The 72,089-nt window shown below is 39.1% G+C and overlaps 4 protein-coding genes and 1 long non-coding RNA gene across 5 annotated transcripts; 3 read left to right on the plus strand and 2 right to left on the minus strand.

Moving 5' to 3' along the window:
- The first annotated feature begins 18,928 nt into the window (after positions 1 to 18,928).
- LOC139190635 (uncharacterized) lies at positions 18,929 to 22,139 on the plus strand. Its single transcript, XM_070811015.1, has 2 exons — positions 18,929 to 19,040; positions 21,686 to 22,139. The coding sequence occupies exons 1-2, from the start codon at positions 18,948 to 18,950 to the stop codon at positions 21,893 to 21,895; spliced, it is 303 nt and encodes a 100-aa protein (XP_070667116.1). The 5' UTR covers positions 18,929 to 18,947; the 3' UTR covers positions 21,896 to 22,139.
- Positions 22,140 to 34,381: 12,242 nt separating this feature from the next.
- Positions 34,382 to 34,963, plus strand: LOC139190869 (uncharacterized). The gene has a single exon (XM_070811361.1). It carries the CDS (start codon positions 34,382 to 34,384, stop codon positions 34,961 to 34,963), a length of 582 nt encoding a protein of 193 aa, XP_070667462.1.
- Positions 34,964 to 41,704: 6,741 nt separating this feature from the next.
- On the plus strand, positions 41,705 to 42,304 carry LOC139190870 (uncharacterized). The gene has a single exon (XM_070811362.1). It carries the CDS (start codon positions 41,705 to 41,707, stop codon positions 42,302 to 42,304), a length of 600 nt encoding a protein of 199 aa, XP_070667463.1.
- Positions 42,305 to 52,586: 10,282 nt separating this feature from the next.
- On the minus strand, positions 52,587 to 55,181 carry LOC139190661 (uncharacterized). Its single transcript, XR_011575002.1, has 5 exons — positions 54,743 to 55,181; positions 54,574 to 54,647; positions 53,283 to 53,370; positions 53,038 to 53,137; positions 52,587 to 52,861 (listed from the first exon to the last, which is right to left on the minus strand). It is a non-coding gene; the product is annotated as an uncharacterized lncRNA (long non-coding RNA).
- Positions 55,182 to 66,206: 11,025 nt separating this feature from the next.
- On the minus strand, positions 66,207 to 66,554 carry LOC139190871 (uncharacterized). Its single transcript, XM_070811363.1, has one exon. The coding sequence runs from the start codon at positions 66,552 to 66,554 to the stop codon at positions 66,207 to 66,209; it is 348 nt and encodes a 115-aa protein (XP_070667464.1).
- Positions 66,555 to 72,089: the final 5,535 nt, after the last annotated feature.

A 72,089-nucleotide genomic window follows, 5' to 3' on the forward strand; every position in this document is an offset into this window, starting at 1 on the left:
TCCATTATCTTTGGGCCAAGACAAGATTACAATTCAACATCCCCCCCTTAATTTTGTCTTGTGACGCCGATTGTGTTCCTCAATCTAACAAAGTCTTCTTGCCTGAGTGGTTTGGTGAATATGTCGGCGATTTGGTCTTGTGACTTCACGTATTCCACTTGCACATCCTTTCTTGCAATACACTCTCTTATGTAATGATATCGAGTATCTATGTGTTTGCTCCTGTCATGGAATACTGGATTCTTTGCTAGAGCTATTGTAGACTTATTGTCGACATAGATCTCTGTTGGCTCTTCTTGTGGCATGCTTAATTCTTTCAGCAAGTTTCTTAGCCAGATTGCATGATAGACACATGAGGTAGCAGCTACGTATTCAGCTTCGCAGGTAGAGAGGGTGACAATCGGTTGCTTCTTCGACATCCATGTGAATGCAGTGTCTCCCATGAAGAACACAAATCCAGTAGTGCTTTTTCTATCTTCGGAATCTCCTGCCCAATCACTGTCGCTATACCCAACAAGTTTGTAGTTATCAGAACTTGAATAGAACAAGCCAAAGTTAACAGTACCTTTAAGGTATCGAAGAATTCTTTTAACGGTCTTCAAGTGTGTAGTTGTGGGATTCTCCATGTAGCGACTGACTAATCCGACGGCATAGAGAATGTCTGGTTTTGTGCATGTCAAGTAGCACAAGCTTCCAACTAAACTCTTGAAAAATGTTGGATCTACACTTTCTCCTTCGTCATGCTTGGTTAGTTTAACTCCGCACTCCACTGGTGTGCTTATGGGCTTGCAGTATTCCATTTTGAACTTTTTCAGTATCTCCTTTGTGTAGCTTTCTTGGGAGATGAAAATGCCTTCTTTGTTCTGCTTGACTTCAATGCCTAGGTAGTATGCCATCAACCCGATGTCGGTCATCTCGAATTCTTTGGTCATCACTCTCTTGAACTCTTCATACATGCTTGGATTACTTCCGATGAAGATTAGATCATCCACATATAAGCACACAATCAGAATATCTTCATCTTTGACTTTGACGTAGAAAGCATGTTCATGAGGGCACTTGATGAAGTTGTTTTCTTGGAAGTAATTGTCGATGCGACTATTCCATGCTTGTGGCTCTTGTTTTAACCCATAAAGGGCTTTCTTCAGCTTCAGAACTTTGTCTTCATGACCTTTGATTTCATAGCCTGACGGTTGCTGAATGTAGACTTCTTCTTCAAGGACTCTATTTAGGAAAGCGAACTTCACATCCATTTGTTGAATCTTCCATTTGTTTTGAGCTACCAAAGAAATTAGTAATCGTATAGTTTCCAACCGAGCAACGGGTGCAAATACCTTATCATAGTTGATTCCAACTCTTTAACTATAACTCTTCGCCACTAATCTCGCCTTGTATCTTTCGACCTCTCCGTTGGCATTCTTTTTTGTCTTGTACACCCACTTGACTCCAATGGCTTTGTGTCATTTTGGAAGAATAGCAATTTCGCATGTATCTTTCTTCTGGATTGCTTCAATTTCTTCATCCATTGCTTTCCTCCACTTAGTATCTTGCACTGCTTCTTGGAAGTCAACTGGTTCACAATCAGCAAAAAGATAGAAAAGTGTAGGATTATCGAGTCTTTCAGCTACCTCATAGAGATCTCGTAGACTTCTTGTGCATGGTACTTCTCTTTGATTTAGACTCCCACTTGATGATGCTGATGCTGGTGAATTACTATGATTGGTTGATGTTGGTGAAGCAGGTGGAGTAGTTGATTCTTGTTGAACCTCTTTTGCTTGCTCCATCATCCCTTGTTCATTATCTTCTTCAAACTAAGAAAAGAAGTGAAGATCACTTGCATGAGAGCCAAAATCATATTCTCATTCTTCATCGAACGTCACGTCTCGACTGATCACTGTCTTCCCATTGTTTGGATTATACAGTTTATAACCTTTTGAATTTGAGTCATAGCCGATGAAGATGAACTTTTCACTTTTATCGTCGAGTTTGGTTCTCCTTTCGTCTGGTCTGGTACATGGTCTATGCTTCCAAAAACTCTTAGATGAGAGATACCTGGCTTTCTTCCACTTCATGCTTCTTGCGGAGTCTTTCCCTACACACTTCTTGTTGGAGACCGATTTGATAGGTAGACAGCACATGCTACAGCTTCTGCCCACAGCTCCTTAGGCAATCTCTTACTTTTGAGCATGCTTCAAGCCATGTTGAGGATGGTTCGATTTTTTCTTTCCGCCACACCATTTGTTGAGGGAATCTTGGAACTGTCAAAGGTCGACGAATTCCATTGGCTTCACAAAATTCTTGAAATTCCTTCGAAGTGAATTCTCCTCCTCGATCAGATCTCATGGCTTTGATCTTGCAACCATTTTCTTTTTCTACAGCGGCTTTGAACTTTTTGAATGCTCCAAATACCTCTGATTTCTGCTTTAAGAAATATACCTAGGTTTTCCTTGAAAAATCATCAATGAAGAGAAAGAAATAATTATTTTTACCCAAAGAAGTTGGTTTTATTGGACCGCACACATCGGTATGAATGAGCTCGAGTGGCTTCTGGGCTCTTGTGGTTGACTCCTTTGGAAAGCATTTCTTGAACTGTTTCCCATGTAAACATCCTTCACAAGCTTGATCAGGACGACTGATGCATGGTAAGCCTCTCACTATCTCCTTCTTAGACAATAACTCTAGTCCTCCAAAGTTAAGATGCCCAAAAGAAACGTTACCACTCACCAATTCATTGAGCTCTACGAACATGCTTATTCTTCCGCACATGTGGTTGCTGGTGCCGATGTCAAGATACCATGTATAATCTTGGTATCCATCATTGTTCTGGCATGCTAGTAGCACAACGCCATTATCTTCCCTATCTTCTTTCACATAATTAACCTTCTCATCAAGCCTGTTGCTTGGAGCTCTACATTCCCAAGCATAATGCCCAAACTTTTGACAATTGTAGCATTGAACTTGAGACTTTTCATACCTCAAGTTTGAGCGCCCTCTTCCACGACCTTTTGTTGAGCTTCCTCCTTTTTCGTAGTTGTTATGATTGTTGAAGTTCCAACCACGTCCACGTCCATGTCCACGTCCGCGACCTCGACCACGACTTCTTTCATATTGGCTTCTCTCGTTGTCCAAACTTTCTTCTTTCTTCTTTGGTTGGACATGCGTCTTGAAGAGCTGCTTATCATTCCCTTGCCTCTTCTTATGTTTCTCTTCTATGCCTGTAGCGAATCCATTAATTGCTCTATACTAATTTCTTCCAAGTTTTTAGTTTCTTCAATCGTCACGACAATGTGCTCGAACTTGGGGTCCAACGAGCGTAATATCTTCTCCATAATTCTAACATCTTCTAACTTTTCTCTGTTTCTTTTTAATTGATTGGAAACGGCTAAGACTCTTGAGAAATAATCAGAGATTGATTCAGACCCTTTCATTTGTAGAGATTTGAACTCACCTCTTAATACTTGAAGATGAACCTTTTTCACTTGTTCGGCTCCTTTGTAAGAGATTTGAAGCTTCTCCCATGCTTGCTTGGCAGAGGTTGCACTTGAGACCTTCTCAAAGCCATTGTCATCTAATGCTTGGTAGATGAGGTTGAGAGCATTCTTTTCTCTCTTTCTTGAATCTTTCAAACTTTCCTTCTGGGGTTGGGACAGAGTAGCTTCATCTTCTGGCTTAGTGTAGCCTTTCTCCACAACTTCCCATACATCGTGTGCTCCCAAAAGGGCCTTCTTTTTGATACTCCAAGTATCGAAATTGTTGTTATCGAGCACTGGAACTTGGAAGGCTGCCATAGCGTTGCTAGCCATAGCTCTGGTACCACTTTCTTGGGGCTTAAAAAAACTTCACTGCTTTGGAGTTGTTTATCTCACAAAGAAGAATGTAATGCAGCGGAATTGATAGGCAAGAGAAAGAAAGAACACTCAATGTATTACACAAGATTTTTATTCACTCACAAACTTAGTACAAAAGGAAACACTCAAACACTCTTAGAAGCTTTGTTGCTTCTTCTCACTTCTCACTACTTGGCTCTCTTGGTTGTTGCAAATGGTGTGGATGCTTCTCCTTTTATAGGCATGGATGGAACCTTGGAGAAGCATGGAAACATCATGCTAGATATATCTAGACAATTCCACTACCTTCCTATGCTAGAATTATCTACACTAATCTTGTATGTTGGTGGAATCCTCACCATTCTTCTAGACTCTTCCACCAACTTGAACTTTGCTAGAATTCTCTAGCATGTGCATGGATATTTCTTTGTGCATGGGCTAGATCCATTATCTTTGGGCCAAGACAAGATTACAATTCAACATAGGATTCTGTTTTCATTGAATATTAGCTTCATTCCTACACTTCCAAATTCGCAACAAACCAAACGCCACTTGCTGAAGTACTAACTCTGCAGCCACCTCCTTATCCAATTGCTCTAACAACCTCTACCATCCCTTCATAAAATCATTGGCCCCCATAGACGCCATATCAATTTGCAAAGACGTCTCAGACCAAAAAGCACGACTAAATTCACACCTAAAGAACAAGTGAACCTCAGTTTCATCAGGTGCACCACATAGTTCACACTTATTCAAAACTTGAATCCCCCGTCAATCCAAATTATGCCTCAATGCTAACGCCTTGCGACAAGTCTTCCAAATAAAGAATCTGATTTTATTCGACACCAAAAGAGACCACGTTTTCTTCCACATTCCCACCGTCGAGCCAGACAAACTCGACATTCCCCCATTCTTTTACGGCCATACTCTCCATTCTTCATCATCTCAATCGCTACATAGCACCCCGAGTGCACCGAATAAATCCCATTCTTTGTATAATGCCAAATTCGTTTATCATCAAATTCACACCGACTAATGGGAATTGTTTGAATCAGCTCCATATCTTCGGTTGCAAACATAGCATCTAGCTTCTCATTTTTCCACCCCTGCCTATGCGTAGCAATAATCTCACTCACCCTTAAGTTAGGGGCCCATCTTGCATCACCGGTTTAAAAGAATGAGGCTTTGGTATCCATGGATCACTAGCCACCCTGATAGATTCACCATTGGCAACCTGCCATCGAAGCCCACAGATCAAAACTTGCCTCCCCAACAAGATACCTTTCCATCCCCACGATAATTTGATACAGTTGTTGGCCTCTAGAAAAGTAGAGTTGGGGAAGTATTTGTCCTGAAGTAACATCCCAAGAATCAAATTAGGATTATGCAATACCCTCCAACTTATCTTTAAATTCAATTAAATCTCGAAAACCCAACCCACCAAACTTCTTGCTCATCGTCATTTTGTCCCATGCCGCCCAATGACACCCTTTAGCCTTAGATTGCCCTCTCCACCAAAATTATGAAATAACGCACTCCATTTCCTTACAAGTACCCACCGGCAATTTAAAACACACCATAGCATGGTTTGGCATTGCTATAGCAAATGATTTAATCAACACTTCCTTACTTGCGGGGGAAAGAAATTGTTCGGCCCAACCATCAATGCGGCTTTCAATACCACGCGACGCACCAATTCAATCACCGCCTTCTTTGAGTGTCCAAAATTTGCCTGAATCCCCAAATATTTGCTGAAACCATCTCTAGCTTGAATATTCATTTTCGTAAAGATTCGCTACTTTTGTTTCTTTGGACAACCCTTCCCAAAGAATATTGAGCTTTTTACCCAGGTAATAATTTGCCCAGAAGCCTCTCCATAATCCTCCAAAATTTTAACCACCTGACCAACCTTTGTCTCATCAGCTTTACAGAAAATCCCCAAATCATCCGCAAAAAATAGGTGGGTTATAGGTGTCTCATCCCCTGAAACCCGCACCCTATTGATCAACCCCTTCACCTCATGCTTCTGAATATATGATGAGAGAGCTTCCGCATAGAGAAGAAATAAGAATGGTGACATTGGATCTCCTTGCCGCAAGCCCCTTGATGTATATTTAAACTAACCTAAATAATAGATTAATTTAAACCAAATTAAACTCACAAGCGTACGAATCAATTGTAGTAATATATGCAAATACGAGGTCGATCCCACAGGGATTGCTTTAACACCAATTTAACTGATTAATCACATTAGACTTAATTAAACAAACAAGGAATAGATTGAATAGAATAATTGATTAAGACTATAATTAACAAGAAAAAGAGAAGACAATTAATTAAGATAAACACATAACACAAGAAGAAATTGAGAAACAATGGAAGTCTAAGGTTATGAATCCATCAACAATCCTATTTACTTTTCCTAGAGCCAACTACTATCCAATTACCATGTCAATGTTAAAGGTTGTTCTTTCTAAGGTATGAATTAATCCATGGTTAGGCATCAACTCTTTTATCTCTATATGATAATTATATCCTATTGGTTAGGCACACAATTAAACACATGAAAACCCATTAAGTGTAGAAGAATCATGTCAACCAAGTAGGACTAGCTTGATATTGGTCATCCTCATTATTTTGTCTACTCTTCTTAATCTTAGTTCCAATAAACCTAATTGATTGGTCATCCTCATAGATTTATCTAAATATCTAGATGCAAAATTTCTAAAGATGATAAGTCTCGTACCTAGAATAAAATACCCACAAAGATTAAGAATATAACATGGCATATAATCGGATAATAAACCTTAGAAAATAACTTAGTTACACATAGAAATAAAAATAAAAGAAAGATAGAACCCAGAGTCCATGACAAAGCATGTCCCTAAGCTCTTCTTCGCGAATTGCGGATGGTGAATGGTGTAGTAGTGTGGGTGAATGCGGGTGGATTGGGCCTCCTTCTTAGGCACCTTATTTATACAAGAAAAACCCTAAAAGGTTTGGGAGAAACTATCCTAAAACAAAACAAACTCCTAAACAATTAATAAAACAAACTAGGAAAGAATCCTTCTTGACTTGGGAAACATATCATCTGTCTTGCAAGCTAGTTTTGTGGTCGATTTATCTTCTGGAAAATTATGTAAAACCATGGAAAACGTAGTTTTATCTCTTATCTTTCCAAGCATACATTGCACACCACTAGGAAAAATTGGGAAAGCCTTCAAATCTTCATTCTCCCACAACTGCGCAGTTCTAACGGGAAAACAACTTCTGCGGGATTGATTTGTAAAACTGGAAACTCCATGGAAAATTATGAAATTTGAACACAACGATCTTCAGCCTCTTAGCTTCCTTCTCCAATTGGCCCTACATCAAAATTCCTCCAAAAAGTTGAATTATCACCAATAACGTTCTAAGTGTGCAGATTGGCTAAAATTAAGGAAATGAAAGTAATAAGGCTCTTTTATAATCAATTTCTTAACAAAACTTAGGGATAATTAACATGAAAATATGATAAATAATACACCTATCAAATACCCCCAAACTAAGCTTTTGCTAGTCCTCGAGCAAAACAAGATAAAAATAACAATGAAACAATAGACCTTCCATAAATTAGACTTAGTGTAATATAAAAACGGTCACCAAACTTAAGAGAATTAAACACTTTTCTCAAGTGTATTGAGTGAAATAACCAATATCAATACAACCTACTCAACCCGAATAGGTATATGCAAACCCAAGCTTCCACTTCAAATCCTCCACCATGAATATCACTCAAAAAGAAATCACACATTAAAAGGCAAAGTGTTTCACTCAAATCATGATAAACAACATAAAACCCCATAAGCTTGCTCTTCACATCGTCTCTCCACTAATGTAAATCAATGCAACACCAAAGATCAAAGGTCTTTACAAGGGTTGTAACGATAGGCTAGGGTATGGGCAAAAAAAAAAAAAGATAGGGAAAAACTAAAGCTTAAGAAATACCAAGATATCTTCATAATGTAATTCGGTTGACTCTCTTTTGAACTTGGATCTTCTATTATTGGCGTCCAGGACTCACGTCGTAAGGATGGAACAATTTCGAACTCTTCTTTTCTAAATCTTTTGATTTTTTTTCCTTTCTCTCTTTTGATTTTTTTTGTTTTTTTGGATTCTTTTCTTTCTATTATTTTTTTTTTCCAAGGAAGAATAAAATAAAAATAATACTACACATGATACCTCGATACATGCCACTTCTTTATTGTAGAGCCCAACCTTTTTATCTTCATTGATGTCCCCTTGGATCCCTTAAGCTATGGGTATGGCTAATATAGGTTAAATGGGTAGGGATAAATGTGGGTGACGAAAGAAAAGGCTAAGTGTTTGACTTCAGAAGGGTAACTGGGGATAATATAACATAAAAAGGTTGGTTAGAAAGGCTCAAATGATCCAAACATGGCCAAAATCATCTCCCTAATGTTGCATGACTTAGGATTTAGCCTCGAGAGATATTGAAGCAAGTTCTAGTAAATGATAATGCTAGCATGAAACTCACAAGAAAGAATGTGCAAGAGGCTCAAAATCTCACAAAGGTTCAATAAGCTTTCACTTAAAATCCACATATAATTCTCCAAGTTAAAAGCTAATCATACTAATATTGGTTCTTTGTATAAAATAAACTTGAGAATGATCATGTAAGAATCTGATTAACCATATAAAACAACTGAAATTTCACATAAAAAGAACAAATTCAAATAAGTTTGTGACCTAGAAGAAAGCAAGTATTATCATTGACTTATGGAAGATCTAACTAAAAGAAAACGACTCATGAAAAAAAAGAAAATCTTTTTGGATTTTTGACATTTTTTTGTTTTTATGGATCTTTATTATGACATTAAATTTTAAATAAATGACACATTAAAAATTAAAAACACAAACTAAGACCCAAGACCTAAAAAGTATGGAAACGACCAAATCAAATTAACTAACTTTCAGCAAAATCAACTAGCACACTATCATCGGTCAATGCTTTGAAAACGATACATTTTTCGATATTTTTTTTCCAGCTTTCAATGCTTATAAAACTTAAATCCAATCACTACCGCCAAACTTAAATTAAACATTGTCCTCAATGTTTAGAACAACGAAAATATAACAAATAACACATTTAAAGAAAGGGTGTGAAAACTTCCCGGGATTTTTCATTGGAGCATGAATGAACAACGTTGAAGCGTGATACGAATCTCCATATAACGAACTCCCCCAAACTTGAATCTTGGATAGCCCATGTTCCTACTACAAGAAATAAATTTAAAACATACTCCAAAAAAACAATAACGAAAAACTACGCAAACAAATAAAAAATTTAGAAAGCTTGAGTTGCCTTCCAAGAAGCGCTTCTTTATAGTCTTAAGCTAGACTATGCCAGGATTAAGTGGAGGATGGTGGATCATTGAAATGAGGAAACACTCCATGAGTCTTCTTCTTTGTCCATTTCTTCCACCTTGTAGCTTTGAAATTTGGTGTCGATACAAGGCAATGAGGCACTACATATTTTTGCTTCTTCTTTAATTTCAACGCTTGACACTTCTTTCTCTTCTTCATATTCTTCCGTTGTCTCTTCCACCATATCTTGGCCATCGGAAGGGAAGTGCGTTGAGCATGCACAACTTCAATTTTTGCTTCAATTCCAAACTCTCTTCCATATTTTGAGCAGTGGACTTCAAAATGATATTTGAATTCATGTAGAATTAATGAATCTAGAATTGTAGAATCAATGGATTCAAAGATGCAACAATCAAAAATTTTTGGTTGACATGGATTTTCTTCAAACGCTTTAAAATTCAACACCCTGTCAACAATTTGAATTTCTTCAGAAAGTGATTTCTCGTTGGTAGTAATTTGACTCGGATCATGCAGAGGGTCTTCCAACATTGAATTCTCTTTCTTTTCTTCATTCAGTTGGTTGTCAATCTCTACATTTCTTTTCACTATGATAGTCGCATTGACCTCTTCATGTTGCACACTTTGCTCACTTGGATTAGCTTGAGGTTCACTTGGACATATTTCTTGGTCTCTTTCACCCAATATAGCAGCAATTTGATCAACTTGCTTCTCCAAATTTGCTATTGCTTGAGCGTTTACTTGCTCCCTTTGTTGGAGAATTTGATGTCCTTGAGTGAGAATTTGCAAAAGTTGAGTTGTTTGCTGATACTGCATATTAGCTTGAACCATCAATGCAAAAGCTTCTTCCCATGGTTTCTTGGGTTCCACAGGTGTGGCTACTTGTATAAAGTCCAACTAAGAATGAGAAGGCCAATGTTTCGTTGGAACTTGATGATGCCAAGCCATCGGGCATTCGCCTACAAAAAAGAAAATTGAAAATAGTGAAGAAACTACAAAAGAAAACTGGTTGACGGAAAAGATAAATTAAACCAAAGAACTATATTCCTAATAATTCATGGAGTACTACACAAACCGAAGACTCCAATTAAGTAAAGGACTTCAATTATGAATTGAATAGGAAAATAAAGAAGACTACCGATTTAATTTAATTTTTAAATATAAAACAGAAAATAAAAATAGAAAACGATAACTACAAAAATAAAAATAGAGAATGAAAAACAAAATTAAGTAAAACACAATTAACAGGCCGAATTGGGATTAAGGGGCAATCCCCGACAACGGTGCCAACAACTTGATGTATATTTAAACTAACCTAAATAATAGAATAATTTAAACCAAATTAAACTCACAAGCGCACGAATCAATTGAAGTAATATATGCAAATACGAGGTCGATCCCACATGGATTGCATTAACACCAATTTAACCGATTAATACTTAATTAAACAAACAAATGATAGATTGAATCGAATAATTGATTAAGACTATAATTAACAAGAAAAAGACAAGACAATTAATTAAGATAAACACACGACACAAGATGAAATTGAGAAACAATAGAAGTCTAAGGTTATGAATCCACCAACAACAATCCTATTTACTTTTCCTAGACCCAACTACAATCCAATTACCATGTCAATGTTAAAGAGATGGCGGTGATACTCGATTATGCCCAAACTCATAGAGCACTCATATGATACTCATAAGAATACATAACTTGTATTGGTAATTAGTAATAGAGCCACCACTGAGTTTCTTTGCCAAAAAAAATTAACAAAAAATTAAATTTTAATTATAAAAAAAAAATCAAGCTTTTTGTACCACCACCTGAGTTTTTTTACAACAAAAATTAACAAAAACTTAAAAAGATATAAAAAATTAACAGAAAATTATCACTTCAAAAGATATAAAAAAACCAGCCCCTCCTTTGAAGACGAAAGATGCAAACGAAATATAACAATATAAATATAAATTAAATATAACTAAAAAAAATACAAATGAAACCAACAATAATCAACAAATAAAAACCCTAAACATTCAGATTTTTCAGATGAAACCCAATTTCCACACAATAAATTCAAAATCCCATCAAAGAAAATCAAATGCTAAATCCAAAACCTGCATTATCAGAAAGAAAAAAAAAAGGTAAAAAAAATCTCTACAAAGAAAAACCCCAGAAAAGTAAAAAGAACTTGAATACTTGAGAATGAGTGGAGCTGATGAGCCGGTTGTGGATGCAAATTTCTTCCTCCTTGATCTTGGACAATTTTGCACCTACAAAACAATTAACACCTTAGGTTAAGGCCAAGAGCCTCATGCGCCCACGATGAATGGGGGGGAGGCTTTGGCCGAAGAACCTCCGATGCCAAAGTTAGAATTTAGAGAGAAAGAGTGTTTAGAGAATTTTGGGATTTTTGCCAAAGTGTTGGAATTGGCTTTTTTGGTGAGAATGAGAGTATATTTATAGGGATAGGAGGTGGCTAGGGTTTTTGTGTTTGATTTAGGTTTAATTAGCCAATTTATTTGGCTATTAAACATAAAATGAATGTTTTGGTGGTTTTTGGAATTAATTGGCTAGTTAATTAGGGTAATTAAAAAGGGAAAATAGTGGAAAAGGTGGAGAATAAGATGGTTTACTTTTCTTGATGGGATTGGCCGGCCATTTTAGTAGTTTTAGGTTTGGATGGGTGTTTCAATTGATAATTAAGGGATTGATTAGGTAATTAATCCCTTAATTAGTCAATTATTATGATTTTAGGAAATATGAAAGGAATAAGTATATTATTTAGCTAATTGATTAGCTAAATAATGAAATGGGAAATATATGAATAAATTAGGTTTTAAGTTGATACCTATTTTGGGCATTTTTGACTTGGTTGAGGGATAATTGCCTGCTGCTTGCGCATAGGAATCCCGGTATACCTCAAGGGTAGTTTTGTCTTTTTTTGTCAAAAATCCACGTGTCGCCTTGTGATTATTTTTGGCTCCACAAATGCCCCCACACCTGTTGGGCTGCTTGTAGGAAAGGGCAACAGGTGTAGAGATTTTCTTGCTTTAGGAAACTTAAGACTGCTTCCTATTTTGATGTTGATTCTCTCTTTAAATGGAAATTAGTTCCTTCTAGGAAAGGGAAATAAATTTCTCTCAAAGCCTATTTAAGTCCACCTTAAGTGGGTTATTAAATCAACTTTGGAGAGCGATTTATTCTACCCAACAAGAGAGAGAAAGTTAGAGGATATTTGTTCCCCCTCCTCTAGCAATCTTTTACATCTTACCCGTGCAAAGGACCGTCTTTCGTTGATTTCTTCGTCTTCTCCGTGCCGCACCGATGTAAGAAAACTTTAATTTTTCTTGCTTTCTTCTTGGATAGTGCTATTGCAGGGCAGTCGTCGAGGTGGTGCGGCATGTCGGCTGGCAGGGGCCAGGAGTTGGCTCGGCATGGGCCAAGGAGATGTCGTGGCAGGGACCACTACTTGGGCAGCTTGGCTTGGCTTGAGCCAAGGGCAGCTTGTGCAGCTGGGGTTGCGGATTGTGGCGTTGAGGCGCAGTGCTAGGCGAGCCGCATGGCTCATGTCCTTTGGGCTCTTGGACCTGACTCGGACCAGGCTGGCGATTGAGAGAAATGAGGAGATTGTGGGTCTCATGGGCTGCTGGAATGTTGGGTTGAATTCCCCTACGGGGTACCACGAATGGTGTTGGCTACTTTAACTCTCTTCATCAGGAGAAACGTGGGCTGCTCCCAAAATAAGAGGTGAATAGGATCAAGGCAGATGCATTGGTTCGTCCAATCACTGTTGTGGATCCTGCTGCAAGTGAAGGTGGGAAAAGGGATCTTCCCTGCCTGCTCAAGAGATGCCTGCTGAGAAAAAACCAAAGACTTCTTTCGCTGCTTATAATCAAGTGATCCACATCAAGAGAATCGTCGATAGGCTTGAACCCCAAGTGTTGGAACTTCAAGGTGTACTGAAGATCAACGAAAATTTGAAGAAAGAAGTGGATGAGCTGCAGCGCGTCCATGTTGGTATTGGTGAAGTAGTTGGAGAAGTTGGTGCCCAGGCTGGAGCAGTCGGGGGTGATGCCGCTGCTAAGAGCTTCGCGGCTGCTGAAGGTGTGGCGACGGAATAGTCGTAGGATGTCCAGGCTGCTAAAGTGTAGTCATCTAGGTAGTCTTTAAGATTTTCTTTGTTTTTCCTTGTAGCTCTTGTTTTGCTTAAACTCCTTCGGCCTTTGCTAGTTGTTTATAAACATGTTTTCCTTCACTTTTCTTCATCTTCACTTCTTTTGTTCATGCCCTAACCTTTAGACTTGATAGACCAGTGGCAGGCATGCTACTTTTTTATAAGCAGACAAGCCCGCGTAGCCTATGCAGCTGTAAGTGTTGGCGTAGAACTTTGCAAAGTTGTTAGCCATTGGGTTGGCAGCCAGATGCCTTACTTACAGAAGCAGAAAAGTCCGCGTAACCACCAGGCTGTTAACCTTGACTTTCTCCAATTCCGTAGGTTGCGCAACAAGTATCACAACACTTTAGGACTTGGTGTAGGTTGTTCCGCGCTTGGCAGAGGTGAAGCTTATCGACTACGTAGCATGTCAGCAGTGGATAAAACTTCGTATATGCGTGCTAGCTTGTTTAATCTTTCATAAGAATGTGCGGTTGTATAAGTCTAGTGCGGCTTTACTGCTCGAAGGGCAAGCCGTAGGCAGTCTTCCGGAATCCGTAGGCTACCTTAGTGCACTCGGTAGCAGCTTCAGGATTCCAGGGCAGTCGTCCATCGGATGTACTGTGTAATGTGCCCTCTCCGTCTCTAGGGCCCGATTCCACACGGATTAGGCCAAGAGACCCAAAATCCTTCAGTTAGCTAAGCCTTGAAAAAGACCATTGCGGCTACTTCTAGGAATCCCGACGCAAGCCATCGTGTATCTAGTTATACTAGGGCAGCCCAGCTCATCCACGTCTGGATATTCGGAGTGTAGAGTTTATCCTCCCGTTCTTGGAGAGCTAACCCATGTGGGTGTCGGGGAATTGGTTTACCCTCTCGCGTTGGAGAGCAATTAGTTTACCCTCTCGCACTGGAGAGCATGGTTGGTCCCTCGGGGGGCGCAATTCCTGCGGTAAGTCCCTAAGAAGGGCGCGGTCTTCTTTTGAAGTGCAAGAGTGATCAGTTGTTGTAAGCATGCAGCCAAGCCAAGTCGTGATTACTTCTGAATTCCTCATTGAAAAACGAGTTAAACGAACGAGAACTTAGATGTAAGGTAAGAACTGCATAACAACTGGATAATCCTCGATTGGTTAGTGCTCGTCGAGCTGCTTGAGTCTTTGGGCTTTGATGTAGCGAGAGGTCACACATGGTACTTCCTCAGATTGTAGGCGTTCCACTGTTTTTCGATCTTTTTGTCGTTTTATGGTGGCGATGGTGTAATTGTTCTTGCCACCTACTCTGCTGATCTTGTACGGACTTTCCCAAATGGGATCCATATTTTTGGAGCCTTTTCTGCTGTCAGTGATGAAGGTTTTTCTTATGACCAGATCTCCAGGCTGGAACTGCCGGATTTTGGCCCCTTTGTTGTAGCTGGAGAGGAGCTGATGATGGTAGGCTGCGATGCCAGTGATAGTCTGTTTGCGCCTCTCTTCTGCCAGATCTAAGCTTGTGGCCATCTCCTTTCGGTTGCTCGTCTTTTGGTTGTGCGATATGCCCATAGACATCCTTGGAGTTCGTCTGGCCATTTTCTTTTCTTATTGGTGAAGTAGTCGGTTGCCACGATTATCATGCCTTTGCCCCTAGTAGTCTGGTTGGTGATTAGCTAGGACTCGGAATGAATTGAAAGCTTTTTCACCACCAAGTCTTTTGTCATTCGAAGGCCTGCTAGTGGGACTTCGTACTCTGCTTCGTTGTTAGATGCTTTGAAGCTTAGAGTGATCGCCTGCTTGAGCATTGAAACGTCTAGGGTGGCAAGAACCACGGCTGCTCACAAGCCTTCGTAGTTGGATGCGCCGTCGACATGCAAACGCCAGAAATCTCCATTGAGGGAGCAGGTGTGGCTAAAATGTGCTCGGCTGCCTTCGGGGCGTCGTTGGGCCGAGTTGTTGCGTTCGTCAGAAAACTTTACATCTGTCAGCGTCTATGCCTTTATCGTCGCCGGTTTGGATTCGGCGGAATAGTGCGTCATGATGATGACTGCTTGCGTTTGAAGGTAAAACTTAAGCTTTTGGGTTACAACAATTATCGCCAAAGTTAGCTTTTGAATTTTTAATAGCATCGATGAGAGCTTTTGAACTGTAGAATACAGGTAGTCGGGCCCTCATCTCTTCTCACATGATGGTAGAGCTTATTTCTACTTTAGATACTGTCAAACATGCGAATAAGTCCTCCGCTGCTTCTAGGGAGGTGATGTCGGGTACTTCTTCAAGTCCTTGAATGTGCATTGGCAAGCCTTATCCCAAAGTGCATGCTTCTCTGCCAAATCAAAAGAGTCTGCCAGAGTTAGATCTTCTTTCATGATCAATTTTCCGAATAGCGGGTGGTTTGCTGGAAGTCCTTTTTGGAAGGCTGCTCTAGCTATCGAGTCATTGCATCCGACTATTTTTGCCTTCTCTACTTTGAACCTCCTCACATAGTCGCGAAGCGACTCCTTTGGGTTCTTCTTGACGTCGAACAAATGGTCAGACTTCTTTTTGATCGAGCGATAAGATGAATATTCTTTGGTGAAAACCAAAGAAAGTTCATAAAAATTCCGAATGGATTGTGGCGGCAGGGTGTAGAACCAATCTTGCTTCTCGCCTTGTAGAGTGGTGGCGAATATCTTACACATAAGATCATCGTTGTTTCGATAAAGGATCATTACGGTTTGGCAGCACTTTAAGTGTTTCTTTGAGTCTTCATCCCTTTTGAAAGATGTGAAATATGGCATGCTGAACTCGCGTAGAGGCTCTGCCTACTCGATCTCGTTCGTGAAGGGTAACCTGCTTATGTTGGTTATGTTCCATCGTAGTGCCTCGTCGGTGACCTCGTTGCGTTGGAAATCATGCAATCGCTTGGTCAATAGTCTCTCTACTTCTTCCTGAATTTGCCTTTGTTGGGGTAGCGAAGCTCTCGGCTGCCCCCAGCCATGACTTGGTGGTCTAGGCTGCTCTTCCATGTGTTTGGTTCGTCTATGTTACGGATGCAGTGCATGTGGTGCGTTCCTAACGGGCGAGCGAGTTCTTCGCAGGCTGCTGGTTAAACTTGAGCAAGATTGAGTGACTGTTTCTCTCCGTCCGTCGTGCTGCCTACTCTGATGTGAGGTGGATGATGCTTTTTGTGGGCTTAGCTGCGAATGGACACTTTGCCCGGAAGGTTGCTCATGTTGACTATCGGAGTATGACCATAACCGTGAATGTATGCTCATCCGTGGCCCTAGTCGAGAGTGCATGCTCATCCGCGCGCTAAGACGGGAATGTACACTGCCCAAACGTTCGGCTCGTGGCTGGTCGAGTAGCTACTTGCCGGGACGTTACTGGAAAGGTCTGTTTGCCCTTGTCCTACTTCGGGATACCTCGTTCGGGGCACGTTGGATCCCGATGCGTTGCAAAAGTTGATTCACCAAGGTTGTCTGTTGTGCAAGGGCGCTCGTCAACTCTATGACTTGTCGAGACAAGTGTTGTTCGCCATTTGGATTAGAAGAGCTTGGAAGGAATGCGCCTCCTTGGGCAGTGGAAGGGTGGTAGACTCTGGGCGCGAGATTTGAGTTGGGAAATGTCAAATCCGCGAAAAAATATGGTGATAATGCCCCCGGCTCGATGGTAGGTCCGAATGGTTGAGATAGTCTTGGGCCGACTTGGGCTGCTTAGAAAGCTACGAGAGCAGGCTGGGCCGTGAGAGTGGGCTGCTCAATTGGAGCTGGCTGGGCCACGGGAGTGGGCTGCTTGACTAGAGATGGCTGGACCACGGGAGTGGGCTGCTCTACGGAAGCAGGCTGGGCCATGGGAGTGGACTGCTCGACGGAAGCAGGCTGGACCACGGGAGTGGGCTGTTCGTCGGGAGCAGGCTGGGTCACGAGATCAGGCTGCTTGGCAGGAGCAGGCTGGGTCGCGAGAGCAGGTTGCTTGGCAGGAGCAGGCTGGGCCACGGGAGTGGGCTGCTCGTCGAAGCAGGCTGGGTCATGAGAGCAGGCTGCTTGGTAGGAGCAGGCTGGGCCACGAGAGCAGGTTGCTTGGCGGGAGCAGGCTGGGCCGCGAAAGCAGGTTGCTTGGCGGGAGCAGGCTGCTTAGAATGTGATGCAAGCAAATGCGAGGCTTGGGCCCGGGCCCGTGCAAACTTGGATGGCACAACTTGGGCCGTGGCCTTGGTGTCGTGAGCCTTGGATGGCACGGCTCGAGCCGTGGTGAAGGCACCATGGACCTCGCCACGGGTGGCTACCGAGGTAGCCACCGTGGTGGTTCCCATAGTGGAAACTCGTGGTGGTGGTGCTGCTTCACTTATTGTCGCATTTAGCCTCACGGATCTCCGCAATCCCATTTCTTGAACATTAGAATTTTCACTCGTGGAATTTTCTAAATTTCTAGCCATTATATTTTGCTTATACGTTTTATCAAAGAATCTTTGCAAGTAAAAAAATTCTAATAATAAGAACGTATGAAAAATATTCAAATGGACTAGAAAATAAAGAAAAAACCTTTTTATGCGAGAGTCTTCTACGAGTATGGATTTCAACTCTCAATGAAAGCCCCAATTTGTGGATGCAAATTTCTTCCTCCTTGATCTTGGACAATTTTGCACCTACAAAACAATTAACACCTTAGGTTAAGGCCAAGAGCCTCACGCGTCCACGATTAATGGGGGGGGCTTTGGCCGAAGAACCTCCGATGCCAAAGTTAGAATTTAGAGAGAAAGAGTGTTTAGAGAATTTTGGGATTTTTGCCAAAGTGTTGGAATTGGCTTTTTTGGTGAGAATGAGAGTATATTTATAGGGATAGGAGGTGGCTAGGGTTTTTGTGTTTGATTTAGGTTTAATTAGCCAATTTATTTGGCTATTAAACATAAAATGAATGTTTTGGTGGTTTTTGGAATTAATTGGCTAGTTAATTAGGGTAATTAAAAAGGGAAAATAGTGGAAAAGGTGGAGAATAAGATGGTTTACTTTTCTTGATGGGATTGGCCGGCCATTTTAGTAGTTTTAGGTTTGGATGGGTGTTTCAATTGATAATTAAGGGATTGATTAGGTAATTAATCCCTTAATTAGTCAATTATTATGATTTTAGGAAATATGAAAGGAATAAGTATATTATTTAGCTAAATAATGAAATGGGAAATATATGAATAAATTAGGTTTTAAGTTTATACCTATTTTGGGCATTTTTGACTTGGTTGAGGGATAATTGCATGCTGCTTGCGCGTAGGAATCCCGGTATACCTCAAGGGTAGTTTTGTCTTTGTTGTCAAAAATCCACGTGTCGCCTTGTGATTATTTTTGGCTCCACACCGGTGGCGGTGGCAGTCGACGTCGCATGAGTCGATTGCCTAAGAAGCTCTCCACATTTTGTGAACTCGAGGCTTGTTATGACCCTCATTAGTTTAATCATAGTTAGTCATTAAATTAGTTAGTTAAATGGGACTATTATAAGTAATTAATCGAGTATTTATCAAATATAGTCAAATATTAACTTCTAATTTAAAAAAATGTCAGTTTTTATAAAAACTTTCAAATATATCTAAAATATCACTTAAATAAACGAAGATTGTTTTGGTGGCAATGAAAAATGAAGGCTAGGGTTTCCTTAGTTGTCTTGGGGAGGCGTTGGGGCGCCATCCTCCTTTCTTCGGTTAATTGTATAGGATTTGTGGCTAATTTGGTGAGTTTTGTCTGGATCTGGTGGTTTGCTAATCTAGTTGTGATAATTGGAAGGGTTTCAAATGGTTTTCATAGGGTTAAGTATAATGTTGATGTTAAGTCTACTTTTGTTAGCTTGCTAATTAGGGTGTAATATCCTCTCTCAGATAAACAATCGGTTTCAGGGGTGGGATTGGTTAAGTAGGACCCCTTTTATTCTGTCCTCATGGCTGAGTAGTGGTAAGCTTCGATGGTTTTGTATGCCGTTGTGGTCTAGGGTTTGTTCTAGACTAGGGTTTTCTGTGTATGTTTGCTTTGATGCACGTAATTTGGGGTGTGCTAATTACTTGCGGGAGTTGGATTCATCTTGGTTTTATACAAATACATGCTTAAATGACTTTACGTGTTTGTATGGTAGTAACTTTTGGTTTGCTGATGTAATGAATTGGATGTGGCACGCCTTAGTGTACCATTTGAGATGTTGTTTCGACTGCCTGGGTTTCTTGAGTTTGGTGTATGGTCTTGGGGTTGGTATTCCCAGCGGCTGGTGCATCATGATGATGTGCCGCCCATGCTACTGCACCAATAAGATTGCGCCTTTTGTAATTATTCTCTGTTTATTGCCTTATAGTAGCTTCATTTTATTTCCTTGTGACTGCTATTTGGTATTCTTCTTAGAGTGGATATTGCCTGATTGTACCTTTATATACCTGGTTGATTCGTGTTTCTTTCATCAGTGTCGTTTTCCTTTGGTGTCTGGTTTTTCCTTACTCTCATTATGGCCAACTTTCTTACTTCCAACTCTGCTTCCTCGTTGCCTAGACGCCCTAGAATTTTTTTCCTCCATGCAACTCCCGAGTTAGGCTAACCCCTTCCCAGTTCCACTCCCTGGGGAACAACCCGTTGTTGTTGAGTGCCATGGGTACCTTCACCATGGAACGAGGTGTGACTCGTGTGTCCACTTCGCTTTGTTCCGCTTTGAATGTTGAACACATACAAAGCAAAGTCCTCATGGGAATGATGTTTAGACAACACCTTGAAGCTAGGCTTATCAAGTGGAAGTTGGGAATACTCTGGAAGTCTGTGGTCAAGAATACTTTTTGCCTTGATCAATATGGCCGGAGGTGGTTTGTAATTGAGTTTGCAGACTCTGCGGATCTTGAAGCTGTGCTGGATAATTGCCCGTGATACATCAGGGGTCAAATTTTCCATTTAGAGAGCTGGACTACTTAGTTCAGTGATCTTGATGCAATCAATAGGCTTGTGGTGTGGGTGAGGCTACCGAGGGTACCTGTGCAATACAAGGATGTGGATATCTTGAAGGTGATAGCCCATCCTATTGGGGATGTCCTCAGGGTGGATGATATCACCCTTGGGCTAAATGGGCTCTTTGTCAAAGTGTTAGTTGAGGTTGATCTTAGAATTTCGCTGACAAAAGGTTCTTATTGTCAACCTGGATGATGAAAACCCTATTCTCATCAGTTACGAGGCAGCCGAAGAAGGTTCAAGGGGCATTTTTGCCTGAATGAGGAGGTGGATGATGGTTGTTTCATGATCGATTGTGTTTTCGATGATGAACCTTTGATCTTCCCAGTCGATACATTGGTTGTCGAGGAAGTGAAGGATGCCTTGCATAAAGATGTCATGTTGTGCTTTCCTAATGCAATTAATCATAATGAGGAGGGGGTTGAAAATGTTGAGGCTGAAATTCGTGAGGTGGTGGAACCTCAAGAGGACGAGGGGTGGACCACTGTTGTCCCCAAATGGAAGAAAAAGGCTGATAAGAGGAAGGTGGGGGAACCTGTTGGTGAGGAACACTACCATGTGGAGGTTAACAAGGAAGGTGGGAAGGTGGCTAAACACATATGGGTGCCGAGGGCAGATCTTGTGCAAGATCTTGCGCAGGTGGTAAGTTATGGTACAAGTCTTGAGTAGGTGGTAAGTTATTGGTCCCATGGGCCAGTATATCTTAATAACATTTCTTCTTATTTCCAATGTGCTCAACTCTCTAGGTGTTCCTTTGTGTTATTTAAGGCCAAATTGGATTATTCATCCCCGTGGTCATAGGAAACTTGCATGATGACCTCCGTGGTGAAAAAATTAGGAATTAAACTCCTGTGGTCAAGAATATTAGCAAATTTAGTCCAAAAGTAAGATTTCTGTTAAATGATTGTTAAAAGTATGGGTAAAACTGTATTTTCAGTTCCAATTGACATTTAAAATAAATAATTTTTTTTATAACAATTAACAAAAAAAATAATGCTTAATTTTTTAAATAAAAAAAAGCCCCAATTCAATGTCAATTGGAACTGAAAATACAGTTTTACCCCAACTTTTAACAGTCCTTTAACAGAAATCTTACTTTTGGACTAAATTTGCTAACATTCTAGACCACAGGGGTTTAATTCCTAGTTTTTTCACCACGGGGATCATCATGCAAGAGTCCTATGACCACGAGGATGAACAATCCAATTTAGCCGTTATTTAATGATAGTTGCTTAATTGTTTGTGTGGTCACTAGTTTCAATTGTTTGTGTGGTCACTAGTTTCAATGCTGAAATCGTTATGTATTTTTATGATCTCAGCATGCCCTACTGTTCTAACCGTTGCGCTTATTTCCATGTGAGTTTGTGTTTAAATGCTGGTTTATTATGTTACATAATACAGGATATAGGTGGTCTGCAGGGGAATAAATTAGCTGGGGAAGGGAGTTCTGCGTCTGGGGATGCTGTTGCTTCTGTCTTAGCTGTTGAAGCCCTTAGGAAGTCTGCTAGGCCAACTGTAGGTGTGGTAAGTCCAAGGAAGCGAGTCAGAGAGGAGGATAATACTGCACAAGCAGAAGGGAACCAGGGAATCACTCTAGACGAAATTGACTGATGAGGTGTATGTCTTGGAACTGTTGGGTCTTGAGAGACCAGATTTTAGCAGTAACTTTAGTTTTTTACTAGAAAATGTGCCCGTGCTTTGTTGCGGGCGTTGAATGTATTATCCACGATAGGCGTGAATAATTTCCACACAAAGTAACTAAAAAGACGGAGTAGTACCTAAGAACCAATGAAGTGAAACTTTGCTTACTATGTATGGATATGCATGCTATAAGAAACCATTCATTTGTAGATCATATTGTGTCATCAGTATTATACTCATAGTTTCAGGTGATCAGCCTACTACATGGGGAAAACACAGAAAAGGCAAAGTAGAAAAGTAGAAGACAATATTTGAGCATCTGGCAGGAATAGTTGGTTTTCGAAAAAATTGTTAAACAGTCTTACAAATTCAATCGTTAAACATTACACTGTGACCTAAGATAAAGATACAGTATATAGTTCATTCACATATCAAAATGAAGTGCTATCAAAGGAAAATGATTAAATGTTGAAAATACAAAACTGGATTGGGCAACCATATCTTTTATCGGTAACTAAACGAATAATTTAGAATTGTACAAACCCTATTCTAGCTCATCTGGCTCCTCTCATCCTCAGCTCTGTATTTCAAAGGCTGAGTAGCCACGTTTGGAGAAGTATCAAATAATCACCATCAGAAGATTGAGAATAACCTCCATTCACATTGCACAAATTGTTTTTTTGGAAAAGGGGACAATTACATATTTAGAGTTAAGTATTAAGATGCAAACATTGTTAAGATAAATTAAGCAGAAAAATGAAACGAATCCAATGAAAATACAGGAGGAAAATTATTTAAAGAAAAGTTAAACTCTAAATATATCAAATTAGTGATTAATTAACCAGATAGTTAGTCTCAATGATCTCGCAATACCAGAGACATCACTCCCCCTGTTAACTCTCAACTCCTCAACTCCATCACTCTCTCCCCATTGTTTCTAATTCACCTCTCCTTCGAAATCTTCGACTACAAATTTATATATAGCAACTTGAACTGTCCATTTCAAATCATATATACATAGGCAAAAAAGCAAAAACTAAACTCCCGCCACATAAATTAATTGGTAACCAAACAAAGAAAAATTCTTGGAGACCAAAACAAATCCAATTGAATTTTCATGAAAGTAATTGTAATTGAAAAAATAAAAACATATACTTACGTGCCCAAAATTTGAGCTTTACATCATATTATGTTCTTCTTACACAAACAGTCTCTCGGCTGTTAGGTAATTTCTGTGGCTTTTGATCAATAGTTGTACTTATATACCAAAAAAAAAAAAAAATAGTCAAACACAAATGAAAGAAAGACCTAACAAATTAATAAGAAATCTAAGTTAGAGTTGTTAAAATTCACTTTCACTTGTACGATTCAAACTTCCACACATTTGTTCATACACTTCACCAACTGTTAGACACTAGCTAATTACCAAGATAGCAAGATAATGAATTCCATGAACGAAAAAATAAAAAATGATATGCAACTTCAACTTACCATGCCAGAGAAGCTCCATAAGAGTAGTACCTTCCTCCTTATTGTATGCATCAAAAGCATTGCAACCGTAGATCCTTAAAATTATAAAAATCCATCCAGTCAAGAGGCAATATAATAGTTGTGGGAAGGTGAATATGCAACCAATAATCTAAGATATACCTGACAAATTTGCGATTCCATTATAATTTCACACAAAAAAAAGATCAAATTTTGATTCAAACATCAAACAAAACAATCCCATCTGATACAGATTAGACCAACCAAATAAAGAATCTATTAATATGATTTTCAACCTAACTATAAAAAGGAGCTTTATAACAGCACAATCAATATAATTTCAACCCAACTAAAAAGAAACTGATTGTGTATCATAAATTTCATGGGTAATTTGATTTTGCAGATTAAAAAGAATTGAAGAGTATTTAAAATTACTAAACCCTATCACAACATACCATCAGCGAAGAATTAAATCCAAATGTAAACTGCAGTTTCTTATAGAGCATATCCAAAAGTAAATTGCAGTTTCCTATATCTCCGAGCATCTAACCAGAAACTGTAATTCAAAACTCTGATTTCAATAACCCAAAAAATTTAAATTGCTTACCTGGTTCTCTTGACCGTGTGGATTACATTAAGTATATGCAGTATAAAATTAAAAAACAAAAAGACCAAAAACCAGAAAACAAATAAGGAGTAAAGATCAAACAGTGAGTGGTTCAATTAACCTTTTTCTGTTGATAGCGTCTGTGAATCCTTTAATCTGCAGAATAAGCTTGGGAACTCTTCCCACCAAACTCCCACAATCAACAGTTGAATATTTGAATTGCATCAAACAGATTGATTGATAAAAAATAAACGAACATGCATGACACGACCAATGAATTTCACCAAACGGGAAGTAATAAAATATTGGACACTGAATGAGTTGGAAAAAAAAAAACACAACAGCATTTTCTTATTCTTCTCCCGCGTTCATGTGGCTTCTTTTTCATCTTTTTCTCTTCTCATTTCAAAGAACTCAACAATTAGCACAGCCTACTATAAAGTAGAGGAAGTGCATGAATCTCCTCAGAATGGATGTCCAGGGTTGACCCTTATGTAGAAGGAAGCATGGGAAGCATAAATGGGATATCAAGTGAGGATCTCAAGTAAATTCGCAACACAAAACCCATCCAGCAACAATTTGTTCATGACATCTTAAAACATCAAATTTTGTCCTGAAAACAGGACATTTAATGCAGAGAGCTCAAACTATAATAATTGGTGAATCAAATATTTTCTATTGAATTTGTCCTTTCAATTGGTTGGTATTTTTGTTTATCCTCGTATCTTTCAATTGCCACCCAAAACTAACATCTGAGAGAGCATTGCACTTCTTATATTTAAAAGCATGAATGGTGAACTAAATCAAAGGATAAGAATCTGCAATGAACGAAATAAAAACACGCTTTTTACAAACATTATTTGCACAAAAATTCAAATTGTATTGAGAAACTCACCACCCCATTTCTCACGAATGATGTATGATGATAAAACCAATTGGTGGGTGCACTGACATATATTCACAGATCCATTAAAGGTACGAACCAAAGACACACATTATCCTCAATCAAGTCAACAATGCCCAGCTAGAATCCAAGTCATCAACACAATCAGCAATTACTTAGTCTATAAATTCTCCTTGCTGTAACTGTTTTGTAGCTAATCATATATTAAGATTAATTAGTTACATTAGTTGGTAACTAATCTTTATTAACTGTTGTGTATAAATACCCCAATGTAAATCAGTTTCAATTAATGAGAAATACATTTCTAATATGGTATCATCCCTTTTTGCTTAACCGCCTTTCTTCGATCTTCTTCTCCGTTGCTTCCTGCGATCACTATTTTCTTCGATCACCGATTTCTTGCGAATCTTGATCGATCTTCTCTTCTCTCCTACTACTTTCTTCGATTACGATGACATCGTCAAGGTCTTCTCCGGTGAATCTTGAAGTTCTTGCCCCAAATTTGTCTCCAATGAACCCTAATTTCACAGCGGTTCCGTCTTCTCCCTCAGTTTCTGCAATTTCAATTCCAAATATCAGTCGTATGGTTCCTACAAAGCTTAAATGAGACAATTATCTCATATGGAAGGCTTTGTTTGCTCCAATTTTTCGTCGATACAAGCTCACAGGAATTATTGATGGCTCTGAAGTTTGTCCTTCTCCATTTCTTCTTGATGCATTTGGCAAGAACACAGGAATTCCAAATCTAGCATTCGATTTGTGGTATGAAAAGGATCAAAATATCCTTATCTGGCTTAACTCTACCCTTTCGGAATATTTCCTTCCGTTCACATTTGATATTACATCATCTCAAGTGTTATGGATGAATATTGAGCAACGTTTTGGAGGCATCTCTGCTGCTCATATCCGCCAACTTTGATCTCGACTACATATTGTTTAGAAAGGAGATCTTGCAATTTCAGAATATATTCAGCTAATCAAAACCATTTCTGATGCACTCATGGCTGTTGGTGCTCTAGTTTCTGAAAGTGATATGATTGCAACCACACTTAATGGTCTTTCTGATGACTATGAGTCTTTTGTTGACTCCATTATGCTTCATATATTAACTACTTCTTTGGATGAACTACATGGATTGCTGATCAACAAAGAATTGTTTATGAATCGCAAGAAAAAGATTGTTGCTTCCTCTGTTTTTGAACCATTTCAAGCTTATGCGGCTCAGTATCCACAATCTCAAGCTCCTCTTCTTCCTTCACCACATGGTTATGCTGCACAAAACTCTTATACCTCAGCTCCCAGACAATTCAATAATGGCAAAGGCAACTACAAGGGAAATCACTAAATAACTATCGAGGCAATAACTATCGGGGTAATTCTAGAGGCAATTCTCACAATTTCAATCGTAACTTTGGAGGCTATACTCGCAATTCATTTGGAAATACCTTTGGTCACAAATTTCCATGTCAAATATGCCATTCTCCAGATCATGAAGCCATTGATTGTTTCAAACGGATGAATCATGTTGTTGTCGGTAAAATTCCTCCAGCTATGGGTGCTCACACCATCTACAAACCTTCTGCTCCTACTTGCCTTATGAATTATGGTGCAACGTCTCATATTACTAATGAAATTTATGCCATTCAATATCCCACCCCTTACAATGGTCAGGACAAAGTTTACATTGGTGATGGTCAAGGTATGCCCATTCATCATACTGGTACTACCATTCTTACTACTCATGCTCCCACTTTTTGTTTGAATAATGTTCTACATCCCACTTTTCATTTGAATAATGTTCCACATGTTCCTGCAATGAAGCATAACCTTCTATCTGCTTATCAATTCTTAAGAGATAATCACTGCAAATTGACTCTTGATTCCAAAATCAAGGATCGTATCTCGGGGATGATGTTTTTTCTGGGGCCAGTTAAACATGGCTTTTATCCATATCAACGCACTCTCACTGCAACCAATTCTCCATCTACTCTTTTCAGTTCTAAAGTCTTTTTACAAGTTTGGCACAACCGGCTTGGTCATCCATCATCTACAATTTACATGAAGGCTTTAAATAGTAGTACTATTGTTTATATTGGTAAAAAGTTTACTTCTTTCTTTTGTTCAGATTGTGCAAATGGCAAGAATCACAAGTTGCTTTTCACTGCAAGTATTAGTTTTGTGTCTGTGCCCCTAGAACTTGTTCATTGTGATGTTTGGGGACCTGCCCCTACATCTTCTGTCAGTGGTTATAAATACTATGTGTTGTTTGTTAATGAGTTCACAAAATATTGATGGATTTTTCCATTGAAGCTCAAATCGGAGGTGTATTAAGTCTTTGTCAATTTCAAGAGTTATGTAGAAAACTTGGTTGGTAATAAAATCATAGTTTTCCGATCTGATTCAGGGGGTGAATTTACAAGTTCCAATTTCAATTCTTTCTTGTTGCAACGTGGTATTTTGCATCAATATTCTTGTCCTCACACACCGAAACAAAATGGTTGTGTAGAGAGGAAACACAGGCATCTCATAGAAATTGCTTGGACTCTTCTCATTGCATCCAAGGTTCCACACCAGTTTTGCGTTGAGGCATTCTCTACTGCCTTGTATTTGATAAACAAGCTTCCAATCTCTGGTCTTGACAAATCTCTATGGGCATCAATCTTTCACAAGCCTCGAGATTATTCCAAGCTAAAGGTTTTTGGGTGTAGTTGCTATCTCTGGCTTAAACCCTATACTACTTCCAAGTTAGATGGGAAAAGCATTCACTGTGTTTTTTTGGGCTACAGTTTACAGCATAAAGGCTATCGCTACTTAGATCCTTTTACATCCAGGATCTACATCTCTCGCCATGTGCTTTTCTATGAGTCACATTTCCCATTTCATGAGTCTCAAGGTTCAACAGTTCAATCTCTCAGTTGCAGCACACCCAATACCCTCAATACCCTACATTTACCATTCCTTTTTACATACCATGTACTACTCATTTATCCCCAACCCCATCAACCTATTCCCTCCCTCACCCTTCCTCACAACCTATTTCCACTTCATTAGCAACAACTCCTTTAATGCAATCTACATCCACTTCACCAATGCCAAATTCTCCAATACAACCTACCTCTCTAATCCTGTCTCAACCTCCCCCTTCCACCAATACTTATTCCATGATTACTAGATCTAAAGCTGGGATTTTTAAACCTAAAGCCTTAGCTCATACTAAACATCCCCCTGGTACATTAAGCCTTGTCCCTACAACTTACTTACAAGCTTCCAAGCATGATCATTGGAAGAAAGCAATGACTGAGGAATTTCAAGCACTGCAATCCACAGGAACTTGGTCTCTTGTTCCCTCTACACCAAATCATAATCTGATAGAATGTAAATGGGTTTTTCATATTAAAAGAAAACTAGATGGCAGTGTGGACAAATACAAAGCTTGATTAGTAGCAAAAGGCTTTCATCAACGAGAATGTATTGACATTCATGAGACTTTTAGCCTGGTTGCCAAACCTGTCACTATCAGGATACTTTTAACTTTAGCAGTGCAATTTGATTGGTTTTTCAACCAGTTGGACATAAGAATGCCATGGATCTCCTTCTCAAGACACACATGGATGGTAGTAAACCATGTACTAAACGTCTTGGTACTCAAAAGTTAGATCACAGTGGTACACTTCTCTTTAATCGACATGCATATAGATCAATTGTTGGGGCATTGCAGTATTTGAATTGGACTCAACCTGACCTTTCTTTTGCTTAATTAACTCTATCAGTTTCTCCATTATCCTCTATATACTCATTTTCAGTCTATTAAAAGAGTATTACACCTTCTCAAAAAACTGTTGATGAAGGACTTTGGTTCAAGAAAAGTTCACTCACTCTCACTGCCTTCTTGGATGCTGATTGGGCAGGATATGTCTTTAATCGATGCTCTACTAATGGTTATTGTGTTTATCTTGGTAGCAATCTAATCAGTTAGAATGCAAAGAAGCAACATACAGTTGCTTGTTCATCCACTGAAGTTGAATATTGTCCTTTAGGTCACACCTCTACCGAGATCACTTGGATCTGCAAAATCTTCAGGGATATTGGTTTTCCATTATCCGAAGTTCCAGTTCTTTGGTGTGATAATGTGTTTGCGATTTCCCTTGCATCAAATCCAGTTTTCCATGCTAGAACTAAGCGTGTCGAAATTGACTACCACTATATTAGCGAACTTGTCTTAGCCTATCTGCTTAGAGTTCAGTTTGTTCCCAACCACAATCAAATTGCAGATATTCACACACAGTCTCTGTCAAAAGCTCGATTTCAGTTTCTCAAGTCCAAGCTTTCACTTGGCTCTCATCTGTTCAACTTGAGGGGGTGTAAAGACACATTATCCTCAATCAAGTCAACAGTGCCAGCTAGAATCCAAGTCATCAACACAGTAAGCAATTACTAAGTCTATAAGTTCTCCTTGCTGTAACTGTTTTGTAACTAATCATAGATTAAGATTAATTAGTTACATTAGTTGGTAACTAATCTTTATTAACTGTTGTATATAAGTATCCCAATGTAAATCAATTTCAATTAATGAGAAATACATTTCTAATACGAACATCATACAGTGAATTGCAAATAAAGTAAAACATCAAGTATACCTCGAGGCGACATTAGATACGATCATTATCAAGTCTTCATCATTCACACCAGGAGCACCCAACATCTCAGAATTCCTCATCTCCATACCATTATATAGCAGCTGCTGCTGCTGAAGCAGTACCCATGTCTGCTTATACGCATCGAAAAACATATCACGCATTCATTATACATTTCTCTACTAATTAATCAGCTAACTGAATTTAAAATTAGCTTCCAAACCAAAAAAGTTCTAAATTTTTAATTTTGCAATCACATTCAATTCTTCATCTCTTACTCTAAATCCCAATTACATAAATATCTAAACTTTACTTCAATTTAATATTGTTTTCCCCAAAAACAGCACAATCCCATAAAAATAAAGTTAAAAAAAAAGCAACAATAAATCATGAATTCAATTAAACTTCTCACCTCCACCTCCAGCAGAGCTTTCACATTCTCAACCTGTCACAAAAAAAAAAAAAAATCAAATCAAATCAAATCAAATTCAAGTAAAAAAAAAACCATAAAAGAACGAAATAAAGACACCAAAATTAAAAAAAAAAAAAATATTCCACACAGATTCAACTTTTACAGTATAGAAAACACAACTTTCACAATATTAAAAAAATTGTTGGAGAAAAGGTTCAAAGGAAAAATCTAAAATTAATTACCTTGAGGATAAGACCAACTCCAATGGTAGGCTAAAAGCCAAATTTCCCCACTTATTCCCCCTCCCCAAACACCACCCAACCCATGCTAAAACATTGGGCTAAAAGTCAAATGCCAAAGCTAGGCCAAATCCCCCCCCCCCAAATGCGAGTGGACTCACTAGCACTTGGGCCAGTCTCGGCCCGCCCACGCGGTTGGCTTGCAAGGCTTTCCAGACAGGGGTGTGCCCCCTGTCAACTATGTGTTGGCCAACATCATCATCCCAACGGCTATAATTTTAATCCAAGGGCTGGGCTTTAAGGACCGTTGGATCAAATTTAATTTTTTTAGAATTTGTTATTTTAAAATACATTGAATCCAACGGTTGAGATTGAATATAATCAAATCTAATGGTAAAAAAAAGAGATCTAACGGCCCAAATTTAAATCCAACGGCTAAAAAATAATTAAAAATAATAATTTAACTCAAAATTCACCCAGAAACTCTATAAATACCTATGTATTTGTTCAAACATCCACACAAAACTCAATTTTCTCCTACAATGCTTCCAATGTATCTTTCTACCATTTCTTTCCATTTCCAAATTGTTCAACATGGCAAGAGAGCATATTAGAGGTCGTAATTGGACATGTGAGGAAAATGTTGCTTTATGCTTGACATGAGTTTCTGTTAGCGAAGATGGTGTAGTTGGCACAAATCAAAATAATATAATGATATAAACAAAATACCCAAAATTATAAAAACAAAATTTCAAAAAATGAAGAACAATGTGTTCTAAAACGAAAAACAGAAGAAAATCATATACCCAAAATTATAACGGACGATTTCATATTTTGTAGATAAATAACACTCCCTTTTGTCATGTATGATAAATATTCAAAGTTATAACATCTCAATTCCACATAAGGCAGTACACAAACCTTTGGAGATATGCCAGTGGACAGTCAAAAGCTGGGTTTCATGTTGTGGCAACGACTCATGCTGCTATTCAACGATGCAAAAGAACGCAAAGTTCTATATTGCTATAGTACATATATTGAAATGGAAATGGAAACACAAAGGAAAACAGTTATTCATATCTAATGACCAAATAAAACAGTTGCATAATATATGTTCTGACCAAATAAAAGTAGGTTGACTTGGTACCATTCAAGAAAGCCCTATCCACATTCACCACATCTGCATATAGTAGCATTTATGGGAAGACCCACTCCAACAATGGGCTAAAACCTAAAATTTCCCTCTCTCCCCCCCCCCCCCCCCCCAAAATCCACTCCAACCCATGACCCAAAATTAACCTAAAACTCATATAGGGGTCAAATACCAGGCCAATTTTAGGCCACAAAGCAAAATAGGCCCCACTAACTGAGAATGAAACCAAGGCTGTGAAGCCCACTGCCCATCCCCTACTCGCCTACGCGCTAGGCCTTTTCAGAAATCCAACAAACCCACGTGGGGTTGTTCCTTCGGGTGTCAGATCATCAAGTAGCCCAACGACTACTTTTCTTCATCCAACGGCTGGATTTAAATGGGCCATTGGTTAATCCAACAGTCTAGGTTCAAATTTTTTTTTAAAGTTTTATATTTATATATTTATTGAATCCAACGGCTTAGATCGAATATAATCAAATATAACGGTAAAAAAAAGATTTAATGGTCCAAATTTAAATCCAATGGCTAAAATAATTTAAAAAAGATCTAACGGTCCAAATTTAAATCTAACGGTAAAAAAAGATCTAACGGTCCAAATTTAAAATATTTTGAGGTTAAAATGTTCAGAAAATTAATTTTGGATAGTCTATATAATTTTTTTTAAAAGTTAATTAAAAAAATAGCCTTAATTCATTCTTTAATAATTTCGGGCTAAAATTTTAGGCTAGAAGGGTTGGAGCAGAAAATCTATTTCTGGGTTAAAACCTATTTTTTGGGCTAAATATTTTTAAGTTTTAGGTCATGGTTGGAGATGGTCGTATAGAGATGTGACAACAAACCAACCTTAACGAAATGTAGTCAAATCAATTGGCGAAAGTGATTATCCATTTCGTATTCGGCTTTATCACTGGAAAGAGATGCTTTAAAATATTTGCTGCCCTCTCACCCAACTACGAACAATCAAGAAAAGAAAATCATATTCAATAGAACAGTAACTATGCACGCCAACTCAAAAAGATGTACCGATGTAGTGATATGAGTGTCCAAAAGATTAAGACGTAGCGGGAGTGGATAGATCAGAATTAGTAAGAATAGTAATGAGAGAGAGAGAGAGAGAGAGAGAGAGAGAGAGAGAGAGAGAGAATTATATCACCATCAAGGTAGGTTATCAATACCTTAATATATATTCATAAATAGAACAGTTATATTGAAATTCCTAGCATGGTTTTCATAGTCAGTGGGTATGTCATATACTGGAGAAAAATCTTTGGAGAATAACTATAATCAATCATCCTCATCCTTGAACCGTTATAAACTATGTATTTGGATCCTCGCCGGATCCCCTCATTGGGGATCCTAGGGATCAACGCACGTGGACCGTTGATAAAAAATTGTGTGGTTCAAATTAAATGCTTTGTATATTTTTAAAAATAAAGTAGCCTCGTTTTGTGTAAAAATATAAAAAAGAAAAAAATTATGACCGCACGATTTTTAATCAATCATCCACATGCGTTGATTCCTAAGATCCCCAGATAGGAGATCCGGCGAGGATCCAATTGCATAAACTATCTCTAATTGGATGATCAATCTTGGCATAATGTACGGAGTAAAGTAAGCAATCAAGATGCTGGAATGCTTAATTGAGATATAATACCTTGGTTGTGAAACTGTCAAGTATCAAATGTGGATAAACCTGGATTCACATGGCTTCCCTTTCTCTAGCCAAAACCACAAAGCATCATGCTCATCCTCTGCAATTAAAATACAACAAAAAAAAAAGAAAGTCAAAATGATAATTCAAAAGTTAGAAGAATCATTTTTTTAGCAAGCATAGATTTCCACATACAAAGAGAAGAGAAACAATGAAGATAGGAATACCTTCTGCCGATAAGGAGGTCGAAGGATCTGAAGGCTGAAGCTACAAACAAAACCCCCAAAACCACAATAATCAAATTTGAACAAAAAAAACACATTTATAAATCCAAATTTACACTCCTAAGCACATAATATTCAAAGCAAAGAATTACCCACCCCAAATCGGCATCAGGAAACGCTACCATTTATGGGCTTCAAATTTTCTTCGAATCGACACCAAATTCACTATTTTCCAGTCATAGGGCCATCTGATTTATAGTCTTCGAGAAGAAGATCTGAACAAATTTTTACAGGGTTGGGCGTTTTCAGCAAGAAAGAGAGACAAGTCGAGATCGGAGAGCGAGGAAAGGCCAGGTTTGAGAGCAACAGAAGGGTTTGTGAGAGAGATCGATATGGAAAGAAGAGTCCAGAATTCTAGAACTACATCAACTCCTGTAGAAGCATACAGACAGTGACCTAGGAATTGAACGAAACGCTTACATTTTGAATCGAATGGAAGCAAGAACCCTAGGCCCAGAATTCCGTACCCACCCTCCCATACCTCCCACCCCATTTCTCTGCACACGGGTTCCCCTTAACCCTACCCCAACATTTGCAACGATTCCCCAAATCAAGGGTGAATCGTGCACCCTCGAATCACTCCCAAATCCCTCCCTCGAATCACTCTCTCTACACCCAAACCCCTCTCTGGAAGACCCACTCTCTATCACCCCTCTGCAAACCCAGCCACCCAGCCAACCAAACTGTTTGAGATGGACGAAACCCCCACCCCCAACTCTCACCTTTTTTGTCTTTTTGAAACCAAGCAAGCTTCCATAAGAACTTCTATAGGGGCTTATTTGATCAGGTTTTTTGCTGTACTCCCGCCGGGAGAGCTGGAGGTGTCTGCTTCCTTTGGAATTCTAATACTACTGCAGTTACAATTTTAAGTTATTCTCATCGGTTTATGCTTTGTCTTGTCCGTGAGTTACATAATAACAAAGATCAGTTTAGTACTTTCGTGTATGCTTAACCGCAAAAACAGCTCCAAGCTAGTCTGTGGGCTGAATTGCTCACTCATAATCCTGGGTGCCTAATTGGAGACTTTAATAGCATTATTGATAGTTCTGAGAAGCTTGGGGGCAATTTAAGCACGACTTCTCATATGAATGCTTTCATTGATTTTCTCAATAACGGTAATCTAATCTCCTTATCTGCTTCCGGGGTTCCCTTTACTCGGACTAATGGGCATGGTGATAACACTAGGATTTATGAAAGACTTGATCGTTGTGTTGCAAACTCTCCATGGTTATGTGACTTCCATGAGTATTCCCTTCTTAACTATCTGATCTTTGGCTCGGATCATAGCCCCATATTCCTATCTAATAATATTATCTTGGATAAAAGAACCGTTTCAGCTTTTAAGTTTGAAGCAATGTGGATTCGTCACCCGGAGTTTAAATCTTTTGTTAAGAAATCTTGGACTTGTGATAGTGGACATAGACCTCAAGATAGATTTGTTGCCTGTGTTGGTACCTTTAAATTTTTGGTCCGTAATTGGAACAAAGAGATTTTTGGAAATATTAAGGAGAGAAAGGATAAACTTTTATCTGCCCTTAATGACATTCAAACTAGAATTATGTCTGGTGATGCTACTATTGATTCTAATGAGCACTTGCAGGAGGAAAACAACATTAAATCAAATCTCTCTTCTCTTCTGCTGGATGAAGAAGTCATGTGGACCTAGAAAGCTAAAGAAGTCATGTGGACCTACAAAGTTCTTCCAAACTGTGGCATCTATTCGAAAGAAAAGAAATGAGATTAAAACTATTAAAGACCATGATGGGTTCTGGTGGAATGTGGGGGAGGGTTTAGAACAAGTTTTTGTGCAGGAATTCAAACTGCGATTTGCTTGTGCTATTCATCCTTCCCAGGACACTCTTGCTAGTCTGGCTGATATCATTAGTCCTTCTATTACTGAATTACTCAATAGGCAATTATTATTACCTATTTCGGATGAGGAAATTTGGGATGCTGTGAATAACATTGGAGCCTTAAAAACTCCAGGTCTAGATGGACTATCTGCGGCTTTTTTCCAAAATTGCTGGAATGAGCTTAAGGACACTGTCTCTCCTACGACTAAGGACTTCTTTCTTAATTGTTCTAGTCTTCGCCACCTAAATCATACAAACATTGCTTTGATCCCTAAAGTCGATAACCCATAAATTGTTTCTAATTATAGACCTATTGGCGTATGCAATGTTAGCTATAAGATTATTACGAAGGAAACGATCAAAAGACTCAAGCCACTTTTGGATTTTTGCATTTCACCAAATTAGGGAGCTTTTGCTCCGGGTCGTTCAATTCATGATAATATTTTAATTGCCCATGAGCTTTTTTCTTCTTTCAAATCTAAGAAATTTTTTCTTCTTTCAAATCTAAGAAAGGATTTGGGTACGATGGGTGTTAAGCTTGACCTTGAGAAAGCTTATGATTTGTTAAATTGGGGTTTATATTCGGTGTGTTTAAAGTCGTTTTGGATTCAATAGCCAGTAGATTAATTTAATTATGGAATGTGTCACTTCCACCTCTTTTTCGATTCTAATTAATGGATCTGCTCATGGTTATTTTTTCCCTAAGCGTGGTATTCGACAGGGAGATCCTCTTTCTCCTTATATCTTCATTTTGTGTATGGAGTCTCTAATTAGACATTTCAATATGCTGGCAACTAACCCTAAATCTCATGTGAGAATTTTGTCATCTCCAAGGGGTTATAGAATCTCTAATTTGGTTTTTGTTGATGGCTGTCTTCTATTTGCCAAAGCCAAGTCAAGGGAGCTAAACACATTCTTCATCTTTTGAACCTTTTCTCCTCGGCAGCTGGCCAGCAGGTAAATTTCCATAAATCCTCCATTTATTTCTCAAATAATACCAATAATCAGGTAAGATGCTCAATAGTTCACATCCTTAACATATAACACAAAACTACAATTTGTTGACCTTGGTATACATAATATTGTTTTCTGGAAAGATCCAGTTAATGAAACTGAACTTTTGAAGCGTGTGAAACAAAAGCTAGCCGGTTGGAAAGAGCATACTGTTTAGGTTAATATTTAACTTAAGACTTCTAGGGAAGAAAAGCCCAAAAGAGCTCAATAAAGAAGATTTTGCCAGAAGCCCAGCACCAAACCCAAATACTCATCTTTAGACAATATGACGGCTCCCCATTAAATGCAAAGGTTAGGTGCTTACAAGGGAAGTGACAACCAATGGAAATCAACCAACTCTCGGCCCAAAAGCACTTTTTCGAATGGCAGAACATGTAAAAATGCTAATGACTCACTACTCTTCAGTTGCTTTCGGACAAGAGAAAAAATGGTGTAGTCGGGCTAATTCGCCTATAAAGAGGGGAAAAGGGCCCAAAAGACAAGGACACTCAACCAATCAAACAAACAAACATACAACTTGCCTCTCAGTCAAGCAAATATCCAGAAAGTTGTGCTTTGTCCAGATTCTGCACCCTTTTAGCCTTAGACTTCCTTTAGAAATACATCTTTTTGTCTATGTAAAAGCTCTGCTACCTTCTCCAACTGTTGTAGTATCAATTCTCTTGTGTAAACTCATTTACCACTCATCCTTCTTTTAGTAACTAGCCTTTTAGAACTACAACAAAGAAGAGATTGCAAGACGTTTAACCTTGCCTGACAAGGTGAAATCTTGCCCGACTCTCATTGTTTGATCTTTCAATTAATAGATCTGGTGTTATAATGTATTCCCTAGTATATATTCAAGTTATTTTCAGTCTTTTGATGATCCAAAGTTCCATCAGTTCTCAGATCTGGTTCACTTAGTAGTTTTATTGTCATAAGAAGATTAAAAGTGAATTAAAACGGATGACTTGATCAAATCTGGATCTCCCCCCTTTAAACATATACAAGATAAAGAACTAAAAGTCCTTAATCTCAAGGCATAGAAAAGAACTTAATGTAGACTTAACCCATCTACGACAATCCTTTGATAACAAGAAGTCAGAGTAACTTGGGGCGCAAGTAATCGGCTTAAATACACTTGTTCTACATCTGCCATACACAGATGGCAATGGCACACCTTAGCACTTAGTTAGTTTTGATTGCGAGCCTCAAGACCTACACCTAAGGCCCCACAAAGGCACATTTCAGAACTAACTTTGTCCTCCTCTTGCAACATCTCGGCAAGCCGGAGCTCGACAATCAACCAAAGTGCCAACTTCTCGAGGAACTGTGTGCTCGAGCCAGGGACCTTGTTCAACCAGATTTCTAGCCCGAACATAGTTTTGGCACGCCCGGTGGGATCACAAATCTTGTATGCCAAGAAGACAAAGGAAAGAACAAACTTTCAGAAGGGGAGCAAAACAAAAACCACCCCTACTATATACCGAGATCTAGCATGACAAATCTCCCCGAAGATTTGCAAGGACCTGTCTTGACGGAAAGCCCGACTCCTTCCGAGAAATCAGGATAGAAGGTCATAAATGAAGACCTGAAGGCTACCATGATAACTGTCTTGAAAAGCATGGAGAGAAACTCTCTAAAGACAAGAGAGGAAATCAGCAGACTTTATTCCTTAATAGGAAATCTGCAAAGAAGGTTAGATCTGGAATACTCTACCCTAGGAAATGATAATGTTATAGAAATAATAAGAGAAGCCAGCCCTGTGGAGGAGCCAGTTATTCCTCTGTTTTCTTTACTTGAGGAAAAGAGGGATAAAGGAAAGAACAAGGAAGAATCTAGAGCTAGTCAGCCAGTGTTGAAAGAAATTCTGGAACCAAAGTTGCCCGACCCCTTGTTATTTTTGTTGGATAACAGGGGATAGTGCGAGTCAGAAGAAAAACAGTTATTGAAATAACCATAGGCTAATATAGACCCTTTTCTACATGCCCCAGTAAACATGATCAACCTAACATGGGCAGAGAAGGGAAAAGGAAAGGCCACGTGGGAAGTAAAGGCAGAAATGAGGCCAATTGATAGACCAACAGAGGGAGCTATTAAGCTGCCCGAGAAGCCTAAGGCCGCCATAATCAAAGGAGTAGTGCTATGTAGCAAATGTCAATGTGAATGCGAGCTAGAGGTACCAGCAGCATGAGCCGTCATTGATCAGGAATTAATTAAGAGAAGAAAAGAGGAAGAACATGAAAACCGCATGAACATCATGCGGGCAGCTGAGAAGGAAACCTCTAGGAATGTTTTCCAGAGGTTGGGAGGAGATTCTCAGCCTAAAAACTTATTAGAAGTATTCAGAAACTATGAAGCTTCAGATGAAGTGGAAGACAATGAGGCCAAGATGCCAAGGTGGGTGGATACGAGGCCATCCCAGCCAGGTTATGTCGGTGAAGATTTTAGAATGAAAGGAATGACGGTGAACCCGATCACAAAGAAGAACCTTGCCCGACTAGGGCGGAAATGGTACATAATCGGAAGAGATGAAAGACCTGTTAAAGAGATGAGAGCCTCTATGATCAGAAGGGTCCAAAGGCAGCATAAAGCCCATATAAACTCATTGAAAGTTCCCACTACTTCAGAGACCTCGAAGAATGTAAAGTTTAAAACTGTACCTTATGAGGGAGAAAATCAACCTCATTGGAGGAGTAAGAAGGAGGTGAAGAGGGCAAATAGCAAAAACGAAGGGCAGAGAGACCATGTGCCGCCGAGTCCCCATCCTGGGAAATACAGAATCTTGAGGAGAGCTCAAAAAGATATGGTGATGATACCTACCTCAAGATGGAGCCCAAAACCAATATGCTTTGGAACCATCTCACCCGAGAGAGGGTTGCTCGCACCATTGTTGGTAGATACCATTTGTGAGGTTCTAGAACAGATGCCAAACTTTGGCATAACCCTGGAAGAAGGGTTTCCTGAGCTAATGTTGCCCAAAGAAGCACAAGCTTGGTTGGATGAGTTTATGAACCATATTGGGGGCAAAGGGAAAGATATACTTGGACCCAGCAACTTTCACGTAAACATGACATATGTATTATTAGCCATGTTTCACGCCAGGCATGATCAACCTCCCACGATGGAAGGTGATTACTTGACGACAGAACCTATGATGGCGCATATTAGTGTCGAAGAAGCAGGACAAGGAGAGCCCAACAAGACAGGCTTGCCCGAACAAACAGGGAAGAAGCCTGAGATAATATATTCAGACAAAATGGTATTTGTTCGCCCGAGTTTGACCCTGGCCAACCATCTCAAACCCATATATGTAATTGCTCACCTGGAAGGTGCACCTTTGAAGAGGGTATTGGCTGATGGAGGGGCCGCGGTCAATGTGTTACCATACAAACAGATGGAGAGAATGTGCAGGAGTGAAGATGACCTTATCCCCACAGATCTTATAGTTTCTAGTTTCTCGGGAGCTATCACCAGGACTTGTGGGATACTACCATTAGAGGTCGATTTGGGTTCAAAACAAATCATGCTGGCCTTTTTTGTTGTAAACAGTACTTCCACTTATGAGGCTTTACTGGGCAGAGATTGGATTCATTAGAGTCTTTCTATGCCATCTACCTTACACCAACAAGTGGCTGTTTACCATGAAGAAGGGGAAAAAATACCTAGGTTCTAGGAAATGGTGGAGGCCAAATCACGACCATTCTTCCTTACAGCTAACATCACAGAAGACAACTTCTACGATCCCAGTGTTGGGATTCTTCAATGTTCATGAGCTGATAAGAACAGCCGCCTGACTAAGGTGACAGCCCAAAAGCTTATAGAGCAAGGGTTATCTCTTACAAGAGAAGAATGGGACAAACCCTACATCATCCCAACTCCCTGACACCATTAATGTCGAAATAGAGAATGAATGACCAAGTGGTTGCAGTCAGGTCCTTAATAAAAAGACTGTTGGTGTATGAGAGAGATAACAAACAAGAAAATGAGAACTCAGCCAAGGAAGAATAAGAGTTGAGCGGAAAGGCTTCAAGCAGCCAAGTGAATAAAAAAGAATCTTTTGGAGAATAGTTAGAAATAGCCATCCAAATGGCTGAGTGTATATATGACTTGGATGGACCAGAGGATTTGCCCGAGAATCCTGAGCTGGTTGAGTTTTTGTGTGCAGAACCTGACAAACCAGCCCTAGAAGTACAAGACCCCTTGGAGACCATTGATTTGGGAACTGAGGATGAACCAAGACCTAAAAAAATCAATGGTTTGTTGGAAATCGAGGATCGGGCAAGGACTGTCGACATTTTGCATAAATTTAAAGATTGTTTTGCTTGGCATTACACCGAGATGCCAAGTTTAGATCCAACCTTGGTAGAACACAGGATGCCTATTAAGGAGGGGTTTAAACCCATCAGGCAAGCACCACGGAGGATGTCAAAAGAAATTGAAGAAAATGTTAAAGAATAGATCGAAGGGCTGTTGAAGGCTGGATTTATTAGGCCTGCCAAATATGTTGAGTGGTTAGCCAACATTGTACCTGTTTTAAAAGTTATAACTAAAGCAGCTAGATGTTGTGTTGACTATAGAAACATTAATGGAGCCACGCCTAAAGACGAATACTCCATGCCCATGGCTGACCTATCCATAGATGTAGTGGCCAAACACAAAGTTCTATATTTTATGGACGGGAATGCTAGATATAATCAGATAAAAATGGCTAAAAAAGATATACATAAAACAGCTTTTAGGTGCCCGGGCCATGTCGGAGCATATGAGTATTTGGTAATGCCATTTGGGCTCAAAAATGTTGTGCAACTTATCAAAGAGCAATGAACGCCATTTTTCATGACTTAATCGGCCATAGCATGGAAGTGTGTGTATATTGATGATATTGTGGTAAAATCCAAAACTGAATAGCAGCATTTGATGGACCTCAGACAAGCCTTAACAAGAATGATGATCCATAAGCTAAAAATGAATCCAAAGAAGTGTGTTTTTGGAGTAAGATCGAGCGACTTTTTGGGATTCCTCAATCATCAAAGAGGAGTGGAGGTTAACAAAAACAAAGCTCGGGCAATAATGGAATCACCTCCCCCTACTAATAAGGTACAACTACAAAGGCTGTTGGGAAAAGTCAACTTTTTAAGGAGATTCATTGCTAATTTGGCGGGCAAGATTCAACCGCTAACTCCTCTGCTGAGACTAAAAGACAAAGAAGAGTTTGAATGGGGCCAACCATACTAAGAGGCTTTCGATAGCATAAAGGCTTACTTAGCCTCTCCACCAGTGCTCATGCCACCTCAAATAGGGAAGCCACTGAAACTTTATATCTCTGCCTTAGAGGGTCAATTGGAAGCTTGCTAGCCCAAAACAATAAAGGAGGGAAGGAACAAGCTATATATTACCTCAGTAGAATCCTTACTGAGGTAGAAACAAGATACACTCCGATGGAAAAATTATGTTTGGCTTTATACATTATTGCTTGCAAGTTAAGGCATTACATGTTGCCTTGCCACATTCACATCATTGCCAAAACCGATGTGATCAAATATATGTTGTCAAAACCAATGTTGACAGGAAGAATTGGAAAATGGATACTTGCATTATCAGAATTCAGTTTTCAGTATGTACCACAAAATGCGGTAAAGGGGCAGGCAATAACGGATTTCTTGGCCGAACATCAAGAAATAGGATATAAGCCTATCAACATCCCTGGAACTCTGAAGGTAGCTAACCTTTGGATCCCACCAAGCAAAGCCATCTCGGGTAGAGAAGAATGGATTCAACAGAAGGTAAGGAGAATATCCATCATTTGGATTACTCCATGGAGGCTGTATTTTGATGGTTCTTGTACCCAAAATGTTGTTGGAGCTGGGATTGCCATCATCGATCCTAGAGGTACTCACCATTGTTATTCCTTCATCCTAGATTATCAAGAAACTACCAACAATCGGGCAGAATATGAGGCCTTGATAATTGGCCTAGATATCTTGATAGAGTTAAGGGCAACCGAAGTTAAGGTATTCAGTGATTCAGAGTTGGTGATCAATCAGTTGAATACAGAGTACAAGTGCAAACACATTACCATGGCCGGTTATTACTTAACGGTCATTCAATTGTTAAGCTATTGGGGCACTGAAATATCAGCCAGCTACATCTCTAGATAGGCAAATGCAATTGCCAACGAGATGGCGCAATTGGCCTCTGAAGTACAGATTTAGGAGAAGAAGTTTGAAGAAGACATAGAGGTCCAGAGAAGAAATCTCACTTCCATCTTGGAAATGGGATTCAGCCTAGATGTAATGGCTGAAGAGATGGAGACTGAAGATTGGAGGACACCTGTTCTTCGATATTTAAAAGATTCATCCTTCCCCATAAGTAAGAAGAATAAATAGCAAGCAACTAAGTACGTTTTATAGGGAGAGAATCTACTAAGGAAGACTCTAGATGGACTGATGTTAAAATGCTTGGGCCAAGAAGAATCAATGAGGATAATGGCTAAGGTGCATAAAGGGATCTATGGAGCACATCAGGGGGGAACCAAGATGAGGTGGCTACTTAGGAGATACGGTTACTTCTAGCCCGAGATGGAGAAGGATTGCAAAGCTTATGCCCGAGGGTGTGAAGAATGCCAAAGACACAGACCACTCCAACATGTGCCTTCAGTACCTTTAAACCCCATGGTCAAGCCTTGGCCCTTCAGAGGATGGGCAATGGACTTCATAATTATGGCAACGGAATACTTCACCAAGTGGGTAGAAGCTTCACCAGTAAAGACTATCACTTCAACTGCAGTCAAGAAATTCATTGAAACCAAGATCTTACATAGATTGGGGTGCTCGAGACAATTGTCACAGATCGCGGGCCATCTTTTATTTCAAAAGAGGTAGAAGAGTTTGCCAGTAAGTTCAAGATAAAGATGGTTTAGTCTAGCCCTTACTACCCCCAGTCAAATGGTCAAGTAGAAGCCAGCAACAGGATCTTGGTAAACATTATTAAAAGAATGGTGGCCGGGAATCCAGAGAAATGGCATGAGAAGTTAGGAGATACTTTGTGGGCATATAGGACTTCTAAAAAGGCAGCAACTGGAACTCCTCCTTATGCTTTGACTTTTGGGCAAGATGATTTGATCCCCATGGAAATTAATATGAGTTCGGTCATAATTCAAAATCAATTTAGGCTACACAATGAAGAATACCTTCAGGCTATGTGTCAAGGAATTGAAGACCTTGATATAGCCCAAGTTGGATATTGCCCGACTCTACCTAAACATTGTTACTATTGGCTAAATAGATTTTAGCATATCCAACTTCCATTTGCTGTCTCAATTCCTTTGAATCTTCTGCGCCTTTGCCCAAGGGCCCAACCAAGAAAGTCGTGGTAACTGATCCTAAAGCATACACCTATGATGATGAAGTGATCAAGAAAGCAGCATCTGTGGGGAAGTCTGGGCTTGTGAATATCAACACAAGTGGAATCTAGCGATGCGATTAAGGCTGCTCGGTTACTCCTCAATGCCATAGAAGTTCTGAAACGGAAGCAGGGAATACTGCACCTTTCTGAAGATATTATAAGAACTTATTTATCCTTAGGCATGCTATCTCGAACATCAATTGAGATCTAAGAAGTCCATGTAGGTTCCAAGGGATGCACTCCCTCTTTAAAGGAGGGCCCAATATAAAGACCTACCTGAAGACCATGCATGGTGGAAATCATTTCACCAGTCTCAAAGGAAAATTGGATTCATGCAACTTTGGGTACCTTTGAGAAGAAGATAGGAAGAAAGTTGGAATTAGAAGGATCTGGAAACCGACTGAAGACTTTAAGGGATTCTTGGAGAGTTATGAGAGTTCCAATCGATTAAAGTATTTAGCCAAAGAGTGGAATTGAAGGGAGTTTTATAGCGAAGGATCAAGTGACGGTTGGAATTCATGGATTAGTTCAAAGGTCTCCGAAAAGCAACGGCTGCATCAATGGTGCAAGTCCCAAGTAAAAGCGTGCGACGGTGGTTACTAGGAGACTCCTACTCAATCATTATTAGCGCCTCGGTTTGCAGGCTTAACAACGATTAAATGGGGCATTGTTTGGGTTAATATTTAACTTGAGACTTCGAGGGAAGAAAAGCCCAAAATAGCTCAAATAAAGGAGATTTTGCCTGAAGCCCAGCACCAAGCCCAGATACTCATACAAAGATGGTAGTGGCACGCCTTAGCACTTAGTTAGTTTTGATTGCGAGCCTCAAGGCCTACACCTAAGGCCCCACAAAGGTACCTTTCATAACTAACTTTGTCCTCCTCTTGCAGCATCTCGACAAGCTGGAGCCCGACAATCAACCAAAGTGGCAACTTCTCAGGGAGCTATGTGCTCGAGCCAGGGACCTTGTTCAGCCAGATTTCTTGCCCGAACACATACCATTTCTAAGGCTGGTCGTTGGATGCTTATTAATTTCAATCTTACTGGTATGCCAAACCACATAATGTCCTGTTTATAGAGTAACATCCAAAATTAATAAGAAATGTAGGGATTTTTTCTGGGGAAGACAAACCAAACTTAAACCTATAGCCTGGGAAAAAGTGTGTACCCCAAAAGATCAGGGTGGTTTGGGGATTAAACGTATTAACGACTTTAACAACGCTTGCCTAGCGAAATTAGGTTGGAAAATTATCACTAATGAAAGCAATTGGTGGGCGAATATAGCTAATAGCAAATACCTACGGAATGATGAGTTTTTAACTGCTAAAATGAGGCAACATCACTCTATGGCTTGGAAAAGTATTCTGGCCATTAGGCATATCCTAATTGAACGTATGAGATGGATTGTGGAAAACGGGGAAGATATTTTCTTCTGGACGCATAATTGGGTTTTTCCTTTCCTGCTTTTCCAGCTCATTGGGGAGAACAACTGCATTAATATTGACTGGAACCTCAAGGTGTGTGATGTTATTGATAATTTGCGCTGGGATCGCACTAAATTAAATTCTTTACTAAATATTGATATTTGCAAGAAAATTTGCTTAATCTCGCTTCCTATGAACCCAACCAAGGATAAATTAATCTGGGGGCCCTCCAAGAATGGTAAGTTTACAGTGAAATCAGCCACTTGGCTTCAAAATAAGAATAATCAATCTGGTGCTCGTTTTAGTCTATTAAGGAAAATGTGGAAACTCTCAATTCCTACGAAAGTTAAAATTTTTGCCTGGCTTTTTATTCAAGGTCGTTTACATACCTGGAGCATAATAGGTAAGTTTGTTAAAAATATTGATAAAATATGTGCTTTGTGTCAAGGTGCAACTGAGGATCAATTACATCTTTTTCATAATTTTCCACGCCTTTGCATTATTAAGGGCGTTGTTCATGTTTGGATTTTGTTTTGAAGATTATCATTGACGGTAGTGAATCGAGAGAATATATTAAGGGTATTTGTGTCTATTTAAGTGAGATTTTGAATATATTTGAAAGTTTTTATAAAAACTGATGTTTTTTAAATTATGCGCTAATATTTTGTTATATTTAATAAATACTCTAATTCATAGTTGTTAAATTCTACTAGTTGGTAGTGGGGTTGTGAGTATTATAAATAGTCCTATGTGTAATGGCTTTGTCCAGTGGTTAATTTGATAAAAAAAATATTAATACAAAACATTGCAGGAGCTCTGCTTCTACTTCATCTTCTTCCATAACCATTTTTATTGCTCCTTGCAGGTTGAAATAGGGTGTTGTTGATAATTGCAAGTGTACAATATCGTCCAAGTAATATAATTATAAGTAAAGTGTCGTTCTAACAAGGATCGGATTAACCTAAATTTACTATTGCGATTGACTTCAAACTAAAATTAAATAAAAGAAGGATTATGATCACAAATTCAAACATGCAAAGAAATAAAACAAAAGTAAAAATAACAATTGATCGAACACGAAGTAAACGTGAATGAATTATAAAAGATTTATGTATAGAAGCACTAGGACATCAAGTTGCTCATTCTCAGTCCCATCTAATCTCGTTATTCATATTAACATCAAATTATTCCCATGTTGCTAGCAATTATCCCTTGATTCGTCAATATTTCCTTTCAGAATATACTAACCATGTTTCTAACTATCGACCCATGCTATGTCTAGCCACAAATATAGATAACCGAAACCCTTTACGCTCAATGGGTAATTGTACGATACTACACAAATTATAATCAGTATGTCTACTTGATTATGTAATTCATGGTAATTGTTATGAGAAGCAATCTACTAAACTCAACCTGTCAGTCACAATTTAGTTATTCACACAAATAATGGTCAGTTATTTGATAAAAACGAAGCACAATAACAATTACTCAACATGAAAATAACTAAGATTAATATAAAAATAACGAGAATTATATGTTCATGATAGGAGTACACCCTAGTCCTAGCAAAATGACTCAGTTCATGATTAAACTGCTGACAAACATGGATGAATTCAATGACATGGAATAAATCTTGAGCTCCAACTTTGTATTTGAGTGTGTGCATGCGCTGGGAAGTCTTGGAGCCTCTGTGGAGTTGTAAAAATGGTAGCCTGTATGTGTGCGCGAGACGATGAATAGGCCCCTTTCAATTTATGTTGTGCCTTTTATATTCTTCCTTTCTCTTCCCTTTTTGTCCCGAAGCTCCAGCCGTCAGGAATTCACCCTAATCCCATTTGGAAAAGGAGAGCAATACCAATTTGGATTGGGAAATTAAATGCGCACTGGCCCAAAATTTAGATTAGAACTCTGGGCTTTCCAATTTACACAAGTTAGGCAATTTTGTACTTGCACAAATCTCACACAGTAGCACCTCACTTCGTTCTTCTTTCGTGCTTTCCTTGTAATTCTTCTCAAAAATCCATTTTTCTCCGAAATATAATTTCTACAAAATTCACACAAAACACATCAAATCCAACTATCTTATATCAAAACACGACTAAATTAATAGGTAAAAGAGATGCAAAATATACGTATTATGTCAACCTAACATAGGGCACTGAGATTTAGGCTCTATCAAGGCCTAAAAATGGAGGCCATGGTTGAGAGAAATTGGATGAGGGACGGCTATGGTTGAGGGAAATTGAGCGGCTAGGGTTTTTTTTGTTTTTTTTTTTTTTAGAGAAGAGGAAATAAATGAGAGATGATGGAGAAGAGTGGGGTGAGCGGCACTGGGGTAGAGAGAGCCAACAGCAGGGGCATAGAAAGCCAATGGCAAAATGGTAAATAAGTTGAAATTCACCCCAAAACACTGTTCATTAGAACAATGCAATTAGATTCCATACTTTAGACTAAAGTAATAGCCCATAGACTTGCAAGGTTGAGTTTGAACTTTGACAATTCTGTAATTTGGTTTGATGAACCTCCTAATGTAATTTTTTATTTTCTTGATGAGGATAGTACTACTGAGTAATTGTTAGGTGGGAGATGTTGTTTTTCTTTTCGCTAGATTGAAATCTCAGCAAGGTTTTTATCAAAGCACATGTTAATGTATTACTTTCATTACCAATGAATATCATAACTTTTTCTTAAAAAAAAAATTTAATCATAATTTTTATTCAATTAAAAACAATTTAAAATACCAATAATTATAAAATAAAAAAATTAAAAAAAACAATGATTAGAAAAACCGTATACCTAGCAACGTGAAACTCCTCTGGGTTTTACGACTCGTCTGGTTTCAAGTTTCCTCCTCCCTTTCCTTTCTCTTTCATGGTCATTGTCTTCACCTCGAGCATCTAAATCAATTCTACTACTACACAATTCATTGACGCTGCACTCAAAAGGCAAAAATAGTTGAATGGGGTTTTACTCATCCCTCTTAAGTAGACGTCAATTTCTTTATTAGATTTGTTTAAATTGAAGGGCACACGTTTATATTTTTATCATGACATCATCTATGAGCGCTAAATCTCAAAAGAATACTTTCTAGTGAAGCGAATTTAAAGTTTTATTTGACTAAAACCGATCTGATTGCAAATTCAAAGCTCCATAGATTATGTATTAGTGAAAATTCGAACATCTTGTTCAATATATTTAGAAACACCCTTAAACTGAAGCGAATTTAAAGTTTTATTGGACTAAAATTGATCTGATTGCAAATTCAAAGCTTCATAGATTATGTATATGTGAAAATGTGAACATCATGTTCAATATATTTAGAAACACCCTTAAACTGAACCGAAATTGTTGTTTGGTTCGGTCCGATTTGATATTTTTTTAATTTTAAGTTCAAATCAATTTAATTTTGGTTTAATTTTTTCGGTTCAACTTGATTCGGTTGGGTTTTTTTCATTTGGTTTTTCATTTTACTTGAATATTGTTTTTCAATAAATCAAGAATTAAACCCAAAACCACAGTGAATCGTATCGAACACGAAGGCCCAGTTCATCCCGAAAACCAAGAACTAAACCTTTACATTCATCATTGCAACTAAACAGAATGTCATCTGAATTCATACAAAATGCCATCAGATAGCTCATCGAAAGTGAAATGTACACATACAAAATGGCATCTAAATTCATAATTTCAATAATAATCATAAAATTCAACTCAAAACACAAAGATTCAAGCTAAGATTAAAAAACAGCATCAATCTGCAGCAGCTAGAAAAGGGTCGCATGCGGGGGTGACTAGGTGAGGCATGAGTGAGTGAGTGAAATTCTTCCCCAAATCAATCTTCTGCCTCATATTTCTGACAAATTAATGAGGAACTCGCAGAATTAAACAAAACTCACTTGGCCAAATCCAATGAACTTGCAAAGGAGAACAAATCTTAACGTTGAACAGTTAAGGATAACGAGAGAACTTACCTCGACGAATAGAACCGCTCTAGTGGCAAAGTCTCCACCATGGTCAATGAGACAATGAAGCACCGTAAAGCTGTGATTTTTCAAAGAAATTGGCAAGTGAGTTCCCCAGACAGAGAGAGAGGAGAGAGAGAGGAGAAAGATAGGAATGAAGAGGAGAATGAAAGACCTTTTTTTTTTCTCTCTCTCTCTCTCTCTCTCTCTCCTTCAACAAAACCTTAGCCAGCTACCTTTATCGCAGCCAACCTCTGGCTATGGCTGGGGGTCGATGGCAGCTTCCCTCCTAGCCTTTTCTCTCTTCCTCTTCCCCCATCTTCCCCATCCCAGCCTTCTCCCCCCTCGCCATACATAACCTTTTTTCCCCCCGAAATCACGTCGTCTTTCACCTACCTCTTCTCCATTCTCGTGCTTCTCTCCCACCATTTTGTATGCAGCATTCCTCAGATTATGCCTTGTGCCCTGATCCGGGCCATGCCTTTTCAAGATTTTTTTGATTCGGCGTTGGCTTTTCTTGATGTGGCGTGGATTCGGGTTGTAGGTAGGTTGGATCCACCTTCGTCAACTCTTTTACAGGTTGGTGTCACCTTCCTCGCCTGGTTTCTATGGCTGCATTGACGTGTGCACTCAGATAAGGCGACTCGGCTTAATCTGGTGGCTAGGCTTGTGCAGCTCGGACCTGGTCGCCCCACTGCCTATTGCAGCTAGCCCTTTTGGTGTTTGATGTGTGCATGCTTGTACCTCACTCTGGCGAATTTGTAGGCGGTCTTGGCCCGAGTGCCTTGTCCCTCTTTTATGATGAGCGGACCAACGGATCATTTCTCGGAGTGGTGTAGTTTTTTTCACTCACCTTATGTGCACTGTGGTGGCGCTATTTTTTTTGGCTTTATTAGTCTTCACCTTTGTCCGATGTGTTTTGTAGTCTCGTCTGTCAATGATGGACTTGATGTGGTCTCGCTCTACAACAATGACTTGATGTGGCCTCGTTATTCAGCGATGACCATTGTGGCTACCTATATTGCTTTGTTGCGACTATCGTTTATTGTGATAGTTCTGTACTAGTGGCACTTGTGCGCTTGGCGATTGTGTGTTCGTGCTTGTGGTAGTCTACTAGGGGTTTACTCTTATTTGTCTATTTGTGCAAATTCACTCCAGATCAATTTATTGGTTACTGAAGCTATGTACCTAATGACACCCTTGTATTTGTTTGTGTTGATTAATAAAATACCATACTATCATTTGTTCGAGTTAAGTTTGATGTCCCATTCGAATATTTTGGGTTTTCGTTTTTTTTAAGGGGCTTAGATCTAGATCTAAAAATATAGATGATTTTAAGGAGTGAGTCTAGTTATCTAATTATATGTTTTTATTTCTTTTATACTCATCTTATATTTTTTTTTAAATATTAAAAATCAATTAAAATCTTCTATTATCAAGCATTTTTCAACTCCAAAAAATCTAACTAATATCTTATAACAAAAAAAAACTAATATACTAACATAAATTATCTACAAAACATTCTTATTTAACTCAAACAGCAAATATATGAATGTATATTATACATGTAAGTGAGTTATGAAACCTAACTAAAAAGTAGGAAAAAAAATAATATACCTACAAGCAAAACACATTAATTTGTGACACGCTGATTATAAAAAAGAATCTGTCATATAAATACATAAAAATAATTAACCTGTGATATAGGTTGATTATAAAAATTAAAAATAAAATCTGTAAATGAGGTTTAAAGTGGGGAGGAAGAACAAGAAATAACAAGAAAAATTAAATAAAAAGAAATAATCAAAGAGATAATTAGGAAGAAATTTGATTTTTATAATAAATCTTATTATTGAATAGATAATTATTGATAATTAAATAATTAAATTCAAATAATTGGACTTATTTTAATAAATTTGACTATTCCTACTATTGGATAAAAAAATTGGACTTATATTAAGTTTCCTTTTTTTAAACCCACACTTAAGTAGCTGGAGAAACTATTGATATTTTATTTTTGGATAATGATAGGGAGATTAAATTTTTTAAACCAAATGATGTGGTTGTTAATGATTATGTTATTACTTAAGCGTTGATTAACGTGTTTATTTTTTTGGTAACACATCATTTAATTTTTCAAATTTGATTTTGATTTAAAATTTTGATGTCCCTAACATTATCCTTGATTTTTATGAAGAGCAAGACGGTCAAATGACGTGGAATAAGTTGGTGTATATAAGGGTAATTTCATTGTTTTGTCAAAAGTGTAACCCTAAAAGGTAAATCTCCAAACTCATGCAATCTCTCTGAGTCTCTCGACGAAGACATGATCCGGGTACCCAGAGACGAAGCCAAGCGCGGAGGCAGGGCCAATTGGCTCGCGCGATCAGAAACCGGGCGGGGGAAGAATCCAGCCCAACCGGCGGAGCTCCGAGGTGATATCCGGATTTGTCTTGGTGTATATATATGCGTTTGGTTTCTGTTTTAGGGTTTGTAAATTTTGCATATTAACCAAAAATGTTGCAGCTTAATTGCTGTTAAACCCAACATACAAGGGTGCCCTGCTCCCTTAATTTGACCTGTTAATTAGCTGAGTAAATATATCTAGTATTAATCTATGAGTAAACTCCAACTTGATGATGGTACTCCTACTTCAAAGAAGAAACGTTACCGTGAGTCTAAGAAATGCCATTCTCAGAATGAGCATTGTGCAATTTGCCTTATGGACGGCCACCACCAATATCTGTGTCCCTACCTGAAAAGTGTCCCGTTGGGCGTAACTGAAGTTGGAAGGGGCTATATACTAATGTGTAGGACTTGTGGTTTTGTGGGTAACGTCTGCCGTCATGGCCGCTCTTATGCTTGTTTCTATAGGCGTTCTGAGGCTCTGAAACATGACTACCCAAGCCACGAGGAAGTCGAGCAAATCAGGGCAAGACAGAGACAAACGGCTGAAATGTCCAGGGCACGACTGGAGAGAGGTGAACCATCCTTATTGGATGATACCTCTTCCGATTCCTCTTCTGAGATATAATCGTAATGAAGCTTAGGATTGGAGCATGCGATGGCAGCAGCTGTTGGATTGCCTTTTCTGTTCATTCACTACAAGAAAACATGGCTTAGGTGTCGACATACATTCGTCACGTAAACATGAAAATTCGTCACATTTGATTATATGTGATGAAAATCCAGCGTCACTATGTTCGTCACCTATACAGCGTCACCTATAGTTCATGTGATGAATTTTACATTCGCCACATATTTTTAGTATTTGTGACGCCAAATTCGTCACTTAATAATTTTAACTGTGACAAAATAAGCGTCACAAAACATAAAAGTTAGTGATCTATAAGTTCGTCATATAACAAATGTATAAGTGAGGAATTTATCATCACCCAATTTGATCCTAGAATGCTCTGGCTAAGAATAAGTGAGACTGAAAGCGTCACATATTCCTTTGACATGTGGCGCAATTTGTGTCACATGTGTCAAAATCATAAACCTGTTAGAAACAATTCGTGACGAACCAATTACCACACATTCCCTGCTTCGTCATCTAGAATTAGAATTCATAACAAATATGAGGCAATACTTTAGTTAATCACATTTTATTGATCAATAAGTTAGATTACATCCAATACATACACCAAGTGTGTATCTCAAAAGCTAACATAAGCATCCTAACACCTCTAAACATATTGAGATGCTAACAAGATTCTAAGGCATTGAGTCGGTAACAAAACAGGTATAGCGTGTGCATATTTGAAACCAACAACAAAATACATAATATAAGTTATCCGCCATGTCATGGTCTTTAGTTCAGCACATGTATCATTGTCATTTGAAAGATCACCATCACTACCTCAAGTGCTTCTTGAATACTTTCTCCTTTAACTCCATCCTTATTTTTCTTCATCTTATCCTTACATAATAAAAGAGAAGAAAATAAACATTGGTGTCTAGAGAATAGCAGGTGCATTGAGAATTTGAATAACAAAAGAGATGAAAATAAGAATTGAAGGAATAGAAGAACGAAACATAACAGACGAGCCTATCTAAATTACACAATGAGTTTTATATGTACTTTAATTTCATTACCTTGCGAGCCTTCCTTGCATGTTGGATGAAATGGTTTTGCCCCTCCCTTGTGGTAATACTTTTGTTTCTTACAATTATATGAATTTTGCTTGAAAACATCCTACATTAAAAGGCCATTAATTAACAAGAAAAACATATCTAGTTTCATACCATAGACTACTTATTCACTGTAATTTTAAAACATTCAGCTTTTATAACGATCAAATTGATATTACTACTAATGAAGGCTAAATTGATGTCACTACCTCTGGAGATGTTGTTGGTCCGCCCTTGGCTTGCAATCCTTCAGTTGTGCTATCATATCTTCATTTTTCTTTTGCGTATCTGATTTCACTAATTTATCATAGCCTAGTTAGTGAGTTATCAAGACTCCAAATGTCAGGACTAGATAATCTACTAACAAAAGATAAAATTAACAAAAAACTACTTAAATTATAATTAAACTTCTAAACCAATCTGCGATTGCAAGAATATGAAGATCTGCCAAAATTTAATAAAAACCCAACTCCAACACCATTCCTAAAAAACAATAAGACCAAAATCTAACTTAGTATAGAAAAAAAAAGGTGAATAACATATTAGTTTTCCCAATTCAATTTCCTTCAAAAGGTGAGCTCTGGAAGTTGTGGCTATCACTTAAATTACCAAGTATGTTGATAAAGTGAGATTAAGATGAAAATACTGAAAGCAGAACAACCCCAAAACTTGCAGAGTATAAAACATATACCGACAACATCTTGGTTAAAAAACACAAGCAAGAGAACTACCCTTGTCAAAAACCATGACCAACCTGTAAACAACACAATCACAACAAGTCATCTAGCAATCAATCTTCCTTAAATTACGAGATTAGACTTATTAGAGAATCTCATGGAAAGAGGAAACATAAAATCTGGCAACATCAGTCACCCCGTATCGTCTAATATCCATATGCAGCATCAGTATACAGCATCAATCACCCCATATCGTCTAATATCCATATGATGCATCAGTATGCAGCATCAGTCATATGCAGCATCAGTCACCACATATCGTCTAATAAGAACTGAGCAGCTGAAAATATATATAGGAGAAATATATGTGTTTCTTAAATCCTTCTTTATATAGTTTTTCATGGTTTTCTGGGACTACAAATAATAACACCAATAAACAGAAAAGACATTGCCACTAATAATCAGAAGAAAGAAAATCATCTATGATGGGGGGAAATCATTTTGCTTGCCCAAGACACCATTTTCAATCTTTTTCAAATGCAGAGCACTTAAAAGAATTATGGTTCAAATTTCAGAGCAATTCAAAGCCAAATCAAACAACTTTCCTTTTCAATAAATGGTATCAGCAACTCAAAATTTTTTACCTTCAATCACCATGTAAAACCAATAAGCCCAGAAAAAAATACCAACTTATAAGTTCATAACAAACAAAAAATTGAAATAGAAGGACCAAATAAAACAACTTATTAAAGCCTCCATATGTGCAAATAAATCATTTGAATAATCCCCAACGATTATCCAGAATAAAAGAAGAAATTCTTACAAGTTTCTTTGCTAAAGTTATTGATTAATGTTCCTTCCTTCAGTTTTTTTGTTTGTAAATTTGTGAATGTAAACCTGCAAGTTCCAAAAACAAATAGAAAAAGCCAGGGATATATATATATATATATATTATTTATATATAAATCTAAAAATTAAAAACCAAATTTTACCCAATTAGAGTCCTTGAAAGATGGATGAAGAGGTTGAGGGCTGCTAGCGTGCTCAATTTGGAGGCAATTACCTGCAAATCCAAAACCCTAAGTTAAAAAGAATGATAAAAATTGAATTCGTTAACCATTTGGCCACATAGTAGTCTCGTAGGCATTGAGAAATTTGGCATAGATTTATGTAGTTGGTGGAAAGGGTCTATGGTTCTTGGGTTTTTGGTGGTGGCGCAAGAAACTGGAAGAAGGTTGAGACGTAACAGGGTGTGGATTTGGCTTGTTGGTTGAATTGGTCTCTAGGGTTTTTGGTTGTGGAGTGTGATAGACAACGAATAGATGAGAGATGGTTTGAGCATTTGGCTTAGAAGATCCTGGTAATGTCACGATAGAGAGAAAAGAAGATTAAGAGACGCGTCGGTTGGCTTGGGTCACAGTGATAAGAAATGGGAGAAGTCTGAAAGACAGAGAAAGTGAAAGTGAAAGAGAACGGTTTAGAATTTAGATGGGCTTTCTCAAATTTGTTTAATACTTTACTATGTTTCTTTTTTCTTTTCTTTTTTAATTTATTTATTGTTGGAAAAGTGATGAATCACTTTTGTCACCGAGAATACACATATGTGACCCTTTTGCAATTCCTCACATATCATACTTCGTTAGGGCGCCATTGTTCCTCGCCATAGATTTTAGTAAGGACTCCAAAAAATTTGTCACCACTTTTTCATCTTAAAAGATATAAAATAATTTTAAGTGACGCTTATGATTTTCGTCACTCCATTCTAGAATATGTGATGTCTTTATCGTCACCTAAGTGTTCTCAAATTTCATACCTAAAAAACTAGTCATGCGTGACGCTCCAAACAATTCGTCACATATAGAAAAAATATGTGACGAATTTTTGGGCACCACATAAAATTTGGTCACCTATTCCATGTTTTCTTGTAGTGATTCGTGGCGGATAGATACTACGTTGTTGGTTGTTTTCTCATGTGTTTAATTTACGTTCTTGGAATAGCTAGTTGCGCCTGTTGGTCGGATTTCCTTTGCTTGTAGCCTTGTATTGCTTGTCTTGGAATAACTATGAAACGAATCAACCGCTATCAAAGACTAATCCAAGACTGCAACCACAAACATATTGGAATTAATATTCCTAACATCAATGAAGAAATGGGACTAAGTTGCCTATATGCTTGCCTAAATTCTTCCAAAAGTTATCTGCTTTCTATCAATTGTATGCACGCATATGCATATTGTTGATGCACAAAATCAATGAGGACTTTGGTACAACAGAAAGTGTTAAGTTTGTGACCTTCATTAGATTGCTTCGGTCACTAGTATGGATAAGTATGTAAATGGATAAAGACAAGGAAGCAAACACAAGATGTACGTGGTTCACCCAGATTGGCTACGTCCACTGAGTATAGGAGTTCTCATTAATTGTGAAGGGTTTACACAAGTACATAGGTTCAAGCTCTCATTTTGTGAGTACTAGTGAATGATTTAATACAAATGACATTAGGAAATATTGTGGGAGAATGATCACCTTTTATAGAAGAGAGTTTCTAGCTTTGTTCTGACATTGACACATGTCGTGTTGTGATTGGCTTCTGATGTTGACACATGTCGCACTATGATTGGCTTCTGATGTCGACACGTGTTGCGTTGTGATTGGCCTCCTAGTTGGAGGGAAACTCTTCTAGGTCCTTGACGGTATAACGTTGACCGATGCTCTGTAGTTTCGGGATTGGTTAAGTATGGTACAAACAGTGCTCCCCTAAGTTCCTGAGTGAGAGAATCTCCTCGGTTGGGGACTTGCAAGATCCAAGCCGCTGAGTAATCACAAAACTTCTAAGTACTGAAGTGTGGTATCGTTTTCACTTGCCTTATCTGTCTCATAGGTAGATGTGGCATCTTCTCTGGAAGTATTTTTCCTCCATCCAGGGGTGGTATCTTTAACTGGTGGAGATGCACAAAGTAATGTATCAATTTCACTTGAAGCTTACTTGTAGTTTCAGGCTTGGTCAAGCGCGATACAAACCATGTAGTAAAAGTCCCCCAAGTTGCCAAGCTAGGAGATTTGCTGAAAGAGGTGATAGACAAGGTAAGCAATCAGAGTTCCAAGCAATCAGTCCCAGATCAGAAGTTTGATTTCGAGTTCCGACTGATTGTTCTCATTCTCCCTATCTTTCAGGCAACAAGAAGGATAAAGAGAAGAAAAATGAGAAGATATGATATGAGATACTTTTGCTTTTGAAGAAGTAACTTTCCACAGGCTTATTCTTGAACTGGGCTGAAGGGTTTTCTGGTTTCCTCTAGAGTATAAGGCCGACTCAAGAATTTGAGGGTCAAAACAAGTCCATCAAATCAAGAGTGCGTTCGACCTTGATGATATGTGATACTTTTGTTGTTGACAAAATAATAGATGAATCGCCATGTGTTCTGTTGCGCTTGTCTCCACATGCTTCCTTGTATCCTTCTCACTTGCCCTATTTATTCCTCAGGCAAATGTGGTATCTTTTCTGGAAGCATAAGATGTTGAAGATGAGTACTCGAGAGTAATGCCAGGTAAGTAATCAGGTAAGGAGTTCCAGGTAGTCAGTTCATGACTGGAAGCTTAATTCCAAGTGCTGACTGATTGCTCTCTTTCTCCTTGTCTTGCAAGTAAGAACAAGGCCAAAGGAAAAGACAGGGAAAAAGCATGATATGGGATACTCTTGTTTTTAACCCTAATGATATGAGATACTCTTGCTCTAGTGTGGCTTGTTTGCAGAGGTATTATTGGGGGGAAAAGAAGCTGAGTATTTCGAGAGACTCTGCTGAGAGTGCCCTCTCGGATGTGAAGAAAAGTTGAGCATTTTTTTTTATTTGCAAGTCTGCTTGGCTGTGGAGGATAAAGGTCGACATATATAGGAATTTTCCCAATAGCGAGTGGTAACGCTGTTCCTTTACCCTTCTCGGTCATAGCAATGTAGTGGAAGCTGCAAGATTCACGTGTTTTAACTTTGTTAGAGCACTTTGAAAAAGTGGTCTGTGGTATCTGGAAAGCTGATGTTACACGTGAAGATTGCAGACAAGCTTTATCCAAGGAAATCTGGCTCTCAAAGTTTGGAGAGCGGTGCCTCTTCGGTTTTCGAACAAGCAATCTTGTCGGGGATCTGGCTCTCGAGATTCGGAGAACGGTGCCTCTTCGATTTTTGAGAAATCAATCCTGTTGGGAGTCTGGCTCTTAAGATTTGGAAAGCGGTGCCTCTTCAATTTTTGAGAAAGTAATCCTGTTGGGAGTCTGGCTCTCGAGATTCGGAGGGTGGTGCCTATTCGATTTTTGAGCAAGTAATCCTGTTGGGAATCTGGCTCTAGAAATTCGGATAGCGGTGCCTCTTCGATTTTTGAGCAAGCAATCTTGTTGGGAGTATTTTCTCGAACGTGAGTAAAGGTTGGGCATTTTTGCCAGTCTGCCTTGCCACGGAGCACGGAGGTTGACACACATAGGGACTTTCCAGTTATCAAGCAGTGGTGATATTCCTTTACCCTTGTGGGTAATAGTAGGGTAGCTGGACCTTCAAAATTTATGTCTAAACTTTGTCAGAGATCTTTGGCAAAGTTATATGTGATACCCGATGAGCTGATGTTGTGTGTGGAGATTGTCGAGATATTTTACTCAGGAAAATCCATTTCTCGAAATCCGGAGAGTGGTGCCTCTTCGATTTTTGAACCAACGGCCCTGTTGCCCTTTCTTTTATAGGGGCACCAATTGTGTGCAAGAAGTACATTCAGAGAGTTATTGCTTGCAGGAATTTTCCCCTTATTTTTATACTTCAGAGATTTATTGGACCTCATTCCTCCTTCATCATTTCTGAAAATGTCTGGCCCATCCGACCGTCGTTTTGACTTGAACTTTGGTGAAAAGGCAGCTATGTCTCCTCAAGACAACATATGACGCCCATCCTTCTTATCCCCTACTGGTCCTCTTACCATTGGGGACTCTATGATGAAGAATGATATGACCGCTGCGGTGGTGGCCAGGAACCTTCTCACTCCCAAAGATAACAGACTACTTTCCAAACGGTCTGATGAGTTGGCTGTTAAGGATTTTCTAACTTTCAGTGTTCAGTGTGCAGATTCTGTGTCTAATATGGCCCAACGCCTATTTGCTTGAACCCGCCAAGTTGAATCATTGGCGGCTGAAGTGATAAGTCTCAAACAGAAGATTAGAGGGCTCAAGCATGAGAATAAATAGTTGCACAGGCTCGCACATGACTATGCTACAAACATGAAGATGAAGCTTAACCAGCTGCAGGAATCTGATGGTCAGATTTTACTTGATCATCAAAGGTTTATGGATTTGTTCCAAAGGCATTTATTGCCTTCGTCTTCTGGGGCTGTACCGCGTAATGAAACTCCAAATGATCAACCTTCGGTGCCTCCTCCTCCTGGGTTCTACCCAGTACTGAGGCTCCGAATGATCACCCTCTGGTGCCTACTCTTTTTAGGGCTCTGCCGACTGCTGAGACTTCTCCTGAGTAACCTTTGTGAAGGCTCCCTCTTGTTTGTTTATTTTGATTCATGTATATGTACATATTTATAACTTATCAGAGATATCAATAAATAAATTTTGCTTCATTTCAACATATTGTGTTAAATACACCAAAGCCTTCTTCACTAAGTTCTTTGAATTTTTTCTTTTGTTGAAGCTTGTATGTTGAAGCTTTGTGAGTGAAGCATGTATGTTGAGGTAGTGCTCCCTTAATTTCCCGAGTGAGGAAGACTTCTCGGTTGGAGACTTGAAAAATCCAAGTCACTGAGTGGTCGTGAGACTTCCGAGTATCAAGGTGCAATAGCATATGGTAGGAGTCCCCCAAGTCTCTGGTCGAGGGAGTTGACGAAAGAGGTGTCTTGCTAGTAGCCAAGTTTCCAAAGTAACAAAACTTCACCATTTTCCCTTCTAAGTGGTAGCCCAAAACTCCTTCTTCATATATATTTGTTATGAAAGTTGTTAGGCCCAAAGAAGAGAAGGCCTAGGCAATTTTTTTTTTTTTCGAATTTTCAAATTTCCGAATTTTCAAATTTTTTAATTTCCGAAAATATATATATATATATATATATATATATATTTAAGCTTTGTAGGTGAAGCTTTGAGGTTTAAGCTTTGTTGGGTACCATGAATTGATTTTGCTTCACACTATCTTGATCAAGAGTGTGTGAAGCTTTTGTAGGTGAAGCTTTTGTGTTGAAGCTTTTGTAGGTGAAACTTTTGTGGGTGAAGCTTTTGTGGGTGTAGCTTTTGTAGGTGAAGCTTTTGTGGGTGAAGCTTTTGTGTTGAAGCTTTGTAGGTGAAACTTTGGAGTTGAAGCTTTGTAGGTGAAGCTTTTGTGTTGAAGCTTTGGAATTGAAGCTTTGGAATTGAAGCTTTGGAGTTGAAGCTTTTGTAGGTGAAGTTTTGGAGTTGAAGCTTTGGAGTTGAAGCTTTTGTAGGTGAAACTTTGGAGTTGAAGCTTTGTAGGTGAAGCTTTTGTGTTGAAGCTTTGTAGGTGAAGCTTTTGTTGGCACCATAAATTGGTTTTGCTTCACACTGTCTTGATCAAGAGTGTGTGAAGCTTTTGAGAATTGTGGTTGCCCTCCATTGATGAAGTCTTGTTGGCACCAAGAATTGTGGTTGCCCTCCATTGATGAAGCTCTTGTTGGCACCATAAATTGGTTTTGCTTCACATTGTCTTGATCAAGAGTGTGAAGCTTTTGAGAATTGTGGTTACCCTCCATTCATGAAGCTCTCGTTGGCACCAAGTGTGTGAAGCTTTTAAGAATTGTAGTTGCTCTCCATTGATGAAACTCTTATTGGCACCATAAATTGGTTTTGCTTCACACTGTCTTGATCAATAGTGTGAAGCTTTTGAGAATTGTGGTTACCCTCCATTGATAAAGCTCTTGTTGACACCATAAATTAGTTTTGCTTCACACTGTCTTGATCAAGAGTGTGTGAAGCTTTTGAGAATTATGGTTGAACTCCTTTGATGAAGCTAATATGTTCACCTCCTCCCCCCTCTTTTTTTTTTTGGATTTTTTTTTCTTTTTTTTCGGATTTTTTTTTTTTTTTTTTTTGAGGGGGAGAAGGGGTGCTATAAGTTTGAAATTTGAAAACTCCCTAGCTTGTGTGGAAGTTTGAAGACTTTCCATGTGGGGTTTTCTCATGGTTTGAATTTTGAATTTTGAATTTCTTTGGCCATGTTGAACCCTATAAGAATGATAAGTTTCCATTCTTTTCATTGTCTTCATTTGCTCATTTTGTAGTGATTTTTGGAGACATAGTGCTCTTATAGTTGAGAGGGATTCCGACATTACTTTGCACCATGTTCAGGTTGGTAGTCTTCTTCACTAGATCGCATGCTTTCATTCTTGTTGAATTGTTTGAGTGTTCATGTGTTTGGTTGAGAACATAATGAACTGATTGAGCTTTTCTCCATGCCCTAGGAACTTCCTTATGTTTCGATCTTTCATGTGGTGATAGATTTTGTTTTTGTTTGTTGTAGATGTCAGAGTCTGAAAGTCCTAGTGATAAGGGCTCCCCTAACTCTAACTCTAGGTTTGAGCTTGCAATGTTGGAGTCTTGTACAAAAAATTCGAGATTGGGTGATCTTCGCAATTGTCAAGCCTTAGCCAATATTGGTTCTTCCTCCTTCATGTCAGTGGGTGAGGGGGTTGTTTGTGACACCATGCCCATATTTCGCTCTGAGTTCACAGCAGACCATTTAGTGCAAAACTTGTTAGATAGCAAAAAACAGCTTGAGGCCCTAAGGCAGTCATGTAGTATCCCCCGTAGTGTAAGAATGCGTTTGGTGCATCATGAAGAATTGTCCTCTAAACCGCCCAATGGTCATGTTATGTTCAATACCCAGATATTATTGACTTTAGGGGTGAAGCTACTTTTGCACCCATGGTTGCAACGAATGTTGTCTTTCATTGGATATGCGTCTGGGCAACTCTACCCTGGTTTTTGGGATACCTTGATCGGGTTTTATATTATTTGGATGGAATGTGGGTTAGGTGAGCTTTCCTTTCATCAGTGGCGTTACTGCTATAAGATGCGCCCGGTGAAAGCATGCACTGGGTATGCCGAGTGTGCATGTCAGAGTGAGAGAGAGCGTATTATTTTTTGTAAGAAAAATGCGTACTGCACTTGGAAAAACCGTTGGTGCTTTCTTTATAATGATTGGGAGTATGCTAAAGGTGTCACACCTGAGCGACATGTTCCTACTCACTTCCAAACTGTAGGTTGTAATGTATCCATTGTTTGCATTATTTGATATTTGTTGTGATTTTCTCTTACTTCTAACATTTTTCTTCGTGCAGTGACGCGAGGGACCATCAAGCTGTCCGAATGGGAGCTAGCTAACGTAGAGAGGTGTTGAGGGTGCCCAAAGAGGATAGACATTTGGGCAAGCTACGACCCTTATTTCGAAAGTACGGTTTCCAGCCCCTAGTGTCGGAGTGCAAAAGACGAGCAAGTAAGTTGTGTCTTTCATTTTGCCTCCTTTTTCTTTTACAAAGTTGCATTCCTTACTTTGATTTTTCTTGTTTAGTGGAGAAAATGGGCAAGAAAGGGAAAACACCCATGTTAGTTCCCGTAGACGACATTTTGTTTCACAAGATAGCTCGTAAGCACCTGGTGAGGCCAACCCCTAAACCTAAGTCGCAAGAGAAGGTCATCAAGATTGCTGCCTCAAAGAAGGCTGAAGTTGAGGCCATCGGGTATGCTGCTGCTATAGTTGCAGGGGAAGAGAGACGATTGTTCCTTCCTCTTCCTACCATCAATCCCATATTTCCTCCAACCATGGAGTCTACTGACCAAGAAGGTGGCCCTAGCTCTAGCCGTAAGAGAAAGTATAAGGAAGAGGTTGGCAGCATTCATTGGAAGGACTTGAAGGTTGCCATGCAGCCAAGTAGTTTTAGGTATGTCAATAATTTCCTAGCATGATGTTGATCCACTATTGATGAGCTTGGCGAGACGGCTAGATGAGAACGAATCAGATCGTGACCGGATGATGAGGCTATCTTCTTATGTAAGTGTTACTCTGTTATTTCTTTGCTTTCTCCCCTCTTTTTCCTGGTAGTGACGATCATCTTGTCATGTAGGTCATGACCGAGTACGATGACAAATTACGAAAGGTCAAGCGGTACAAGGCAAAGTTTAAAGAGAATAAGCAGCTTGTGAATGATGCCAGAAAAACGAGCAAAGCTTTGGCTGATGACATCCGCCTTAAGGATCAAAACTTCAAGAGTTTAAAAAGGCGGAATGGTGAGAACATGAGGCTCAAGAAACAATTGGAAGCAACTAAGGAACAGTTTGAGACAACCATCCTTGAGGTTTCCAAGGTTAAAAGGGAGTTGGATAGTGCCTTGGTTGAGGTTTCTGGGCTGAAGAGGAGTATCCCGACTGAGAGGGATGCTGCTGTGCAGGAGTTCTTAGGTTCCCAGGCCTTTCACGATGCCTTTAGACCTCACTGCATCCGGGCGGCTAATTTTGAGAAAAGGAAATAGATGGCCGTCCTTGAGCGTTACGACAATGGAAGCATTATCCGAAAGTACCATGATGAGATGGATGAGTACCTACAAAAAGGTGAAGCTTTCGTCCTCGTAGTTGATCCTAGTAGTGATGATGACTTTGATAATGAGGCTAGTATGAGTGAGCAGTCTCAGGAGAGTGAGGATGGTCCTAAAGATGCTGAGGAAGGTGGTGATGGCAATGGGGTTAAAACGCAGGGTGATATTGTCAGGGGTTCGGTCTCAAATGAGGATGACTCGTAGTGCCCTTTTTTCTGCATGTACTCTAGATGTACGAGTTTGTTGTTTGTGTGGCATGTGCCATGTACTCTGGATGTACTAGTTTGTTGTTTGTGTGGCATGTGTCATGTACTCTGAATGTACTAGTTTGTTGTTTGTGTGGCATGTGCCATGTACTCTGGATGTACTAGTGATGTACTAGTTTGTTGTTTGTGTGGCACGTGCCATGTACTCTGGATGTACTAGTTTGTTGTTTGTATGGCATGTGCCATGTTGTAAGCCTGAGAGCTTTTTATTTATGGATGCTTACGACTTTGCGCCGTATAGTTTGATGTTAATTACCAAGTATTTGCACTATCATTGATGAATGCCTGGCTATGTTTGAGCAAATCCTTTGTTTGGATATAAGCCATAACTTGGGTCAGATTGAACGAATATACTGTAGAGTTGTTCGTTTATTTGTATAGTCTTGTTGACATATACTTAGACTTTATTTCCTATTGGGAGCATTCATGTTGAAGCTTTGAACCCGAGTGTCTCATTGCTAGGAATGTAAGAGGATTAGGACCGAGTTGTCTAAATCACCTATTTATTGAATTCATGACAAATGGTCTTCGTTACATAAGATGCCGAACGGCTGAAGCTTAACACTTGTACAATGTGAGTTTACTTGAAATAGTACTTCAAGTGATCAGCGTTCCATGGATGGCCAAGGGTCTTGCCATCAGAGCTTCTAAGCTTGTAGGAGCCAGGGCGACTGATGCCAACAACTTCAAACAGCCCATCCTAGTTTGGACTAAGAGTTCCTTCACTCGGGACTCTGTCGCAGAGTAATCTTTTCATCAATACCCAGTCCTCCACTTTGAAAAAACGAGGTTTGACCCTTGAGTCATAATAGTTAGAGATACGCTGCTTGTAGGCGACATTCCTCAAGTGAGCCTGGTTTCTGTGTTCCTCGACTAGATCTAAGTTGAGGGTAAGTTGTTTGTCATTTTCGCTTTGCATGTAGTTCTGGACTCGGACGTTGCTTGCTTAAGCTTAACTAGGACAACTGCCTCTGTACCAAAGGCAAATGAGAATGGGGTTTTTTCTGTTGACGTCCGATACGAAGCGCAGTATGACCAAAGAACTTGGGGTACAAATTCTGGCCAACAACCTTTAGCCTTGTCCAAGCTGGTTTTCAAAGTTCGCTTGATTATTTTGTTAATGGCTTCAACTTGTCGATTAGACTGGGGATGAACTGGGGAAGCAAAACATAAGTTGATGTTGAACTTAGAGCACAACATCCTGAACTTATTGTTGTCGAACTGTCGCCCGTTGTCAGTGACTATCGCATTGGGAATGCTGAATCTGCAAAGGATGTTCTTCCATACGAAGTCTTCTATTTTTGCCTCAGTAATGATTGCCAAGGGTTCTACTTCGGCCCATTTTGTGAAGTAGTCAACTGCAACGATTGCATAGCGGACCTTGCCCTTCCCTGCAGGCATTGGGCCGATCAAATCAAGTCCCCATTGGGCGAAGGGCCAAGGGCTGATCATAGGAGTGAGCGGCTCGGGAGGGGAGTAAGGAATAGTTGCATAGCGTTGACATTTATCACATGAGCGAGATATTCTGATGGCATCTTGGTGGAGTGTTGGCCAGTAATATCCTTGGCGAAAAGCCTTGTGTACTAGGGATCAAGATCCAGCATGATCTCCGCAGACTCCTTCATGTATTTCGCGAAGGACAATTTCCGCCTTCGCGGGCGTAAGGCATCTTAGGTATGGTAGGTTAAAACCCCGCATATAGAGTTAGTCGTTAATGATCAAGTAACGGGTAGACTTGTATCGAATCTGCTTAGCTTGGACTTTGTAATTTGGAAGGTGCCATGAGCAAGGAATCTATAAATCGGGGTAATCCAACTATCCCCCTGTTGAAAATTGCACACTTCCGCAGCCATGGTGCTTGGTGCTACTAACAATTCGACCTGAATTGTTCTCCCAATATTGTCTTCCACCGCTAAGGCGAGGCGAGCCAAAGCATCTGCATGACTATTTACTGCTCGAGGAATTTGGGTGATCTGGTAGTGGAAGTGTTTGAGCAACAATTGTGTTTGTGCCAAATATGCTACCATGGAGCTATCCTTAGCGTCAAAGTTGTTGGTGACCTGGTTAACCACCAATTGGGAGTCATTGAAGATATCAATTTGTTTAACCCTAAGGTTTTTGGCCAAACATAAGCCTGCTATGAGGGCTTCATATTCGGCCTCATTGTTCGACGCTTTGAATTTGAAACGAAAAGCATACTCCATCGCCACTTTGTCAGGGGTTCTAAGAACTAGTCCTGCTCCACAACCCTGTTGGTTGGACAAGCCATCAACATATAGACTCTATGTTGGGGTTGTTGGTTCTATTTTCTGAGCTTCCGAGGGTAATGAAACCACTTTTTTAGGCGTAGAAACAATGTCAACAGGATATGTGAAGTCGGTGATGAAGTCTGCCACTGCTTGGCCCTTCTCAGCTGGCTTTGGTTGGTAGAAGATGTCAAACTCACCCAATGCTATTGCCCATTTGATCATTCACCTTGAAATGTCAGGGCTTTGGAGTATCTGTCGAAGATGATGATTGGTAAGCACGATGATGGAGTGTGCTTGGAAGTAAAGGCGAAGTTTTCGAGCAGACATGACCAATGTTAGAGCCAATTTCTCAATGTTGAAGTATCATGTCTCCGCATCTTGTAAGGCCTTGCTAGCGTAATAGACAGGTCGTTCAACATTACCATCCTTTTGAATGAGAACGGAACTTACTGCTGAAGCCGATACCGATAGATAGATAATGAGAGTGTAACCAACCTCAGGTTTGGAGAGCAGAGAGGCTTTATTCATGTAGTCCTTAAGGTTTTTTAATGTCTCGGCACATTCATCAGTCCATGTAATGTACTTCTTACTTCCCTTGAGTGCTTTGAAGAAAGGAGCACATCTATCTGTGGCCTTATAGATGAACCTAGTTAAGGCTACCGTCTTGCCAGTGAGGCTCTGGATGTCTTTTGAAGTTACTGGTTCCTTCATGTCGAGGATTGCTTTGATTTTCTCGAGATTAGCCTCAATGCCTCGTTGGCTTATCATGAAGCCTAAGAATTTGCCATAGCCTACGCCGAAGGCACATTTGTTGGGGTTTAACCTCATTTGATACCTCTTCAGAATGGTGAAAGTGTGGTTGTTAAGCATTAGCTAGAAAGTTCTAGCAATGCCAAAGTTGGCAAACTTATCTATAAATAGGTGAGGTGTTAAGCTATGTGATGTAACAACCAAGAGAGCAAGTAGTGAAAAGTGAGAGTGCCAAGTCAGAAGTGAGAAGTGAGAAGAAGCAACAAAGCTTCTAAGAGTGTTTGAGTGTTTCCTCTTGTACTAAGTTTGTGAGTGAATAAAAATCTTGTGTAATAGTTTGAGTATTATTTCTTTCTCTTGCCTATCAATTTCGCTGCATTACATTCTTCTTTGTGAGATAAACATCTTCAAAGTAGTGAAGTCTTTTTAAGCCCCAACAAAGTGGTATCAGAGTTATGGCTAGCAACGTTGTGGCAGCCTTCCAAGGTCCAGTACTCGACAACAACAACTTTGATAATTGGAGTATCAAAATGAAGGCCCTTTTGGGAGCACACGATGTATGGGAAGTCGTGGGAAAATGCTACACTGAGCCAGAAGATGAAGCTACTATGTCTCAACCCCAGAATGAAAGTTTGAAAGATTCAAGAAAGAGAGACAAGAAGGCTTTCTACCTCATCTACCAAGCATTAGATGACAATGGTTTTAAGAAGGTCTCAAGTGCAACCTCTACAAAGCAAGCATGGGAGAAGCTTCAAACCTCTTACAAAGGAGCCGAACAAGTGAAAAAGGTTCATCTTCAAGTATTAAGAGGTGATTTCGAATCTCTACAAATGAAAGGGTCTGAATCAATCTCTGATTATTTCTCAAGAGTCTTAGCCGTATCCAATCAATTAAAAAGAAACGGAGAAAAGTTAGAAGATAATAGAATTATGGAGAAGATACTACGCTTGTTGGACCAAGTTCGAGCACATTGTCGTGACGATTGAAGAAACTAAAAACTTGGAAGAAATTAGTATAGAGCAATTAATGGGTTCACTACAAGCATATGAATAGAAACATAAGAAAAGGCAAGGGAATGATGAGCAGCTCCTCAAGACGCATGTCCAGCCAAAGAAGAAAAAAGAAAAAAGAAAGCTTCGACAACGAGAGAAGCCAGTACGGAAAAGTCGTGGTTGAGGTTGCGGATGTGGACATGGACGTGGACATGGTTGGATCTTCAACAACCATAGCAACTACGAAAGAGGAAGAAGCTCAACAAAAGGTCATGGAAGAGGACACTCAAACTTGAGGTATGACAAATCTCAAGTTCAATGCTACAATTGTCAAAAGTTTGGGCATTATGCTTGGGAATGTAGAACTCTAAGCAACAGACCTGATGAGAAGGTCAATTATGTGAAAGAAGAGAGAGAAGAGAATGGCATTGTGCTACTAGCATGCAAGAACAATGATGGAGACAAAGACTATACATGGTACCTTGACACCGGCGCCAGTAACCACATATGCGGAAGAAAAAGCATGTTCGTAGAGCTCAATAAATCGATGAATGGCAACATTTCTTTTGGAGACGAATCCAAAATACCCGTAAAAGGAAAAGGTAACATCCTTAGTCCCCTGAAAAATGGCGGTCACCAATTAATTTCAAATGTCTACTACGTGCCCAATATGAAAAGCAACATTTTGAGCTTGGGTTAACTCTTAGAAAAAGGTTATGATATTCATATGAAAAATTATAGCCTTTTTCTTAGAGATGACAAAGGAAGATTAATTGCCAAGGTAAAAATGTCAAAGAATAGGATGTTTCCCATGAACATTCAAAACGATGTTGCAAAATGTCTCAAGATATGTTACAAATACATATCCTGGCTTTGGCATCTTCGTTTTGGGCATCTTAATTTTGGGGGACTGGAGTTATTGTCCAAGAAAGAGATGGTGAGAGGCTTATCGTGCATCAGTACCCTGATCAAGCTTGCGAATGATGTTTACTTGGGAAACAGTTCAGGAAAAGCTTTCCAAATGAGTCGACCACAAGAGCCCAAAAGCCACTCGAGCTCATTCACATTGATGTGTGAGGTCCAATAAAACCAAGCTCTTTGGGTAAAAATAATTATTTCCTTCTCTTCATTGATGATTTTTCAAGCAAAAGCTGGGTGTATTTCTTGAAGCAGAAATCAGAGGTATTTGGAGCATTTAAGAAGTTCAAAGCCGCTGTAGAAAAAGAAAGTGGTTGCAAGATCAAAGCCATGAGATCTGATCGAGGAGGAGAATTCACTTCAAAGGAATTTCAAGAATTCTGTGAAGCTAATGAATTTCGTCGACGTTTAACAGTTCCAAGATCCCTTCAAGAAAATGGTGTGGCGGAAAGAAAAATTCGAACCATCCTCGACATGGCTCGAAGCATGCTCAAAAGTAAGAGATTGCCTAAGGAGTTGTGGGTAGAAGCTGTAGCATGTGTTGTCTACCTATCCAATCGGTCTCCAACAAGAAGTGTGTGGGGGAAAGACTTTGCAAGAAGCATGGAGTGGAAGAAAACCAAGTATCTCTCATCTAAGAGTTTTTGGAAGCATAGCCCATGTACATGTACCAGACGAAAGGAGAACCAAACTTGACAACAATGAAAAGTTCATCTTCATCAGATATGATTCAAATTCAAAAGGCTATAAGTTATATAATCTGAACAATAGGAAGACTGTGATATGTCAAGACGTGATGTTCGATGAAGAAGGAGAATGGGATTTTGGCTCTCATGCAAGTGATCTCAGCTTCTTTCCTCAGTTTAAAGAAGAGAATGAACAAGGGATGATGGAGCAAGCAAGAGAGGTTCAACAAGAATCCATTACTCCACCTGTTTCACCAACATCAACCAATCATGGTAATTCACCAGGATCGTCAAGTTGGAGCCTAAATGAAAGAAAAGTACCACGCACAAGAAGTATACGAGATCTCTATAAGGTAGCTGAAAGACTTGATAATCCTATGCTTTTATGTCTCTTTGCTAATTGTTAACTAGTCGACTTCCAAGAAGCAGGGCAGGATACTAAGTGGAGGAAAGTAATGGATGAAAAAATCGAAGCAATTCAAAAAAATGATACATAGGAACCCGTTATTCTTCCGAAATGACACAAAGCCATCGGAGTCAAGTGGGTGTACAAGACAACAAAAAATGCCAATGGATAGGTTGAAAGATACAAGGTGAGACTAGTGGCAAAAGGCTATAGTCAAAGAGCCGGAATCGACTATAATGAGGTATTTGCACCTGTTGCTCGTTTGGAAACTATATGATTACTAATTTCCTTGGCAGCTCAAAATAAATGGAAGATTCAACAAATGAATATGAAGTCCGTTTTCCTAAATGGAGTCCTTGAGGAAAAAGTCTACATTCAGTAGCCATCAGGCTATGAAAGTAAAGGACATGAAGACAAGGTTCTGAAGCTAAAAAAAACCCTCTATGGGTTAAAACAAACGCCACGAGCATGGAATAGTCGCATTGACAAGTACTTCCAGGAAAACAACTTCACCAAGTGCCCTCATGAACATGCTCTCTACGTCAAAGACAAAGATGGAGATATTTTGATTGTGTACTTATATGTGGATGATCTAATCTTCACCGGAAGTAATCCAAGCATGTTTCAAGAGTTCAAGAGAGTGATGACCAAAGAATTCGAGATGACCTACATCAGGCTGATGGCATACTACCTAGGCATTGAAGTCAAGCAGAACGAAGAAGGCATTTTCATCTACCAAGAAAGCTACACAAAAAAGATACTGAAAAAGTTCAAAATGGACGACTGCAAGCCCATAAGCACACCAATGGAGTGCATAGTCAAACTAACCAAGCATGACCAAGGAGAAAGGGTAAATCCAACATTTTTCAAAAGTATAGTTGGAAGCTTGCACTACTTGACTTGCACAAGACCAGATAATCTCTATGCCGTCGGATTAGTCAGTCGCTACATGGAGAATCCCACAGCTACACATTTGAAGACCGCCAAAAGAATTCTTCGATACCTTAAAGGTACTATTAACTTTGGCTTGTTCTATTCAAGTTCTGATAACTACAAACTTGGTGGATATAGCAACAGTGATTGGGCAGGAGATTCCGACAATTGAAAAAGCACTACTGGATTTGTGTTCTTCATAGGAGACACTGCATTCACATGGATGTTGAAGAAGCAACCAATTGTCACTATGTCTACCTGCGAAGCTAAATACATAACTGCTACCTCATGTGTCTGTCATGCAATTTGGCTGAGAAACTTGCTGAAAGAATTAAGCATGACACAAGAAGAGCCAACCGAGATCTATGTTGACAACAAATCTGCAATAGCTCTAGCAAAGAATCCAGTATTCCATGACAGGAGCAAACACATAGATACCCGTTATCATTACATAAGAGAGTGTATTGCAAGTGGAATACGTGAAGTCTCAAGACCAAATTGCGAACATATTCACTAAGCCACTCAAACAAGAAGACTTTATCAGACTGAGGAACTCAATCGGTGTCACAAGACAAGATTAAGGGGGGATGTTGAATTGTAATCTTGTCTTGGCCCAAGACAATTGATCCGGCCCATACACAAAGAAAGATCCATGCACATACTTGAGAGCTCTAGCAAAGTTCAAGTTGGGGGAATGCATGCATAAATATCTAAGGCTTTTTGTAGAAATATCTAGAATCTTGTAAAAATGTGTGGTTGTTAAGCATTAGCTAGAAAGTTCTAGCAATGCCAAAGTTGGCAAATCTTGCCTATAAATAGGTGAGGTGCTAAGCTATGTGATGTAACAACCAAGAGAGCAAGTAGTGAGAAGTGAGAGTGCCAAGTGAGAAGTGAGAAGTGCGAAGAAGCAACAAAGCTTCCAAGAGTGTTTGAGTGTTTCCTCCTGTATTAAGTTTGTGAGTGAATAAAAATCTTATGTAATAGTTTGAGTATTCTTTCTTTCTCTTTCCTATCAATTCTGCTGCGTTACATTCTTCTTTGTGAGATAAACATCTCCAAAGTAGTGAAGTCCTTTTAAGCCCCAACAATATATTGTCAGATCTGTAACAGAATGGAACGCTGAAGATTTCACATCATCTGTGAAATTCTGTTGTATAACATGAAGCGGTGAAATTGAATATGGTTGACTAATATTGTTGCTAAAATATTGTTAAACGCAGAAACTCTGGCGTAAGTTGATGGAAAGCATCAACGATCGTCTACTCTTGGGCTGTTCACATCAGCATTTTTTTTTTCAACTTCAACCAAGTATATCTCTAATTGTTCAGTTAGTTTTTCGTACGTACTATTATTATAGCTAGATTAGCAGTCATGTTCTCCTAGACCTCGGGTTTACAGAAATCATGGCCACCCACCGTTTGATCTTAATCCAACGATAGTAAGGCCAAGTACTGATGGCACAGTACATTCTTTCTTCCAAAATTTTAAGCCTGCTAGAGTGACTCGAATAGGAGAAACCCTCCAAGTCTGAGAGTACCACAAAATTAGCATCAGGTTTTTC

Source organism: Malus domestica, chromosome 13 (genome assembly GCF_042453785.1).
Source record: "Malus domestica chromosome 13, GDT2T_hap1".
Taxonomy (NCBI): domain Eukaryota; kingdom Viridiplantae; phylum Streptophyta; class Magnoliopsida; order Rosales; family Rosaceae; genus Malus; species Malus domestica.

Bases quoted from the DNA above. Each gene is read 5' to 3' on its own strand.
- LOC139190870 (XM_070811362.1), top strand. From the start codon at position 41,705: ATGTTGACAGGAAGAATTGGAAAATGGATACTTGCATTATCAGAATTC.
- LOC139190869 (XM_070811361.1), top strand. From the start codon at position 34,382: ATGAATGCTTTCATTGATTTTCTCAATAACGGTAATCTAATCTCCTTA.
- LOC139190635 (XM_070811015.1), top strand. From the start codon at position 18,948: ATGAAGGCTAGGGTTTCCTTAGTTGTCTTGGGGAGGCGTTGGGGCGCC. The intron at 19,041-21,685 runs GTGAGTTTTGTC...TACATAATACAG, and splicing joins TAGGATTTGTGGCTAATTTG to GATATAGGTGGTCTGCAGGG.
- LOC139190871 (XM_070811363.1), bottom strand. From the start codon at position 66,554: ATGAAGGAACCAGTAACTTCAAAAGACATCCAGAGCCTCACTGGCAAG.